At 34.7% G+C, this 68,819-nt stretch overlaps 7 protein-coding genes, 1 long non-coding RNA gene and 1 pseudogene across 32 annotated transcripts in view; 5 read left to right on the top strand and 4 right to left on the bottom strand.

The window, feature by feature from the left end:
- The window catches only part of LOC139814871 (uncharacterized), a 10,494-nt gene extending 7,453 nt beyond the window's left edge, over positions 1–3,041 (top strand). Inside the window, exons 3-5 of the mRNA XM_071781370.1 lie at positions 2,407–2,478; positions 2,582–2,617; positions 2,698–3,041. Coding sequence (XP_071637471.1) covers positions 2,407–2,478; positions 2,582–2,617; positions 2,698–3,018 — 429 coding nt within the window. The 3' untranslated portion in view covers positions 3,019–3,041. The remainder of the gene's footprint in view (positions 1–2,406; positions 2,479–2,581; positions 2,618–2,697) is intronic.
- A 326-nt stretch (positions 3,042–3,367) lies between these two features.
- On the top strand, positions 3,368–11,231 carry LOC139814800 (BEN domain-containing protein 5-like). The gene is made up of 5 exons (XM_071781301.1): positions 3,368–3,612; positions 4,579–4,682; positions 4,926–5,137; positions 5,923–6,063; positions 6,940–11,231. The coding sequence occupies exons 3-5, from the start codon at positions 4,966–4,968 to the stop codon at positions 7,050–7,052; spliced, it is 426 nt and encodes a 141-aa protein (XP_071637402.1). The 5' UTR covers positions 3,368–3,612; positions 4,579–4,682; positions 4,926–4,965; the 3' UTR covers positions 7,053–11,231.
- A 9,871-nt stretch (positions 11,232–21,102) lies between these two features.
- On the top strand, positions 21,103–25,632 carry LOC139814437 (uncharacterized). 11 transcript variants are annotated; one of them, XR_011732459.1, is made up of 8 exons: positions 21,109–21,457; positions 21,536–21,717; positions 21,879–21,972; positions 22,092–22,240; positions 22,661–23,047; positions 23,219–23,388; positions 24,054–24,488; positions 25,456–25,632. It is a non-coding gene; the product is annotated as an uncharacterized lncRNA (long non-coding RNA). The 11 variants fall into 11 exon arrangements; XR_011732458.1 differs by having other exon boundaries at positions 21,536–21,726; XR_011732455.1 differs by having other exon boundaries at positions 21,105–21,457; positions 21,795–22,240.
- LOC139814431 (uncharacterized) lies at positions 23,398–35,254 on the bottom strand. Of its 10 annotated transcripts, none has more exons than XR_011732451.1 (10): positions 34,527–35,254; positions 31,681–31,829; positions 31,166–31,251; positions 30,932–31,032; positions 29,282–30,857; positions 28,512–28,674; positions 26,757–28,363; positions 25,621–26,566; positions 25,313–25,527; positions 23,398–25,026 (listed from the first exon to the last, which is right to left on the bottom strand). XR_011732451.1 is itself a non-coding variant. In XM_071780683.1 (7 exons), the coding sequence occupies exons 5-7, from the start codon at positions 29,300–29,302 to the stop codon at positions 28,260–28,262; spliced, it is 288 nt and encodes a 95-aa protein (XP_071636784.1). In that variant the 5' UTR covers positions 29,303–30,857; positions 30,932–31,032; positions 31,166–31,251; positions 31,681–31,829; positions 34,527–35,254; the 3' UTR covers positions 27,421–28,259. The 10 variants fall into 10 exon arrangements, 1 of the variants encoding a protein (XP_071636784.1); XR_011732444.1 differs by lacking the exon at positions 28,512–28,674 and having other exon boundaries at positions 26,757–26,890; positions 30,402–30,600; positions 30,738–30,857; XR_011732446.1 differs by lacking the exons at positions 28,512–28,674; positions 34,527–35,254 and adding exons at positions 32,195–32,293; positions 32,378–32,516 and having other exon boundaries at positions 26,757–26,890; positions 30,402–30,857.
- LOC139814870 (putative nuclease HARBI1) lies at positions 32,374–33,263 on the bottom strand (annotated as a pseudogene).
- Positions 35,255–35,434: 180 nt separating the features above from the next.
- On the top strand, positions 35,435–39,220 carry Rfwd3 (ring finger and WD repeat domain 3). The gene is made up of 3 exons (XM_071780682.1): positions 35,435–36,592; positions 36,999–37,139; positions 37,237–39,220. Exons 1-3 carry the CDS (start codon positions 36,583–36,585, stop codon positions 38,715–38,717), a joined length of 1,632 nt encoding a protein of 543 aa, XP_071636783.1. The 5' UTR covers positions 35,435–36,582; the 3' UTR covers positions 38,718–39,220.
- Positions 39,221–39,397: 177 nt separating this feature from the next.
- On the bottom strand, positions 39,398–45,552 carry Ubc4 (ubiquitin conjugating enzyme 4). Its single transcript, XM_071780692.1, has 5 exons — positions 45,052–45,552; positions 43,321–43,473; positions 42,937–43,019; positions 42,540–42,703; positions 39,398–42,458 (listed from the first exon to the last, which is right to left on the bottom strand). The coding sequence occupies exons 1-5, from the start codon at positions 45,112–45,114 to the stop codon at positions 42,319–42,321; spliced, it is 603 nt and encodes a 200-aa protein (XP_071636793.1). The 5' UTR covers positions 45,115–45,552; the 3' UTR covers positions 39,398–42,318.
- On the top strand, positions 44,374–52,779 carry Prps (phosphoribosyl pyrophosphate synthetase). 5 transcript variants are annotated; one of them, XM_071780684.1, is made up of 8 exons: positions 44,374–44,583; positions 46,275–46,482; positions 46,916–47,099; positions 48,438–48,500; positions 49,834–49,857; positions 51,070–51,293; positions 51,360–51,693; positions 51,808–52,779. In XM_071780684.1, exons 1-8 carry the CDS (start codon positions 44,505–44,507, stop codon positions 51,898–51,900), a joined length of 1,209 nt encoding a protein of 402 aa, XP_071636785.1. In that variant the 5' UTR covers positions 44,374–44,504; the 3' UTR covers positions 51,901–52,779. The 5 variants fall into 5 exon arrangements, with proteins under 5 accessions (XP_071636785.1, XP_071636787.1, XP_071636786.1 ...); XM_071780687.1 differs by lacking the exon at positions 44,374–44,583 and adding an exon at positions 45,736–45,884; XM_071780686.1 differs by lacking the exon at positions 48,438–48,500.
- Positions 52,780–52,959: 180 nt separating this feature from the next.
- LOC139814434 (metallophosphoesterase domain-containing protein 1) lies at positions 52,960–56,794 on the bottom strand. Of its 2 annotated transcripts, none has more exons than XM_071780689.1 (5): positions 55,980–56,794; positions 55,488–55,632; positions 55,122–55,398; positions 54,179–54,405; positions 52,960–53,387 (listed from the first exon to the last, which is right to left on the bottom strand). In XM_071780689.1, the coding sequence occupies exons 1-5, from the start codon at positions 56,100–56,102 to the stop codon at positions 53,260–53,262; spliced, it is 900 nt and encodes a 299-aa protein (XP_071636790.1). In that variant the 5' UTR covers positions 56,103–56,794; the 3' UTR covers positions 52,960–53,259. The 2 variants fall into 2 exon arrangements, with proteins under 2 accessions (XP_071636790.1, XP_071636791.1); XM_071780690.1 differs by having other exon boundaries at positions 56,054–56,790.
- Positions 56,795–68,819: the final 12,025 nt, after the last annotated feature.

Below are 68,819 nucleotides of genomic sequence, written 5' to 3'. Positions count from 1 at the left end.
GTGGAAAGCATCGGAATGGGAATCTTGGCTGTTATTTGACAGTGTACCATGCCTACAAGGGATACTCAACGACGAATGTTTCGACTCTTATATTTTGTTTGTTCGAAGCGTTAACACCCTGCTGAAAAGCGAGATCAGCGAAGCAGAGCTTCGAAAATGCGAATGTGATCTGCTTCAATTTGTGGGAGAGTGTGAAATTCTGTACGGGGAGGAAAGTAATGACATTCAATCTGCTTCAATGCTGCACCTATGTGAATCGGTTAGACAAAGTGGCCGCTATGGGCAAGTTCAACATTTCCTTTTGAAATAGAATTTTTTATTTCAAACGCCACATCAATGCGCGAACCTCACGGTGTAAGCCATCAAATTGCAAATTTAGTATTAAAAAAACAATTTATTAAATCAAATATCAACGATGCTTCAACGGTGCCTGCTTGTCGTAATTACTGTCATAATTTATTTAAACCAAATCGTCTGGTAAACTACGTGAAAAGTGATAATGGTGTGACACTGATCGGTACAGGCCGACACGACAAAAAAAGATTCAAACAGTGATGATGAATCACCTAGATGGAGTACAGATACCGGTTAAAGTATTAATCGATGTATTTACAAGGAAATCGTGTTGCCCCGCAGTACCTCATACATTCGTCCACAAAAAACAGATGATACTGTAGTACAAATAAAATCAAAGAAAATAATTAAAATTTACAGCTTTGTACTTGTCAACAATACATGTTACCTATACGGTCGTGAAATGTTAATAACTCCGTGGATGTTTAAGGGAAGAGTACAATTGGACCATCTGTTTGAAGTACAAGACACAGAAGGGGATGTACTAGTTGTTAACGCCGAAAATGTTCAAATGCAAAGTAATACACTTTTCTACCGAATCAAAGACTACATCGCCTTCTTTCCCAAAAATTTGGGAATGTAGAAGATCAACTTCCTGTACATTAAAACGCTTTGTAAAAATAATTTTTGAATGATTTTTTTATGTACTTTGAAGTCGTGTTGAATAAAACAAGGTCCGTTATTTTAACAATACAAAAATGGATTTAATTTTGCATACACACAAAAACAATCTTTGGCAGGCAACAATGGAAAATAAAAAACAAAAAAGATGGAAGTAAAGAAAAGGAAAGTTTCTGTTTTGAAAGAGACACAGAAGAGAAACGAGAGCAAATAAACAGTTACAAAAAAACATCACAACAGCAAGGTGATTTGCTAAAAAGAGAAAGAGGCATAGAGAAGAAGATAATGAAGAAGAAAAAGGAAATAAGGTCAGTTACATTAATAAAATTTTTAATAATTGTTTAAGGGGGAAACCTGGTTTAGGAGGCTTAAAAAATGCATGATTTTCAGAAATTTTTTTCTCAGCTATAATAAAACCAATCACTTCCAAATTTTAAGGACGTTTTTATTACTTATTTCAACTGAATAAAATAATTTTTTTATTAAAAAATATTGACATCTTTGTTTTAAAAATGGAGTCATGTTGGTAGTGCCAAGCCGTGCAGTTGTTCCACTGTGTACACTCTAGCGATTGTAATTTTTGTTTGAAACCAATAAATCATCAATTTTTTTCTTTAACTTTATGTAATTACCTTCTAGTTAAACCAAAAAAATTAAAAGAAAAGCGAAAATTGAATAATTTATACGACTTGGAAAGAAAGTTACGATTTTCACGAAAAAATTTCGACGTTTTCTTCCAATAAAATTAGTCTAATTTAACTTTTTTCAAAAACATTTTGGTTTAACTAATAGAGGTACTAATTTATAAAACAAGCCCAGAAACAGTTCAATCGATTTATTAGATTTTTCTCTATCGTATACACAAACTAAAAAAAACTGTTTTTACTAATGAAGAGTGGGAATGTAAAAAAATAGTGATAATTGAAAAAAATGTAAAAATGCTGTCACCTCATAACCATATTTTCTAATATAAACAGTTGTATAGGTTATTTGTACGAAATGAAATGTTCCCACTCTTCAGAATACGTGCACAAACAATAATGTACCGTTGAAATTGAGATTGAAAGCCTGTAAAAAAAATGTGGGCTTCGAAGAAATCGTGTAAAATATTTTCCACAAAATATACACGCAGGCTGATGTCATTTCGTTAGACAAAGACAGATAGAGGAAAAACAAAATTAGAAATGTTGACATTAAAGTTTGCGGAACAGATGTATATTTGCTCCACGCATGACTTTCTCGAGGCTGTAACTCGAAAAGTACTTTGAATTTCGGCCTAAAATTTTAAAAGGATATTCTCAGATAGTGCTACTATCGATTAAGACAACTTCTGGAAATTCGATTTTTTAGACCCTATAAAACCAGGTTTTCCCCCTTAAGATATCACCTGAAATTGAGCACATAACGTATATTCCAGAAAGGTGATAAAAGATAAAAGTGTTAAAAGATAGTAAAATTAAGAAAAAGTTGAAGGAGGGCATAGCGCAACTGAATCAATCGGAGGTACGTTAGAACCGTAACAAATTGTAAAAAACTTTATTAGACGAGAATTTATACTATCGCTGCAAATATTCTCTTCATTTACAACTTTATGTTAACTTTTCAGATATCTTCATCAGATGACATCTCAAAAGATTCTAAAGTGAGTAGCAAATTGTAATTGTTATCAACTTATTGTTAGTTCAAACAGGACCTCCTTTCATCAAATCATGTTTTCTGTAGATTTCGGACAGTGTTGCGACACCCCATACAGCGTCTCCGATAAAAAGCGTTGAACTGTCGTCAAATAATTCGTTTACGACAGATGAATACCCGGAAAAATTTCAAGTTTTAAAGTCCCCTTTGGTTGAGGTTTCCTTGGATGGTTCATTAATGCTACCTCCGAACAGTGAATCTCAAACAAAAGATGCGACTTCGTCGAATAAGGCATCAAATTTTGATAAATTGGTCCCTCCTCCGTCGGAGCCGGAGCCGGAATCTGCCGGGCTTTCAAGCGTGACTCACTCAGGTTTATCGAATTCGAATAATAATAACAAGGTGTGAAGGCAGAATTACTATCTATTTTTATCTACTATGAAGTTATTGAGTCACAATTTGCAATGTCCTTTAAAAAAATCTATTATATCCTCAGCATGCAAAACATTCTAAAAGAAGAAATCGCATCTTACAAAGAAGCACGCCCGTAAAACAAGCCCGTAAACAAGCGTAAGTGAATGCAACTGAGAAGAAACCCTTGAAATTGTAGAAACTTGCTACTGTTTTATCATAACACATTTTCCATCATCATAAAAAACTTCTTAATAAAGCGGAAAGTTATGAGGAAGCAATATGCAAATATCTGAGTTGGTGCAGGGGTTTCTTTCTTCATTTGTGTCTTATTCTGAATACTGTTAGATGAGGATAAAAATGTATATATCAGAAATAAAAAAATATTGTATTTATAGGATAAATCGCGCTCAAAGAAGATAGAAAAAGAAATAGAAAAAGTGAATATTGCTGATTGCCTGCAAAAGCTAAATGAAAAAGTTGAAAAACTAACGAATAAATTTGAAGAATCGGAACAGTCACGTAAAAAATTTGAAGCATCAGTATTGAAATCCCTCAGCACGATAGAGAGCAACTGGAAGCAGCTACAGAGTAAGTACTTTTTGTTACACGATAATGGTGAATATTCCAGTCTCCATCCATGCTATTAAAAAAAAATATATTACTAAAAATATATGGATAACAATGGCTTTGAGAGTCTCGAACACGGTTGTTAATGCGTGTTAATAAAAATATTTTAATTTTGTGATGATGTCATTAAAAATGTCATTAAAAAAGTATTTCTAATTGTGAAAAAACTTTCAGTCATAATATTTTTGTCGTTAAAGGTATTAAACGTCCTGATTTATTAGGTCAATGAAAGTAGTTTACTTCCAAAATTGTGAAACAAAATTCTTTGTACATGACTCCGTGTTATTACATAATAAATATGTATAAAAGTAGGGGAGACCGGGGCTAAACCGCCAACGGGGTTGAACCGCCAAATCAAATATCTCGGAACCTGGTATATTGTGCGAACTCGCTATTAACATTGTAAACGCTGCTTATGGTACCCATGTGACCAACGGAGTTTCGGCAGGTTACCTGCCGTGTTATGATTTTTACGAGGGCAAACGTGTTTTCGTGGTGAAAAGTGAAATTTTCTGCGCGTGGAAATTTTGTAATATCTGCAATAATATTTGCTTTCCAAATCTTGAGGTACGTGATTATAAATGCATGCTGATTATAAAGAGTAATGCATGCTGAACACGAATCCAGTGTAGATTTCTATTATTTCATGGGCGATCAAACTTGAAACTGATTTATCCCGGGGGGGGGTGGCGGTTCAACCCCGGCATTTTTGAGATTTCAATTTTTCCACCGTTGTCGTTTTTGGTCTATACTAGTTAAACAAAGCAACATAGATAAAAATTTCCTATATAAATTTGTAGCTAAAGGTTTACTCTTTACAGTGGTGTACCACATTTAACTAAAATTATTTATTTTGTTGTTAAAAATTGGCACCGAAAAAAAAACTGGCGGTTTAGCCCCGGCCTCCCCTAATTTAAAAAATTACAGGTGCTCGTACAGCAGCAGGCGACAATAACGAAAACGTACATCTCGAAGACATCAATAAACCTCCGCTCCCGGGATTTATCCGTAAAGATGGCAATGAAGAAAAGGTAAGCCAAAGTATATTGAATTAACAGTTTGGTTGAATAATGTAGTTAGGCTGCAAATGTCATTTCCGCATTAACATGTGGTTTACATTCGCTTCTCTTCAAAATGCCAACGCATTTTTGCAAAAAAAGAATATTCTGAAACTGCTATCTTTCGCATGCTCTTAACTTCCGGCTGCTTCATGTCAGCCTATGAAAAGAAGTTTATTACATGGTGTTTTAAAGAATTTATTTTGAAAATAACAGGTACACTGTGGCCAGAATATTTGGATAAGTAAAATGACCTATGACTGCCGTGTTTAATGCACGTTCAGACGGGATGTTCGTAAAAAATATGGCTCTCGCTATTTTTGGGGATAAGGAACTGAAAGAATCGAGCGTAACAGGTGCACCATCCAATCGCACCAAGAGTGATCCGAAGCCCTCGCTGAATCCCACAAAGGCACTTGCTGTTCGCGGTAAGTATCCATTTTTATATTGCATTAATAATCAAGTTAAATTAATCGTTCATCTCTACGTGACATCGGCTTAGGGGAGCACTTTTTATTGACTTGTAGTCTTAAAAATTAATGATGCCACGAAACTTTTGTGGAAGCAATAAAAGAAAAGTTGCCAAATGTTCGGAAACCAATTACTTTTTTAATTAATATATTTACACGGGCTTTTTATATATTTATATATTTACACGGACGTTTAAAATATTGGATTACTATCCTTTTCTAAAAAGGAGATGTGAAGTTTATTGTTGTCGCTTTTCCGCGATGCCGATTGGTTCTCTTGCTGCGCTTACTTCATTTGCAGCTGTCATTGTATATTTTGACAGTTGTGTATAATAGGGTTAATAGTGAAATGTTAAAGATAAATAGCGCGCGCGTAGCGCGCGTCTGTAGTGTCTAGTGTATTCAAATAACGGGTAGAAAAGTCATTTTTTTAAACACCACCGAACAACCACTCTCGTGTGATTTCTATAGCGCTATTTTTGTGTCGTACTCACGCGATCACGTATTTTTTAGCCTTTTCTTAGGGTGACCTGCATGTAGGTCACACCCCAAATCGTTAATCCAATGTTTTAAAAGGCATATATTTTTCTTGAAAAATTTTAAACATGATTGATGCACTTCGTAAAATTTAGCGTTTACCCCAAGATATATACCCTCCAAAAAATAATTTAATTATACTTTTTGTTACTGTCGGTTGGTGTTCCATATGATATAACCTTCATAGAAGTAAATATATTTTACAGATATATTTAGGTACTTTTTGGAGTTATATCGTCGCTATGATAAGGACAAGATTGAAGAGTTGGTAGGGGATTACCAAACGTTTATAAGACAAAAAATCTCTGACATGAACAGAGTCACAAAACGCGTCGTGAAGACGACAAGTAAGTTAATAGATTTATAATTTTTTGTAGACAAGAATAGGACGAGCTAACCACGACTTACTCCCAAGGCATGATTTAAGCCTATTCTACAATTGCATAAACGTAGGGTTGTAGGATTAGGAGTGGTAGTAGTCGTGGATGTTGTACAACGGATCAATCTACAATAGAGTAAAGATACGTTATAAACTTGATTACAGCAACCTGCAAACAGAGTGCAGTTTTTTGTTCCAAATTTGGAGCAGTACTTTCTTCGATAAAAACGGTAAAAACAAAAAACACTACAATAAAAAAAAGAATTTCCAACTTGAGATCTTGAGAGTTGTTTTCACGTGTATTTCGATAAAAAGAATGATGGCGGCGTGGTCACGTGAATAACAGCACTCTGGTTAGTTGGCTCATATGTTTACATCTGGCGTAGTCGTGAAAGATGAAGTTCAACCATCTTCCACAACACGCTCTACAACCGGAAGTACCGCTTTACAACCACGCCTTACAAAACTCTTACAACTATTTACGACCACGTTTATGCAATTGTAGAATAGCCTTTATTTCCAGTAAAAATTTAGTTTGATAAACATTTTAAATTTTGAAAACAATAGGGGTATTCAAATAAGTTAAAGTTTAACGGTTTGACAGGTTATGTCGGGTTAAAGTTGAGTAAAAAGTTAATTAATTAACTTTGGGCGCGTTACTCTTTAAGGTTATGCAAAATACATAAGTGACTCATTAACCTATCACATTAATCTTTGGGTTAAAAGTGTAAAAATTAACTTTTTACTCGACTTTAACCCGACATAACCTGTCAAACCGTTAAACTCTAACTTATTTAAATACCCCTAATATAAAAAGTAAGTTAAAGGCTTATGTGTGTTGTAGACAAAAAAGGACCAAAAAATAAGAGCGCACCTCCAGATAACTGTGACAAAAATCGTAGCAACAGCAACAGCAGCAGCAGCAGCAGCAGCAGCAGTAGCAGTTCTCCCTTATAAAAATGTGCCCTTCATTGCCATTAAAAAATGCCATTGAATTCCCATTGTTCCAGACGCAATGGAAATGAAGGCATTTTTTCCAAAGATAAAAAGTTCCACACAAAATCCCATTGGTATTGCTATTGGTATTGCCACTGGTTTTGCCGTTGGTATTGCCATTGGTATTGCCATTAGCATTGCCATTGGTATTAACACTGGCAATACCAATGGGATTTTGTGTGGAAATTTTTATCTTTGGCAAAAATGCCTTTATTTCCATTGCGTCTGAAACAATAAGAATTCAATGGCATTTTAATAAATGGTACTATTTTGTCTTTAATATAAATGCCTTCATTTCCCATTGCCTTTGGTTCAACGGACAATCTAATAGGAGCTCTTGCCTTAGGCGACTAGCGCCTGAAAATATCTGCCTCGGTGTCCCGTAGGGGGTCTCATACATATACCAGTCCGTCCCAAACCTTGAATTTGAGAGAATGCATGAACGATGCGACGCCTAGCGCCGTCGATGCGAACTGCCGGTAATACAGTTACCGCGCGGGCGTGATGATGATGCAGCATGTACATACCACTGGTGGCGCGAACCGCCACATTTACCATTGACGAATTTCCATTACAATTCACACTAAACAAATTAGCTGAAGGTAGAAAAATTCCATACAAATTTTATCCTTCATGAGTCATTGGCAGTTTCCATTACGCCCGTATGGAAAAGGTTGTCATTCGAATCTTGCCATTGTGTTTCCATTCATCTTATTGCCACTCAATATTTTCCATTAACTTTTCCATATAATTCGCATTGCAAGTTCCATACACAAGTTTTAACCTTCATAAGCCATTAGCAGTTTCCATTACGCCTGTATGGAAAAAGTTGTCATTCGAATCTTGCCATTGCGTTTCCATTCATCTTATTGCCACTCAATATTTTCCATTAACTTTTCCATATAATTCGCATTGCAACTGTAGGGCAACCATACATTCCCACTGACCGCCATTGAGCACTCAAGGGCACATTTTTGTAGCAGTGACAACAGCGATGACAACAGCGATGACTGATTTGTCATTTTCCCCTTTTTCCCTCTTTTTCCCCTTTTTCTATATTGGTAGAATATATATATTCTACCTATATAGAAATTTAATCGCGGTTATACAGGGTGTCCGAAAAATCGCCTACTCCACTTCGGGAGGTGATTCGGGACCCAAAAACAAGCAAAAAAGTTCATACAAACATAGGTCCGGAAATGAGCCGTTTCCGAGTTATAGCCACTTTTATGTTCAAAAATCGAAAATTTTTATTTTCAATTTTTTTAAATTACAATTACCAAATTCTCTCAAGTTTCTGTCTACATTTCGAAAAGACGCTATTCCCGGTACATCTCGATTTGGAAAAGACTGGATGTATAATCTTCTTGCCTCGGCAGCATTACTTTGAGCAAGACCATACATAAGATGCATATCAGCTAATTCATTAAAACTTACACGATCCATTGATGAATACGGAAAGATTAGATACAACCTAAAAGTAAGGTGTTGTTAAATAATAATTTGAAACTTATTGAAAAGCCGTGATTTACTTACTGATTTTGAATAGGCGTGAAAACTACTGATTTCAAGCAGCCGTGAAAACAACTGATTTTGAATAGCCGTGAAAACAACTGATTTTGAATAGCCGTGAAAACAACTGATTTCAAGTAGCCGTGAAAACAACTGATTTCTTTTAAAAATAATGTAATCGTATTTACAAATATTGAAAAATTGAAAAAAAATAAAAAAATTAAAATTAAAAAAATTAAAAATATTTAAAAATAAAAATTTTTAATTTAAGAAATAATTAAGAAAGAGGGATGCCAAGCGGATTCTAAATTACGATTTTTGAACATAAAAAAATGGCTATAACTCGGAAACGGCTCATTTCCGGACCTATGTTTGTATGAACTTTTTTGCTTGTTTTTGGGTCCCGAATCACCTCCCAAAGTGGAGTAGGCGATTTTTCGGACACCCTGTATATACGATATATCGTATAATAAAGATGATCATTCGAGATATTATTTGATATTGTTATACGATACTATTTGTCCCACGTTACATTTCTTTTTTTTTTTACCGATAATATATCGTACTCACATTTTTTTACTGCTGTGTACTCGGACTTGCCGCTATCATCGGTTACGCTTTTTTATAAGATTTGTGTTTCATTATTATTTCGCTGAACTAATCGAACTTCGTGAGCGGCTGTCATAGCATATTTTGACAGTTGTGTGTAATATTAAAGCTAAATAGCGCGCGCGAAGCGCGCGTCTGTGATGTCTAGTGAAAATAAAAAAAAAACGCTTGCTCAGTTATAATACGCTAATCATTGTCTAAAATATTAAAAGAATTATTTTTTTAGCTGAAGCGTTTGCTGAAAAACGATAACAATTTTGCGCGATAACAGTGTCGAAAAGAGCTGTATTATTTTGCTTCAGTTTGACTCGGTTCAGTGACGTTTTAGAGAATACGCGCCCCTTTAATTCGAACGAGCGGAAATATCTTGTTGCTCCTCGAGATACATTGTCAGTGATCAAGCGCAAATTAATTCCGTTAATCGTTAGCACGCTATTTACTGTGCTATACCGCATATATTGACCTTCAGCGTTGATTACTTGATGTCATGATGATTATGTGCTTTACGGAAAATATCAATTGTAAATGCCTACTTGCTTATTAATAGAAACTGTTGACACGTCCATCGCATCACGACGCACGAGTGCTTTAATAAATAATAATGTGAATACGTGGATACCATAATGTAAATTGAGCAATAAAGAAGCGATTCTGGTCGGTTTTCTCGCGATCATAAAGTGTCCCAAGGTCGCATTATAACAGCTGCGATTCAGTTCTCTTATGTAAGCGAGATTTGACTTTGAAGAATGCAAAATAATTCGAATCTAAATCGCCGTGAGTTTATTTTTAAGTTTAGTAAAAAGTATTACATATAAAAGTTTCGAGTCATGTTATCCTCGCAAATTATCTGTAATTTTTATGCGCTTTTTTACGATGTCTGCAAAAATCGTACTTTTGATCGTACTTATTTTTCGACTCGGAGTCGGGTCGAGTCAGCAAATCGAATACGCTATAAGTGATTTTCGTATAAAAATTATTAAATGTATTTGACAATTTAACAATTTATTTATCACGATAGAATAAATAGATATTACAAAATCATTAAACAGTAATGCGTATTTATTTAAAAATTATTATAATATTGTTAAAAATTATAAGTATTAATTTTAATATACTTATTTGATGTAAAAACTGTTTATAATTAGAAAGTAATTATTTTTTAATTTTTAAAATATCGATAATTTTGTTTATTTCTATAACGTATTTTTTACTTGGTTTCACGTTTACAACGTTTGTTTACAACGATTGAAAACATTCTCGTCCTAAAGTAACTGCATCGGAAAAATCAAATGTAAACTGATACTTATTTAACCCGTATTTACTGATACAAACTAGAGTGAGGTTTTAACAAAACAAAAATGCATACCGATAGGTGCAGATAAAAAAATTATTTGCAAATACGGATAAATCGTCGAATGACTATTTTTCGACCCGAGAATCCATATAGCGACCGATTGAAGGCAGTCTCATCTATAAAAGTGGCTACATTTGAAAAATCCAATGTAAACTAATACTTAATTAATCCGTATTTACTGATACAAACTAGAGTGAGGTTTTCACAAAGCACAAATGCATACCGATAGGTGCAGATAAAAAATTGTTTGTAAATACGGATAAATCGTCGAATGACTAATTTTCGACCCAAGAATCCATATAGCGACCGATTGAAGGCAGTTTCATCTAGAAAAGTGACTGCATTGGAAAAATCCGATGTAAACAGACACTTATTTAACCGTATTTACTGATAAGAATCGAAGCTTTGTATTGAGGTCGAACTTTTCACAATACGAATATGTGCATATAAAAAGTACTTTGCAGATACGGATTCACACGCTCTTTGAACCAAAGATACTTTTTAAATTTGACAGTCCATATACAGAATGATTGCTGCCGAAATCTGATTAAAACATATACGTTCCTCTATAATCTCTATATATTGATCGTGTTGTAAGTCCTGATAAAATCCTAGCTTGTAAGTGCAAGTTTATTCCGATTGAGTTCAATAAAAAATTTAAATCTTAAGGTATGTGCAATTGCTGATTAAAAACGATCAAGTCATTAAAATTATTTGCAATTGCAGATAAAAGACGACCAAAGTTTGAAGAATATCTGCAATCTCAGATTGACCTGCGCCGAGTCTCTTTGGAGTTCTATCTGTTTGTATCAGTTGTGTATAAAATTTGATTGAATCAACAAATTCCAAAAATCATCAATTCTATCAGAAGTTATGAGAGATTCCAAGGACAAAAACACATTATTTTCAGATAGAATATATTTTTTTTATCAGTTTCTATCGGTTCTTTGCAACAGGGATCTCGTTAGGCATTTTTACATTTTTTTCAATTATTACTAATTATTTTACAATCCCACTCTTCATTAGTACTTAAACTTTACTCCTGTAAAAGGATTTTGCGATCTATGAAGCCGTTTCAAAGAACGAGCTTTGAAAGATATGTGGTACAGATATCTCTCGTTAGGCATTTTTACATTTTTTTCAATTATTACTAATTATTTTACAATCCCACCCTCATTAGTACTTAAACTTTACTCCTGTAAAAGGATTTTGCGATCTATGAAGCCGTTTCAAAGAACGAGCTTTGACAGATATGGGGTCCGATTCTCTATCTACAAACGTATGCGTAAACTCTGCTCTAACAGAAAAGCTGCAAGCTTATTGGCTAAAAACTGTGCGATAGCCAATCAATTTGCAGCCTTTCTGTTAGAGCAGTGTTTGCGCATACGTTTCTCGTTAGAGAATCGGGCCCATGTGGTACAGATATCTTGTTAGGCATTTTTACATTTTTTTTTCAATTATTACTAATTATTTTACAATCCCACCCTTCATTAGTACCTAAACTTTACTCCTGTAAAAGGATTTTGTGATCTATGAAGCCGTTTCAAAGAACGAGCTTTGACAGATATGTCGTACAGATGCCTCGTTAGACAAGGACAGATATCTCTCGTATTATTATTCCTTTCTCTATGTATGTAATTTGCATGCACCCATTTATTCCTCTCTCTCTCTCTCTCTCTCTTTCCTCTCTCCCTCTCTCTCTTTTAGTACACTGGGTAGCGTACACTTAGTATGGTAAAATCAGGATTTTTTGGAATTCTAGGGTATATTTGAAGAAAGAAAAACGGTAATGTTATTTAGGACAAAAAACTCTCTATTTATTATTTCGTTGATAAAATGTTGGGAAAAACAAACGAAAATACATATATAAATGAAATATATTATTTTTTTTATTGTTATTGTTGAAAGTAAATAATATTACATAAAACCGTAATGCAATTGAACATACATATTCATACACACGCACACGCATACGCAATCGCACATACATACGCATACGCACATACATATATTATTTTTTCTGTGGGCCCCAGGCCCCGTCCACGATGACGATATCACGGACATGGGACGTCTCCAGGATCATGCTCCGATTACTTTGTACTAACAATAATAATAATTCTGCATAAATTTTTATTTTGTGCCTTTATATCATATATGTATTTTTCAAGCAAAGTGCATTTGCAGAATTTATGCGATGGAAGATGTATATATACACACCCACACACACACACACACACACACACACACACGTGTTTATCTATGTATATGGGGCGTTCCACGCCAAATCGGACACTATTTGGGGGTTTTGCATCTCCAATTTTTTTGAAAATTTTTTATGTTATAGTATTGGTTGAAAGAGGCCTCCATGATTTTTTTCAAATTTTTTTGTCGAACCGTTTTCAAAATATTGATTTTTGAAAAATTACGTTACTTTTTTTTAAACGCCCATAACTTTACGAAAAATGGGCCAAATAGGACGTTTTTTTCAAAATTTTTCTTTTTAACACACTTTTGATAAAAAATATCAAAAAAATTTTTCAAACTGTATTTCTATAAGATTTTCAAATTTTTGACACAAATTTTTGATTTACAAAAAACACGTACTGATCGATTTTCTCCAAAATTTTTTGTAAAAAACTATCATCGATTCCACAACTTTTAAGCCTAAATTTATAATGAGATAATGACGGAATCTATTTTTTTTCGATTTTTTAATTTCCATCTTTTATTTATCCGTGCTGAAAAATATCTGAAAAAAAAAATAATTTACACAGGAACTACTATTAATAATTATCTGAGACATAGTGATTACTAAATAGTTTACAAATTGATTTCAGGAAAAAATACAGTTGAATTAAAGCGTTTATTATGCTTGATAAATTTTTTTTTATTAAGTAACGTTTATTTTCTTACACGTTTAAATATTTTAAAAATTCGAGATTCAACAGATGATGAAAATTGTTTAAATCTCAAAGTGCCTTCTCCGTCTGGAATTACACAATAATATTTCTGCGTTCCTGTTATTGTCTTAGCTCTAATATATCGCTTGTCTAATGATTCTTTGCTCTAAATATAATCTTTGTTAGAGAAGAATTGCGCATAGATATTTGGCAAAGAATTTGATTTTATCGCCCAGTTATATAGTTCTTGAGGAGTTGAGATTTGTTCGTCATATAGAAGTTGAAGACCGGAAATAAGTTGGCGCTGCAAGTTTATATTTTTTAATGAACTATAGCTCAAACGATTGCTCCCTAATTGCTCCCTCAGAATCAACAATTGCTCCCTTTTTAAAATTATTATTTTTTGAAATATTTAATAAAAACAAAAAATTTCTAATTTTTATTGAAAAACATATTTATAATAATTCTATGCAACTAAATCCGGCATAGAACGATTGCTCCTTCATTGCTCCTTATTGCTCCATTATAATTTTAATGATTTATTGCATTTTTATTAAAAAATTAACAAATTAATCATTTCACAAGTAACGCCGCCGCCGCCACTATCGGCCGCCTATTGTAACTATGGCTCGGCAGCCACTGGCGGAAATATTCAAACGTAATATAATAGCTCTATAGTTCATAACTATATCTCAAAGAGTTTAGTCAACATTTCCTATTGATTTTCGGTAGAATAACTATTTCTCGCTTCGCTCTATTGGGATTTTCAATCGCTCTATTCGTCGCTGCTTTTCTGTCTTTTCTGTAAGAGCTGCAAGTTGATTGGCTTAAAACAAAACTCGAACGCAGTTCTAGCAATGTGGACACAAGGCTTAAATGCCCATCTACAATAGGTGTTTTAAGCCCTAAGCCCTAAGAAATTTACCAATCACAGTCAATTTATTCTCTTCAAATTTAATTGTGATTGAACAATTTCTTAAGGCTTAGGGCTTAAAACACCTATTGTAGATGGGCACTAAGGCTGAGTTTCCACTGAGCGCGTCACGCATCGCGTTATCCGTCGCGACCAATCAAAACATCTTATTTTATTACATTATTTGTAATGGGATGTTTAGATTGGTTAAGCCCCTTGCACAATGCCAGACAACAGGCAATAGAAACAGGAAATAACCAAAAAATCGTTAATTACAACCTAAAAAGTTCGAATGCTATGATTGGTTGGCAACAGGCAATAGGCACAAAATTTCCAACGTGACGGAAACTCTGTGTCTATTGCCTATGTCACTGTTTATTCTGCATTTATACCTGATTTCTGATTTCTATTCCCTGTTCCTATTGCCTGTTGCCTGGCATTGTGCAAGGGGCTTTAACGACAGATGACGCGACGCGTGACGCGCACAGTGGAAACTCAGCCTAACGTCAATAAGGGCTCATGCACAATGCTGACAGGTGGGCAATTAAGGAACAATCGTTTTATGTTGGATATACTTGCAGAAGACTGTGAGAAATGTATTTTTCCAAGAAAATAAACAGTTTCTTTGCTAAAATATCATACAAAATTAATTATACGAATGGAGCGATTGAAAATCCCAATAGAGCGAAGCGAGAAATAGTTATTCTACCGAAAATAAATAGGAAATGTTGACTAAACTCTTTGAGATATAGTTATGAACAATAGAGCTATTATATTACGTTTGAATATTTCCGCCAATGGCTGCCGAGCCATAGTTACAATAGGCGGCCGATAGTGACGTCGGCGGCGTTACTTGTGAAATGATTAATTTGTTAATTTTTCAATAAAAATGCAATAAAATCATTAAAATTATGATGGAGCAATAAGGAGCAATGAAGGAGCAATCGTTCTATGCTGGATTTAGTTGCATAGAGTTATTATAAATATGTTTTTCAATAAAAATTAGAAATTTTTCGTTTTTATTAAATATCTCAAAAAATAATAATTTTAAAAAGGGAGCAATTGTTGATTTTGAGGGAGCAATTAGGGAGTAATCGTTTGAGCTATAGTTCATTTAAAAATATGAACTTGCAGCGCCAACTTATTTCCGGTAAGTTGAAGACTTGCTCGTGCCGCTATTCTCTTAACAGTTCCCCCTACTTCTTCACAAGGACCTTTGCCATGAGCTGTTGCAAAATAATGCCATTCAGCTTTTAGCCCAAAGTCTTCTTCATGAAAATTGAGATTTACAAAATTTTTATAATTTTTAAATTGTTGAGGTGCTCCGTCGAAAAATTTGCCAAATATCTATGCGCAATTCTTCTTTAACGAAGATTATATTCAGAGCAAAGAATCATTAGACAAGCGATATATTAGAGCTAAGACAATAACAGGAACGCAGAAATATCATTGTGTAATTCCAGACGGAGAAGGCACTTTGAGATTTAAACAATTTTCATCATCTGTTGAATCTCGAATTTTTCAAATATTTAAACGTGTAAGAAAATAAACGCTACTTAATAAAAAAAAATTTATTAAGCATAATAAACGCTTGAATTCAACTGTATTTTTTCCTGAAATCAATTTGTAAACTATTTAGTAATCGCTATGTCTCAGATAATTATTAATAGTAGTTCCTGTGTAAATTATTTTTTCTTTTCAGATATTTTTCAGCACGGATAAATAAAAGATGGAAATTAAAAAATTGAAAAAAAATAGATTCCGTCATTATCTCATTATAAATTTAGGCTTAAAAGTTGTGGAATCGATGATAGTTTTTTACAAAAAATTTTGGAGAAAATCGATCAGTACGTGTTTTTTGTAAATCAAAAATTTGTGTCAAAAATATAAAAATTTTATAGAAATACAGTTTGAAAATTTTTTTTGATATTTTTTATCGTGTTCAAAAAGAAAAATTTTGAAAAAAAAAACGTCCCATTTGGCCCATTTTGGTAATTATGCAGTATAGGGGAAGCACCTCCGATGACCTTGACCTTGACATATGTTGTCAAGGTCACCCTCCTGAGTGACCTTCAGAAGGTTTTAGCCGTCGCTCGCTATTCGTTAAAAAGTTATTAACAAAAAAAGTTTCGAAAATATAGCAGCTATTTTGAGTATTGGAAGGCATAAATAACTAATATATACGTGTGTGTACCCTGCTTTAAAAAAAATCACAACTTCTTTAAAGCAGGGCACACACACATGTGTGTATGTCCTGCTTTATAGAAGTTGTGATTTTCTTTAAAGCAGGGCACACACACATGTGTGTATGTCCTGCTTTATAGAAGTTGTGATTTTTTTTAAAGCAGGGCACACACATGTGTGTATGTCCTGCTTTATAGAAGTTGTGATTTTCTTTAAAGCAGGGCACACACACGTATATATTAGTTTTTTATGCCTTCCAATACTCAAAATAGTTGGCTATATTTTCCAAATTTTTTTGTTAATAATTTGTTGTGTTAGTTATTCTATATAATTATCAATAATTTTATAAAGTATTATAATGTATATTTTATTCATTGATTTTTTCAGTTATGGGATACATAATAGACATTGTTTCAAAAAAAGCGTCTATTCGTTCGTTAAAATCAAATGCTCGTTTGAACATGAATTCCGCTAAATAATGGTTGAAGTGATATTCTCTTGTATATATACTTTTCAATATACCAACTATTCTCTACTTTAGATAACTTTTCTTTCAGTATACCAACAATTCACTGTTTTAAATAATTTTCCTTCGTTCATACATGGACCTATTTCTACATAAATATCAGTCATTTATGTCTATTAGTACTCAAAATAATTGCTATATTTTCGAAACTTTTTTTGTTTATAACTTTTTAATGAAAAACGAGCGACGGCTAAAACCTTCTGAAGGTCACTCAGGAGGGTGACCTTGACAACATATGTCAAGGTCAAGGTCATCGGAGGTGCTTCCCCTATACTGCATAATTACCCCCATTTTTCGTAAAGTTATGGGCGTTAAAAAAAAAGTAACGTAATTTTTCAAAAATCGATATTTTGAAAACGGTTCGACAAAAAAATTTGAAAAAAATCATGGAGGCCTCTTTCAACCAATACTATAACATAAAAAATTTTCAAAAAAATTGGAGACGCAAAACCCAAATAATGTCCGATTTGGCGTGGAACGCCCCATATATATCTTTTATCGCGTAAATTCTACAAATAAACTTTGCTTGAAAAATACATATGATATAAAAGGCACAAAAGAAATTTATGCAGAATTATTCTTAGTACAAAGTAATCGGAGCACGATCCTGGAGACATCCCGTGTCCGCGATATCGTCATCGTGGACGAGGCTCCGGGCCCAGAGAAAAAATAATCGTATTATACAAACGATAGACCCCCGATATTGTCGTACAAAATGTATGTCTACCTATCCCTATAGCTTCTTCTCCTCTCTATATTATAATGAAAGAAACGTATCCGACTGAAAAAGGCCCGTTTAGCGAGATAGGAAGCCGATGCCAGTCTCACGCGAAAAGCGAACGTCGAATTTATAACACAATGGCTGCGTTCGCCGCGTTCGGGAAGCGCGCTATTAGCGCTATTGCATCCTTCTATCTTTATCGCTCATCAGGTGTAAAACAAGGATAAAATAAGCAAATAGCACTAACAGCGTCTTCCCGAACGCACCTAATAAATTAGTATTTAGCATCTCTATCGAATTTCTATCAAGAAACGAGACAGGTCATTTTTTTGTTTTCTAAGAGAATTCAATCACTAACCGAATTTCACTAATATCTAAACGTCAGAAACGCACGTGGTCCGAGTTAGCCGACAGATTTCTTTCTATAGACGGCATAGTTGCCAAAATATATTTCATGAAAAGAAAATTAATCTGCAAAAATCAAATAATATTATGAGCACAAAAAAATATGCACGAAGAATTTATTTTGAGAATCAGAAAGATTAAAAAAACGCGACAAAGTTTTTTTCCCTCCGGATAAAATTCCAACGTGCGCTTCTAAGGTCAACGCGCATCCTTTGCTAAACGAATGAATTCATACACGTTTTGCTGCCAGATTTTTATTGACGTGATACAGACGGGTGTACATCTGAGCCTCAATAAAGCGCAAGTTTAATCGTAAATCAGTTATGCGAAAGATCTTAGATCTTATATTTGTCAATAAAGTTATAAAATCCGCAAACAATGCGAAAATTTGCGCATAGTCCCTCGTGATCGAATATAAATGCATCGCGTCGCTTCGCTAAATGATCGGATAAACACTTTCTCGAAAACGCAACAAAATATTTGCTCCACGGAATAAGCTCGCACAAATCGCATCTGACAAAACTGAAATTTAACAATTATATGTAAAATCAAAAGCTATAAATTAGTTTTTTGTTTTTAACAAGAGAAATTGAGACACGTAGCGATAAAATTGAATGAATTTCCAACACGGTAAAGATAAGTTTAATAATTTTCTTCTACGGTTTTCGTTTCCTTTTTAAGAAATAAAGATGTTAAAAAAAATCAATATATAAAGTAATATGTAACAAAAGTTTCTCTTGGTCTAAATTTTCAAAAGGAGGAAAGCAAGTTTGAAAGAATAATATGATAAATCAACATTCTCTGAATACATATTAAAAACCATTCAATTTTTTCCTTACGCGTTGTGGAAAATATGACGGCTCCGTATAATCGTTAATTACCACGAGACATATGCTAACGAACCGTCGTAAGCAAATTCCTCGAAACGTTCGTTACAAGAGAAAACGAAAACAATTTTGGGACAAGAACGGAAGCGTTCGTTTGATCGTCATCGTCTTCGTTTCTAAGCCGAAAAGATGTACGTACTCCACTAAGATAAATCATAATAATTATTCTAGATACTTGTAGCATCCGAGTTTGATTTAGTCGGGCAACGTGAACACAGTTTCACGTTTGCCCGTCTCTGTGAAAAAAAACGCGACGATCACCTTTTTCCTTTCTTTTCAAGTACTATGTATTTGTAAACTATAAATGTATAAAAACGATTAGGTACTCGCCGCCGCGCGATGGAAAGAAATAACACACAATACAATTTCTTTATAATTCTCGAAATCAGAACTGTTTTTAAATCTGTTTGGATTTCTAAGCACAAGGAAAGACATCTCTTTTGCTTATGTATATATGTTTATTAACTTTAGCAATACAGCCAGAAAGTGGACTTGGTTTACAATCAATCCTTAATCTCTCATACTTGCATTCAAACCACGCATACACAAAAATCCAAAATCCTATTATAAATTATACCATTATATCTTATTGCACTATCTCCTAACCTCACAGCCTATCTCACAGCCTATTGACATTCTATATCTATCTTCTTTTTCTTTCGCATTCCTTTCCCTAACAACTTTCAACAATACCTCCGCTTTGGTGGTGTCCAATTTATCATTCCAAAGTTTTTCCAACCTTTCTTTACTATCCTTTCCTAATACTGTAAACCATTCCTTTGTCTTAACGCAATCTTCAACATAGTGGTTCATATTATCCTTGCCTTCGTTACAAAAAATACACATTTGTTTCTCTTCATCTAGCCAATACCTGTTACCTGATTCTAAGTTCCCGCATCTTAAATTTAACAACGCTCTGATACTATCCCCGAGACCCTGCCTGTCTAAATTATCCAACTTTAAATAACTTGGGCCTTCCAAATCTATACTTAGCTCCTTATACTTCTTGTTATACCTTGCATCTAAAATCCTGTTTTCCTCATCTCTTTTGCTTATGTATTATTCGACAAATCAATGATACCCTTCATGGAGTGCAGTAACGGCTGTCGCATACTAACAATAGAAACGAAGACGAGGGCGAAAACGGATAAAAGATTGAAGCGCACTCGGAAGGGAAATGAAAGCACCGCGAGCTTCCTCTTCTCGACGGTCCTTCGACTTTATTCGCGAGGCAACGATACTTTACGCAAATATTCACTTTCTGTATACAATCATAATTAGTATAGCTAATCATCCGTCGACGAAACATATCGCTCGCGTAAAACAGCCGCTTCGGCGTAAATTGCACGTTATGCAGTTATAGATAATTAACAAACTGAATAAAAATATTAATTATTAATATCATTATGTTATAATAATTAAGATTTTTATTCAGTTTGTTATCTATACTGTTCATCAGCTGCGTTACCCTCTACTCTGATGCTAAGACTGAGTGTATATTTTTCTATATAAAGACAAAATAAAATTAGTTATATAAATTAATACTAAATATTTATTGCATTTGTTATAGAAGTTATTATTTTACCCCATCAAGAATGGATAGATCCTTTGAAAGAGTTTTACATCATTCATTTACATTACAAGAAAAAAATTATTTGAGGTGCAAGAGATGCAGTAAATTGCCAAGTCTAATAAGTACCCGCGTCAATATATACTGTATACTAATTCACATTCTCAATTATGCTACTGTTATTATTTGTCATCAGACAATTATAAACATACACATAATAATTAGATACATATTATACATATATACGCACATGTGTGCATAAGAATATATGTAATTTATAAAAAGCGGGTGCTTATCAGCCTTGATACGTTACTGCCTTCTGCTACGGATGGCCAGAAAGCATTTTCAGGTTCAGGCCGTATTGCTAAGAGCCTTCACACATAAAATCGCATAAGGACGTAAAACGTAAGCGTAAGAAAATTGACCAATCCCAATCAAGTATTGTGCTGACCGTAACCCCAGTAGGGGAAAATACTTGATTGGGATTGATCGATTTTCTTACGCTTACGTTTTACGTCCTTACGGCATTTTATGTGTGAAGGCCTTAAAGAATCCATAGACGCGGCAACGCCGCGCGGCGTTGCCGCGTCTATAGCATATGTCTCTCTACCGTGCGTCCGTGTGAGCAATTCAGTGGTGTGTGTACGTGTACGGACATACATTAATACATACATATTATTAATTTACGGACATACATATTATTAATTTACGCAGTTGTTGGGATAACATAAAAAGAGACACCAGAAAATATTGTGCAGCACTTAAGCGAGAAAGTTACAAAACAGGTATAAATTTATCATTAAAATTATAATTAAGGTACATTTAATTAAGGTACATTTCTTTTACGTTCATTAAATTTGTAGGTGGAGGTACAGTAAATGTAAAAAAAGATGAGATTTTTGAGCTAGCCCAAGAAATCATGGGTGAGACAGCAGTACATGGATTAAATAATCCATTTGATTCTGATTGCATTGATAATGAGAAAGAAAATGCTTCTTCTGTTATTGAAATTTCAGAAGAAGATGATGATAATGATCTGGCACAGGTATTTACAGTAAGTTATCAAAAAATAAAAAAATATGGAAGATCTGTGAGAGTTTACTATCTGCTTTAAATCTTTAGTATCTAATGAAAAATAAACAAATTAGTGATTGGAAAACTTGGGATAAACAAAAATTGAAATCTAAAATAAGTTCTCCGTTGAAGGAAAATGTACCGACGACATCAAAAAATGTAAAACCTACAAAAAGGAAGCTTGAAGACGACAAGACATTAGATGAAGCAAAAACTGAATTAGCAGGTATCTTGAAAGCAGATATAGAAGAAAAAAGAAATTATGAAATAGAAATACTAAAAGCTAAATTAGAGAAAGAGAAGTTAAAAATCGATTTATTAAAAATAATAAAAAATATATGTAAGAGCCACCGCACAAGCCTGTCGTATTGGTAACGTGGCGTAGCGGAACGTAACGTAGGTCAACGCACAAGAAACGTAAGCGGTTACGGCACTATACGTGAAAGAAAACGCGAGACTCGAGAGAATCGATCGCGATCCGAGACACCTTTTAGGTATAATGCATATAAAATATTTTGTATTAAAAATAGAACGGTTAACAATTAATAACAGTTAATAACAATTAATAACAATAACAATTTATAACAATTTTACTATACAGGGTGAATCATTGAAGGTGTTAGAGGTTATGTTTCTGAAACTAAACAAGATATATGAAATTCTTATTTTCCAGCGACTGTTTGATATCGAAGCGAACATTGTGTGACAAAATTAATTTTTTTTATCCGTTTTGATACCAAACAGTTGCTAGAAAATAAGAATTTCATATTTCATTCACTTTCAGAAATATTAGCCTGTAACACCTTTAGTGATTCACCCTGCATATAAATATAATTTTACTGAACTATTATAAGTAGTAATAATATAAATATCAAGTAAGCTTGTATAAATTGGATTTATTTTTATACGTATAGGATAGGACAAAGCACTGGAATTATACCGCGTGCATTCAGTTATTTATTGGACAAATTACGTTTGTTGGAAGCACAAGAATAACATAGTACGAGTTTGCTTTCGCATTTCTTTAAATATGGATCATCACTATAGCCAGTGTTATAATACATATAACGAAGATGATGTGCCAGACGTGGTGTTGGAAGAACATGTAGGTGATACAGATACAGAAAATGCATCTGCTAATGATATCAGTGTCCCAGAAAAAATGGGTGATGATTACCTCATCGAATTATACAGAGAAAGAAGATTTCTGTATGACAAAAGTCATCAAGACTTTAGAGACAATGAATTAAAAAATAATGCCTGGAAGGAGATTTCATCTATCATGTAAAGTAAAAACATGGGTAAGTATGGATCTTTTTTGCAACGTAAATCGTATTAGAATTAAATAGAAAAGATGCCATATCTTCATAATGATATTATACCAATTAATATTTATCTAATATACTAATAGTATAACTTTTTAAATTTTGCATTGTGTTTATATAAAATGGTCTTTTGTTATAACTTTGCAGAAAATTTTTATACAGCTGAATATTGTAAAAAGAAAATGACAAGTTTGAGAGAAATATTCAAAATTAAAAAAAAAACAAGATTTAAAAAGTGGGAGTGCAGCTTGTATTGCAAGAAAATCTACACTTTTATCTGAATTGTCTTTTCTAGATGTATACATTCAAAGAAGACGGTTACTATCTTTTATATTAATGTGTGTGTGTGTGTGTGTGCGTGCGTGCGTGCGTGCGTGCGTGCGTGCGTGCGTGCGTGCGTGCGTGCGTGCGTGCGTGCGCGAGGGCCATCGCAATGCTTTGTTTTAATTAGACAGTCGGATTCCCCTAGTCCGTGCCAGTTCTGAGCTGAGCGTTGAATGGCGGCCGAAGAGGACGACCACGACGGCTCGCGCCGCCACGGAAGCCTCGCAGCAAGGAAGATCCGCGGGAGGCCAAGGCACGGGACCGAGCTCGGATCCCCGGGACCGGCGCGAGAACGCCGATCGGTTCACCTCGCCCAGGCCCGGCACGTCAGCCAAACCCGCTTCCCGACCAAGCCCGACACGCCCCGCTCCTCAGAGCCAATCCTTATTCCGAAGTTACGGATCCAATTTGCCGACTTCCCTTACCTACATTAGTCTATCGACTAGAGGCTCTTTACCTTGGAGACCTGCTGCGGATATGGGTACGAACCGGCGCGACACCTCCACGTGCGTGCGTGCGTGCGTGCGTGCGTGCGTGCGTGCGTGCGTGCGTGCGTGCGTGCGTGCGTGCGTGCGTGCGTGCGTGAAATCTGTTATGTAGAAGTAGCAAAATTAATACTATTTCTCTAATTGATTTAATTTTCTTTAATTTGTTATAGAACTTTAACGAACATGAGAGGAAATGATGGAAGAATGTCTGCTTTTTCATCTAATAAGAATGCAGTTGAATGTCCATCAGAAACAAATTACGCAAAAAGTACACAGAATAAAAGAAATTATAAAGAACTTTCAAGCCAAGATGATATCGAAAATTGTTTGCCTGGGTGCAATGAAACACCATCCAAAATATTTAAGAGTGCTACTTTGAAAAAAAATTGTGATAATAATGACGTTTCTCGCTTAACTGATGCAGCTATTAATATTGCTAAGCACTTAACGACTAATTCAAAAACTGAAGACGTTGGTTCTACATCTGCAGACCAAGCTTTTGCACAATTTATTGTTCTCACTCTACAAAACATGCAAGATCCGGAACGCAATATAAGGCGAAACAAAATATTTCATGTTTTGACAGCACCACTGGAGCAATTAATGTAATCAGATTTTTCATTTTTCCAGATATTAACGTCTTTCAAACTAAGTTCGTTTTGTTGTATGTTACAATTTTATTTTATCCAAAAGTATAGTTTTTTTCTTAATTATTTTATGTTCAATTGTAACCAAAGACGGTTTTTAAGTTTTTATTAGAAATATATAAATGTTCATACGATAAATACTACTACATATAAACGAGTGCGAAAATTTTGTTTTGTTATAAAAATGTTCCAAATTTAGTTCTTACTATACAATAAGTATGTAAAATATACATTTTTTTTACATAAAAGTATATACTTTTTAAGTTTAGCTTCATAACAAAGCTGTGATATAAAGTATATTTTTCAATAAAAGCTTATGCATATTAACATAATTGTGTATTTAAAAAAACAAAAAATATAAATATTTGGTAATTTCTTCGGTGTATAACTCTCGGTGTAAAATTCTCCACATGCCAAAAGTTATTAATATTTGCGTTCGATAATGACAAGATATTTTCGATCAAGTTAATTGAGGATGTCTTCTTTGTTGTCAGTCCTGCGTACAATCAATTAAAAATTTATTGTTACAAAAATTGAATACATTATCTTCATTATCTTTTATTAAAAACTAAATTAAAACTAAAATACTACTTATATATTTATTAATTTATTTGTAAATGATATTTTATATTCAGCCAAATACGATTCTCTTTAAAATCAAGACTGATCATTACAGTACTTTTACATACAGCTATAAAGAAAATATAATACATTGCCAAGATATCTCTGTGTTTACGTTTTCTCGCTTTCTCTTCCTCTTTTATTTACAATTTTTAATTTACCTGGTCTGTATCTAAAGTAGCACTTATGGAATTATTAGTTGGTACAATTAAAAATTCATCCTTCTTTTTTCTTTATATTCAAATATCCATAGCATTCTATATATATTTAATTATAATCACAGTTCTACATTTCTTTGTTTCAGACATCACTGTCACAAGAATTACTGGAATTATTGTACCCGAGATTAATTTTGGATTAAAATATCAATCTAAACCTGCAAAAAATTGTTAATTATAAGTGTTTGTATATATAGTAATTTTAATTTTAGTGTAGTTATAAACCACAATATGTACTTCAGATAATATACCTTTGATATTGATCCTGATGAATTTTATTCACCGTAAGTACCTCTAGTTATATAGTCATATTGGAAGTTTACTTCTCCAACCGGAGAAACGAAATAATCACATAAAATATCTCGTTGAGTGACTGCTGGTGTATTTGCTTGCTCACCTTCAACCATTACAGGGGACCAACATGTATCGGTTCCATCAATTTCTCGACTATATGCTTTAGCACCATCCTTTTGCTCTTCATACATCAAATAGTTGTGTAGACATACTGATGCCAACGTTACTTTGTCTGCTGTTTTTGGCAGCATACAAATAGATTTATGAAATATTTGCCACCGATTTGCTAGAATGCCGAAGGCAGTTTCAATTGTGCGTCTAGCTCTAGAGTGTCTGTAGTTAAAAATTCTTTGTGCAATGGTCAAATTAGAAGTAGAGTATGGTTTCATCATTCTTCTTGTTAATAGAAAAGCAGCATCTCCTATGAAAAATCCTGGTAAGCTAATATCAGTACCAGGAAGTTTGGCATTATCTTTTGGCAAATTTAACTGGTCATTTTTTATGCTTTGACCAATAATTGAAGCGTCAAATATTCCACCATCGCTATTTCCTCCGTAGGCTCTAATGTCTACTAATTGAAATCTATATAGATGATCACAAATAGCCAATAACACTATACTAAAATATTTTTTATAATTAAAGTAGCAACTGCCAGAATTTGGTGGGCACTTTATTCTAATATGCTTCCCGTCTATTGCTCCAAAACAGTTTGGCATTTGCCATCTGTCCCAAAATCCATCAACTATTAATTTCCACTCTTCTTGTGTTGGGACTGTCAAATACAAAGGGCTCAAAACGTTAGAAAGCACATAGCAGACTTCTTTTATTATATTTCTTACAGTAGACTGACCTACACGGAAGGAGAATGCGATGGAACTTATACAGTTCCCAGTCACAAGATATCTGTAAACAGTGTAAACCCATACAATTATTGTATGTATGTACATTTACAGTATTGAAATACAATATAGTAGAATGATGAATATTTGATAAGTAAATTATTTTTAATGTACTAAATTTCAAAAATCTTTAATATTGTTACACATATAAGTGTAATCACGCTAATATAAATAAATACAATATTACAAGTTACCTTAGAGCAATAACTAGTCTTTCTTGAGGCGCTAGAGCTCTCTGGCTCTTTTTGGTGAGGTGAGGCTTTGTTAACTGTACCAACTGGTCAAAGTGAGAAAATGTCATTCTACTGTACTCGAAAAACATACGTTTCCCAGGGAGAATCGCGAGATCGGATAGACATCTAGCAAACGTCTATCAGACGCATCTAACTTAGATCGATAGACGCATCTAGATAGACGTCTAAGTGGCCTTTTTTAGACGCATATAATAGACGTCTAATAGACGTTCTGCGTAATAGACGTATTATAGACGTATAATAGACCTACCTCTAAAGTAAAAGGACTAATTTACTTATTACTAAATAATAATACGTACTCATTTATACAAGATAAGGAATTTAAAGTATGGCACAGTATTTTTCAAAATATTTAATTTCTGGGAAAAATGTTACCAAGGAGTACATACATATAAATGTTAGATCATCCTACGTGCCTTCTGTCTCGAAAACTGTCTTTTTCCTCAAAGAGGTTCGTTACTTACTCATCCTTTTTTTTTCATTCTTTATTCACTCCTAGCGTTCTTTGTAGTCTGTATTCAGAACTCGCATCTATTCTCACTAATTGAAATTAGCAGCAAAATAATTCATTGTTTTAAACAACGGTTCTGAATATCGACAGACCTTTTTGCTCATCCGGTCTGCTTATTGCGTTGTATCCCATACAAGTTGGTGTATTTAATACGAGTATGTTAAATAAACTATTTAAATCACACTATTTGGTACTTAACACTGTAGAATGTAGAAATTCTGAAAAAGGGGAGTGCAAGGAAGATTCGTCGATAAGACTTGCCCTCGTTGCATTTGTATACATATTTTTTTATTAGTTATTCTTACACAGTTTTTTTATGAGCGGATATATATTTACACACAAGATACCGAGTCGAAACCGAGTCATCTTGGTATTGTATTAATAATGAAAGACAAACGCAGTAAGATAAAAACAAACGAACAAATGATACAAAAGATGATGCTTCAGTATCGTATCAGTATATATATATGGTATATGTATTATATATACTAATGTCATTATAATCATTTTATTATTTAGCAATTCTCTCGTTCGCTATAGTTAAGTCTAAGCAGAAATTGACAAGCTCGCACTTACAAGTTTATAACAAGACATCCGCAATTGAACGCCAGGTTCACAAATCCACTCTCTCTCTATGAACCCTCGCTCCCACATTTTTATCGGAATCGTAAAAATAAAAAAATAAAATAAAATAAAATTTACTAGCGCGTCTAAACATAAACGCGTAACTCTATGATTGTCCTACTAGGATGATCTACGAGACTCGGCCATCGCAACAGTGGCTTTTCGCGATAAACACCCCGCAGGGTCCTCTTACAAGGTCTATCTTGCAGTGTATCAAAAGCTTGAACTATCTTGCACCTCTGGTGGTGTCATTTCGTTCCGACGTAAAAAGAGCATGTCGATATTTCTACATCACAATACCTGTAATACTAATGTGCAGGTTTCATTCTTCCTTTGGCATTTCGCAGCCATAATATGAGAGACTTCAATGCTTCACTCAGATCACTTTCTTCAAATTTTAACAACAATGTACCTAAAAAAATAAACGTATGGATTAAAAAATATCAACATTTGCTAAAAAAAAAAACTAGCTGGATTCTGAAAAGCGCATTTTATATATACATATATGCACATGCGCACATACATTTCACGGAACTCAACTACTCATTCAGACATTATACCTTGTACCAATTCCCATAATTTTGTGGATTTGAAAGCCAATTTAGTTCCATGACCATCGAAGTTATACTCTTGGGCAAGAGAGTTACTCATGAGGTTTGACATAAGTTTAGATACTGCTCGAGCTTCATCATTTCCCAAAGGAAGAGATTTCAAATAGTAACACTGAAATAAAAGGAGATTGATACAGAAACAACAGATACGTAAAGGTTATCCGACGTTACATTTTATCAAGTCAAGAAATATATAATCTAATAATAAATAATAAAGACTTGCAACTCCAATATCTATGGCGTTACGATTAGATATCAGGGTGTGTTGCACGCGGTGTTACGGCACGAGCGGCGTATACGACACGAGCGATATACACGACACGAGCAATAATCCACGGCACAAGCATTAAATACGACAACTTCTTTTGACTCGATTATAATTATAATGTCTAATGACCAACTTAAAGGAACGCCAGAGTGCGGAGATAATTTATACCGGGAACCAGTGCCAACAACAATAGTCTCGATCGATGGCAAATGTTTTCTCAAAAATTCCAACGATCTGAATAATATGTTTCGAATCGTGGCGAAAGTCGACCCAGCAACAGCGAGAAGTAGTGTATAGCGCGTTTATACTGAGCGCGAGTCTATGTAAAAAAACAACGTGTACACACGGCCGGCCCGTGACCGAGCGCCAAGGCCGCCGACAGCAAGGCGAAAACGTATGGCTTGCTCGAGAATATTCTAGATCTGAAAATAATGTGTACTACTGTACTTACCGGTTTATCTGTTTTATCCATTTCGATTGATCTTTAGTCGATGTAACGGATGAGTCCAGATGAACAAAAAAAATCCAGCTCGCAATTATACAGTCATCCAAAAATATAATTGCTCTAGTTCCGGCCAGAACCGGCCCGAATCCGCTCGCCAACACTCCCGACGAAAACCACGAAAACCTCCACACGCAGTGGAAACGCGGATCCGCGGACCCACGACCATTAACGCCCCGGCCGAAACACGGCAAAACACGCACGGCCAGATCTGGCCCGGATAACCCGCTCGCGATCGCCACCACCCGACACGGATGCGTCGCATATACGTATGACAACCGACGCCGGTCGAGATAAAACCCGAAACGCGATGGAAACGCGGATCCACGGGCGCGCGACCGAAACTCTTTAGTCGATTGCTGCACACACACAGGACACAAGACGATGGGACTGCACGACTTAACGAGACGCGAGCGTCGCGACCGCGAGAACAACAACGTTTCCCGCGCGGTTAGAGCGAGCTTCTAGGAGAGAGCTAGAGAGGCGCTCATTGGTCACGTGACGTTACTCCAGTCAATCAGAGAGTGGCGCGTTGGTGCTACTCTCTCCTATAGGCTCTTTACGCGCGGTAAAAGGGCGCGACACCAGTGTAGACAATCAAATATTAATAACCAGCATTAATTAGCTAATAATGACGCCCGCGAAAAAATCAATCACTATAACGTACAGCATTCCGTAAAAGTCTAATTTTAATTAAAGATTAATTAATATCAATTATTGTGTACATATAATTATATTTAGCAGCAGCAGAGCGGAAGTAGCCGCCTGCACGTCCCGATATCGACGTCGTATTGATGTCGATTAGACGTCTTTTCAAATTCATTACGTGTCATTCACTTAGACGTCTATTAGATGTTTATTAGATGTCGAAAAGTAAATTGAGCTCAAAAAAGTGTTTTATGAACAATGCACCGTTATTGTGTGAATATTAGGTTTGAACTGTCTCTAAGAAAACGCAATGGCATAAAATCACATAACATCTAATTAAGATATTTCTAGACGTTGTTTTAGATTAGATGGCTCCGACATCTAATAGACGTCTATCCGATCTCGCGTTTCTCCCTGGGTTATCTTTCGACTTCTTCAGTTCATGAAATAAATTATTATACTCTCCTTGATGTTCTCGATTTTTATTAATAGGTCTAACGTGCCATCGCCTGTTAACCCACCTCTTATGTTTTTTTTTCTTTGTTTTATGTAAAATAATTGCAGTTACACATAGTAAGAAAGATGCGAGTAACTGTTTCTGTTTTAACTTCATATTTTATCTGAAATTGCACAATAACGCAATATATACATGTATAAAGGCGGTAAGGATCTCACCGTAAGGTTATACAAAAACTCGATCAAACTATTATGTATTTAGATAGAATATTTAAATTCTTTTCGACTTTACTGAACGTACAGATTTTTCACTGCCGTTTGCTACCACCAATCAATCGCAAAGCTCCTTCGCACATTCGTGGTATTTTTTGTATGATGGGCCAGATGATCACCAACTATATTCAAACTCGTCAAAATACTCCTGTAACCATAGATGTAATAAAAAAACTTTATTTTAAAATTTAGTTTAAAGTGTTGTAAGCAGTGTTATCTTACAATCCACAATCTCGTAAATTCCATTTTTATTGTGTACACTTGTTCCTCTAATCCATGAATGATCATTGAACTTTTTCTTGTAGCACCCTCATAAGTGGAGCCTAAAATAATCACTCTAATATAATCTTTTTCATATTTTAGCAAAAATGCAGTAATATTACTTTAGTTACACCATTATTAGGTATTTAGCAAATCAAATTCTACATTATATAACTCGAGAAAGCAAACTTGTACTGTGTTATTCTTGTGCTTCCAACAAACGTAATTTGTCCAATAAATGACTGAATGCACGCGGTATAATTCCAGTGCTTTGTCCTATCCTATACGTATAAAAAAAATCCAATTTATACAAGCTTACTTGATATTTATATTATTACTACTTATAATAGTTCAGTAAAATTATATTTATATGCAGGGTGAATCACTAAAGGTGTTACAGGCTAATATTTCTGAAAATGAATGAAATATGAAATTCTTATTTTCTAGCAACTGTTTGGTATCGAAACGGATGAAAAAAAATTAATTTCGTCACACAATGTTCGAATTGTTCGCTTCGATATCAAACAGTCGCTGGAAAATAAGAATTTCATATATCTTGTTCAGTTTCAGAAATATAACCTCTAACACCTTCAATGATTCACCCTGTATAGTAAAATTGTTATAAATTGTTATTGTTATTAATTGTTATTAACTGTTATTAATTGTTAACCGTTCTATTTTTAATACAAAATATTTTATATGCATTATACCTAATAGGTGCCTCGGATCGCGATCGATTCTCTCGAGTCTCGCGTTTTCTTTCACGTATAGTGCCGTAACCGCTTACGTTTCTTATGCGTTGACCTACGTTACGTTCCGCTACGCCACGTTACCAATACGACAGGCTTGTGCGGTGGCTCTAAAGAACAGAGTGATATAACTTTTAAATTATAAGCCAAAGACAAAGTACGAAAATAAGTTTTTTTTTATGAGTTAACTATATCTATATAATACTAAAATATATAAACAGTATTAATAAATAATTTTAATTTTTACGTTTTATGTGCATTAGGTACTTTGTTTATTTCAAAGTAATCATTTCTCGTTCCTCTTAATATTAAGCAGGGAAGGATATTTTGTATGAATAAGAGAACATGTTTGTTATAAAATGTTTCCTTATATTGTAACGTGTCAAAATAAAATAAAAAATGTTATAATAAAATATATACGCAACATTCTACGCATTAATTATTATTTTTACAATTCGTTTTACTCCTTTTTTACCAAAATATGAATGCACAAACAGATTCAAAGTTGTCCGCAGATAACATTTATCTGCTGTTTCCAAATATGTTCTTCTTTAATTATATGTTTTACAGTAACCTGTAATTATTGAAATATATATATTAGTCATAATATAAAATATAAGATTACCTATATGTTATAATTGATTCATATCAACATTACCTATTAAAATATTCCAAAATTAAATCTTTTTCATTATTGATATTCATCTCATTATTTACATATCGCATTTGCGCAACAGCATTATTGTATATCTGGGGATTAATTGGATTTGGAATAACATTCTGTTGAACAATATTATGCAGAACAGCTGTTGCCACAATAACAGGAAGTGCCCTTTTAACTGTGTGAAAACGTGTTCCAATTGACAAAACTGCAAATCTTCGTTTTCAAATTCCAAAACATCTTTCAATTTTTGATCGTGTTCGAATTTGTGCTTCATTATAAAGATGCTCTGCTGGTGTTGTGGGATTTAGTACCGGAGTCATCAAGTATGATAAATTTGGATAACCGGAATCTCCAAGGAGTAAACCGTCACCAAATGTACCTAATTCAAATAATGTTTTAATTCTTGAGTGATTAAAAATAGTAGAATCATGTGTAGATCCGGGCCAACGCGCTACTATGTCAATTATTTCCAATCTTGCATTAATAATCACTTGTACGTTTATTGAAAAAAATCCCTTTCTATTACGGTACAACTCACTGGTTTCTCCACCTTATAGGATATAAAGAAACTTTGTAAAAACAAAATATATATGTTTATATATCCTGCAATTATATTATTCTTACCATATGATTGAATTTTCACATGCGTACAATCCATACAACCAACAACACGTATAAATTTAGCTGTTTGATAAAATTCTTGCTGATTTCGACAAATTTCTTCTGGTGAAGTAGGAAGTTTTATAAATTGATTTCTTAACGCAGCAATGGCAGGAGATACTCGATGAACAATACTATGAGCGCTTACTTCGCTGATGCCACAGAAATCACCAACAGTCATCAAAAATGATCCAGTTGCATAAAACCGCAGAGCAACCATTAATTGAATCACAGGTGGAATGGCATTATTCCTATTATATATTGTCACGACTTTTTACACTCCCGGACCGCTCCGGGACGTGTGCCGGATCAAAAGGACTTAGGAGAGCGGGATGGTTGGCCTCTCCAGTGATTTCCTCGCACCTCCGATACTCCACGAAATGTTCCAAATGTTGGGCGCCAGACGCGTACATTCGCGTCCACGAAATCGCGAAAACCTAAACGAGACGCCAAACGAAGTGTGGAGGTGCGTGGAATCGGCTAGCTTGACCTAATCACGGGCGGGGTTAATGAAGGGCAGCGCGATTTTCGGCGGGGTGACACGGTAATTTCATACTCAGTAGATAACAAAGAAAATAACATTTATTGAGTACTGGTTGTCGAGAAAATAAATTCAATAAACAAATCAAGAAATTGAGTCTCTAATAAACACGCTGAAGGCTCTATTCTCACACAATGAATAATTCGAGTCGAAAACCGTACGAAAACTCTGTCGCAATATCTTAACTTAACGCGAGATATTCGGCTCGGGCGCAACGGGGAGGCGCCGAGTCATTTAACCAAGCAAGTCGCGATATCGCTACTAATGTTGGGCGCCAGGTGTGGAGAAGGCCACACCACCTTTGACTCGAAGTACGCGTCGAATAACCACGGAACGCCAGGAAGAACTACGCGAGTAACATCTAAACGCACGAAGCGTGTGAACGCCGGTAATTTCTTAACGCGAATACAAGTCTAACATAATTAATCAATCGGCGGGAACGACATTCGACCGCGATTAACAATGCCATCGACATTCCAACGCAAAATTCGAGATTATCACGAGCCGGGACGCCATAGGACGTAACGCGATTACTACCGGACGCAAGTTTCTCAACGCGAGAGCACAATTATCACCCGTAATAACGAGATCCGAACACAAATCGATACGCTAACACCGACGCTCGAACAAAAGAATTTCCCGACGCGAAGAAACGGTAACGCAATTGACGAAATACCGGCCCGTATGCGGCCGTACCCCAAGGTCGCGAGGACAACGCAATATACTCGCGATATCGAACTCATTAACGCCTATCGCGATCTCCAGGGATTCGCCATAACGCTCGTACCACGGTTCCGCGGCCACGATACCATCCCGAGGCCCTTCGCTCTCGTTATCGATCGCGAAATTACACTCGATCTTAACATGCGTTATCCCGAGCGAGAGCGTGCACCGGAGGGCGGTGTCGTGGCTTTACATAACGCGATTTACGGGCAACCTCACCGGTGATATGCCTCCTCCTGGGCTCCTCGCCGTCACCTTCCTCCAACGATCCTCGATCCGCCAGACAATTATCGAAATACCCGACTCGGGGTGGCTATCGCGTATCTTACAAAACGTATCGTGCCGACGGACGACCAGAGAGTGAAACGCTAAACTCGCTCGATTGCGGAATCGATACGGTACCCCTTCCTGAGGGGCGCGCGAGCCAATCGGGCGCGAGCCTGCAAGCCCGCGGTGTCCCGGCGCAGTGCTGTCGATACAATATCCTTCGGGGGCGGGCAACGGTCCCTCGGCGGCGTACAACTCCTCAAATCTTGTCCTTAGCGGCGGACGGAACTTTGCTCGTGCCGGTGTGCCTCCGGTTTGACCCTGGGGCGGTGGCCAGCCACCCCGTAGGTCGATGTTTTGTGGAGATCATTTGCTGAAGCCGGGTGTTTACCCAAGCGCTTGGGGCCCCGCTATCGGCGGCCTTGTCCGTCGCTGCCGTACGTGCCGCCCGCCTGCCGCGTTGCTCTCGCCAGCCCGCGATCTCTGCTGCTTCCGCGTTTGCCACCCCTCCTGGGTTATCGATCGTCCTTGATTTCCTTCGCCAAATACTCCCTCGAAGGTTTGCCGTGGTGTGGGTGAGGTGCCGCGCGTATTACATTGCAAAAAGAAACAAAAAAAGTAAACAAAATGCGGAAACGCGATTAAATACGACCCCTGGAGATCTCGTCGTTGCCTCCCTGGTCCGTCCCTGGGCGCGAAATTCCGCGCCTTGTGACGGCGGCGGGGCGCCGCGACGGTGCGGCGAGCCGCAACGTCACAATATATATATATATACACACACACATTTATTTATATGTATAAATAAATAAATATTTGTATATTTGTCTTGTTTATTACATCATATATAATTTTAAATTGTTGTATAAAATATTTATACATACCGATTAGTTTTATGTTGTAATTCAACATAAATTTTTTCTAATATCATGTTAAAGTTTTCCTTTGATATTGCAAATCTTCTTTTAAAATGATCATCATCAAAAATTTCTAAATAATTTATACGTGGCCTGATTATACGTGGTTTTCGTCGATTCCTTCTTATTGGAAGATCATAACCCTCGTATTCATCAAATAATGAAAAATTAATAATTCTATCCATGTTATTGTAGATAAACACGTTTTCGTAGATATTTTAAAATAAAATCGAAACACCTTTATTCAAATTAAAGAGAAGTAGTATAATGTTTGAAAAGATTGGTTAAGAACGACATACACAAAATATCTTGTTGTTGGCGACACTGCTGATTGAGTTAATCGTCGATTAAAGTTAATCGGCGTTGGTCAAAGTGGCCCTTAGTGTATAAAATCAAAATTATTTAATTAACAATTTTTTATAAAGCGCATAGATGATTATTCCATAACTGTAACGTATGAAGTGAATTGAGTGTGTAAAAATGAGCAATAATTAATATATAACATTTATTAAAATAACAAATAAAAAAATTTGAAAAGCTTTAAAAAAAGCTATTCAAATTCAAATTTGAACCGCGCGCTGCACCCCTCTCCACCGCCCCTTAAGCTTTCCTTTCTACATTACGCACACAGTTCATGCTGTCTCACCACTCGAATAGAAATAGATCTTGAATATTGCGATAGTGACACAAGCTGCATTGACACTCATTGGCCGCGTTCAACAGACACAACTGTTGAGTTCGTCTTATCAACACTCTGCGTTAATTGGTTGGTTCTAAAAGTAAGAGCCAATTACGATTGACTGCTACTCAGCGGCTTGGTCTGCTGAACGCGCCCATTTTCAACAAGAAATTGGCCGTATCGTCCACTGACAAGAAGCGGGTGCCATTAAACAAAAAAGAAGTTGAAATCGTACGCCGTATTGTCCTCTGAAAAGAGGCAGGAGCTAAGAAAATATTATCCCAATTTGGAATAGATAACTTAAAAAGAAGAAAAAAAGAAGGAGAAGACCGCGTTTTTCATTATTGCATACTGAGATTTGTGAGTTCAGTCAAACTTGTGAGTTTGAATCTCGATCGAGTCAGAGTTAAAGGTTATGGACGAGAGTAAGTATATAATACTACTAATGTATTAAAAGGCTCAGTCACAATGAGAGGAATAAGGAATACGATAAAGGAATTAGGAATAAGGCATATTGCATCTCACTTTAATGTACGTGTACTGAAGTGAGATGCGACATTCCCTTATTCCTTATTCCTTTATCTTATTCCTTATTCCTCTCATTGTGACTGAGCCCTTACTCCGAAAAAAAAGAATACACATATTATACTCTTTTCGCGAGTATAATTAGTTGTACAACTTGTGAGACGTAATATAATTAATAATTATATAATTTTTGTGATAAGATGTTGGTGAAATCGAGCATTAATGTCTCTCTCCAATATGTTTGTTTAAAATATAATCAGACTTTAATCAAGTCTAACATTTGGCAACATTATTTTATTATTACAGACGAAAATGTAGTAGATGAGCAAATGCAAGTAGAAGAGCAAAATGCAGAAGATCAGCACGAAAATGAAAATGTTCTTTCTAATGGCGAACAAAATAATGAAGACATTGACATTCGAACTGATTGTGGGAGTTCACAACGAAGTATGTATTATATCGTAATAGAATAGTTGTAGCGTAAAAATAAAACTTTCTAAATATACGTATACAGAAATATATCTAAAAATTAAATCTCTTACAGCAAATACAGCGAGTGCAAACTTGGATGTCTCAGATATAGATTCTGATCAGGCATGTCCAATATGCATGGAACAATGGACCAGCTCGGGAGAACACCGCTTGTGTTGCTTACGCTGCGGACATTTGTTTGGGCACAGTTGTATTCTGAAATGGCTACAGTACTCCTGCAACAGTACGAATCGCCGTTGTCCACAATGCAACAAGAAAGCTGCCGTGAAACATATTAGGATGCTATATGCAAAAAAACTGACAGCAATTGATTCTACTGAATACAACAATCTGAAGAAGGATTTGCTTAATGTGTCAACTGAAAAGAATCATTTGCGGATGGAATTAACGCAAGCCAATATTCGTCTAAAAATATACGAGGAACAAATAACTTGCATGAAGAAACGTATTACCGAATTGGAAAGTCAAAAATCAAGAATCAATATTGATACTGGCCAGAGTGGTTCAAGTCTCTCTATTTCAAGAAAGTTTCATTTAGAACAATCTGTAGAAATCTGTAAAGAGGGTGGTTGTCGCGTCTTGGATTACAATCCATGGCACAAATTCCTGGCTGTTTCGCAGAAATCATCAAACACGCTATTCAACGGGTATGGCATAAGGAAGATGGATTGCGAATACTTTAATTTACGGCAATTTATTTTCTTACACACTCAGGCTATAAGAGACGTAACTTTTCATTCAACGCAACAAACAATTCTTCTTAGTGTTGGCTTTGATAAATGTGCAAAGCTAATGGACATCCAAAGTAATATGATAGTGCACACATACCAAACAGAATATCCACTTTGGAGTTGTTGTTGGTCAGGTGATAATCCAAATATTTTTCTAACTGGCGCGCAAAATGGAACGATCTCTCAGTTTGATATTAGACAAACTTCCTGCGCTGTTAACGTTTTGGAAGGTAATGGTGATAAGACACCAGTTGTATCAATGGCAACAGTGCCGCCAAATCCTGGCAGTGGTATCAGCAGAGGTGGATTTATAGCATGTCGCTTAAATTCATGTTATACATACGAAGTTAAGGACACCTTTTATCTATCTAAACAGATGTTTTTGGAGGGTCCTTTTATCTCTGTGCGCTATGATGAAAAAAATCATCATTGTCTTATATCATCTCGCCCTAATTCCAGGCAACCGCATGCAAGACACATAATATGTACTATTGAAAAGAATACGTCTAACGAAGAAATAGTTACATATAATGCGGTGCATACATTCCAGGCTGGTAATTCTCAACACCTTTTATCTCGACCATGTTATTTATCTGCGGAAGATGACACATTAGTCGCAGCATATATAGAATCAAGTAGCAGTATATCATTATGGAGTATAGCAAGCGGCCAAAAGTTATATCATCTTCCAGTATCGGATCCTGTTATGGATCTATGTTCATTTAATATTAACAATAACTTATTCTTAACAAGTCTTTCTGCAAAAAAGCTTAGACTATACAATTATGGACAATTAACATAAACGTAAAGTACAAACGTACAAAATGATACACAATCTACCTCGCCACTTGCTGTGCTTGATACTTGGTGCAAGACACAATGGTATCTTTTGATACAATATTTTTATATGTAACATACTGACTTAAAACATCTTTTCTTTGTAATAATATCATATGTATATATAGATAAATTTTGATTAATGCAAGGAGAAATATATATATATATATATATATATATTCAGTAATTATTTCTACAAACTACTAATCATATTTGTATACAATATGAAGTCATATTTGTACATAGCAATTTTAATGATGTTTTCAGCAGGAAAGACATTTTCAATAACTTATCACAGTAGATAGTCAATTTTACATAGAAATATTTTTATATACTACTTTCGTATATATAAGCTATAATACAAAAAATTTAGCAAGAGATTTATGTTCCGCCATCTGAATGATGCCAACGGGATATATATATATATATATATATATATATATATATATATATATATATATAATAAATCAGTATTAAATGACAATAAGGTGGAAATTCCGTTATTATAAACACATTATTAACAAAAAAATATTAATATAAAAATTTATGTACTGAGTCTGTACGGGGGAAAAAAGCAAAAAAGAGAACTTTTCTATTCTGGGAAAAATTAGATATATGATAAGGAAAAAATTTATGTATCCAGAATCCAGTCAGAACAATGAAAACAGAACTTTATTTTTTCATATTATTAAACATTACAGCAATTAAAACATCAAAAAGGATGATGGAATCACATCCATAAACAAACCCATATGTAGGATAATACATCATGGGCTAGATATTTAAAAGAAAAAATGATAATTATACAAAAAGAGGGCAACCTTATGTATGACCTTGACTTTGATATATGGCGTCAAGATCACTCTCCTGAGGCCCCCCCCCCCTTCAGAAGGTTTTAGCCGTCGCTCGTTTTTTATTAAAAAGTTATTAACAAAAAAAGTTTCGAAAATATAGCAGTTATTTTAAGTATTGAGAGGCATACAACTAACATTACGTCTTTCTTTTAAGTATAGAATATCTCGTTTCGCGTGAAAGTCGCTACTTTATCAAAACACAACATTTAAAGGCAGTAAATTGTTGATAAATTGAAGTCTTTTTGTTAAAGCAGAGAATACTTTATTTCGCGAGGAAGTCGCTGCTTTACCAAAACAAGTAAATTTTCTTCTGAAGTAGAGAATACTTTATTCACTGCTTTAAATGTTGTGTTTTGGTAAAGTAGCGACTTTCAATACTCAAAATAACTGCTATATTTCCAAAACTTTTTTTTGTTAATAACTTTTTAATAAAAAACGAGCGACGGTTAAAACCTTTTGAAGGTCACTCAGGAGGGTGACCTTGATAACATATGTCAAGGTCAAGGTCATCGGAGGGTGGTCCGTATTACTACATAATTACCGAAGTTATTTCAAATGTAACTAAAAAATATAACAGATTGTGTCAATGCTAAGGGAAGTAATTTATTGATATATGTGTATAGACAGTACACATATAGGCGAAGGTGGGTAGAGAGGTGGACATCGGTTCGTGTGGAAAAATAAAAACCTGAACCGTACAATGAAGACCTTTGATTAGATTGAAGCGAGGTTCATCCCACCCCACCCCGGCCTGCTTATAAGGCAAAACAAGGTCTATCATTGTACGGTTCAGGTTTTTAATTTTCCACACGAACCGATGTCCACCTCTACCCACCCCTGGCTTATATGTGCACATATATCAATAAATTACTTCCCTTAGCACTGACACAATCTGTTATATATTTTAGTTGCATTTGTTAATAACTTCTTAATGAACAATGACCGCCAGCTAAAACCTTCTGAAGGTCACTCAGAAAAGTGACCTTGACACCATATATCAAGGTTCAGGTCATACATGAGGTTGCCCTCTTTCTGTATAATTACCGAAAAAATAAAGCAAAACAATTTTTACAATCAACCAATAGTTATCACTTTTTTAAATATGATCTATGGAAAAACTAATGCTACAAACTGGTAAAACTATGATTAAACTTTTATCCTTTCACTGTAAAACGCACATGATTCAACATTTGATTGTACAAAAAGCTATGTGCATTTCTGCATCATATACATTATTATACAAATAATGAGCTAATTAAATTTCTGTCCTTATTCTTTCTAGCTGTGCCATCTCATGATTTTACAAGATTATTACCAAACTAAAGTTGAACTTAATGTGCTTTGATTGTTTTTTCCTACTCCAATTATATATTTTTAAGTAATGTAGAATTTAACTGAGGCCGCTAAATAAATGCCATTTACACCTGAGTCTGGAATGTACACGGCATGATATAGATACAAAAACAAAAAGATAAAATGTATACTTCTAAAGATACATATCTGTGATGTGATATAGTTTTACTACCGCAGGTAAGCCAACACTAAAAATACACTAGTGTAAAATATTAACATCGAAGTTTATGAATCTTTTTACAGGTCATATCTTACTTCAATAATATTCAAGCGGACTTGCTTAAATTATGCTTTTTCTCTATCTCAAATAAAAGCAGTTTTTTGCACATATGCATATATTGCTTCAATATTACTTTATTCATCATAGATCAGTGATGACCAAATTACACTTGTTGTTAGTGGTTCTGATTCTGACTTCAAAATTGGTCCAAAAAAATTAAGTTTCTTAAATTAAAAAAACGACAAATTTAAATATAAAAAGATAAAAAGATAAAAAAAGGGACATTCAAAATTTTCTCATGCTTCTTGAAAATCTTAAGCCTAATATCGTTTTTTATTAGGAACAAATTCAATTATGTAAAAGTGCAATAGTAACAATTTATTTAATAATGAAAAATGATGAACTGTAATTACCTATTACAGTTCATGAACCTATATGTCTTGTATTAAAGAACGAAAGAAATACGTTATTTTTATTGTAACATGTACCTTCCATTAAAATGTAAGTATGGCATATAATTATGCACAGCTCATCAAGAAAATTTGTGTATCACTGATATAAAAGATAGATCATAAATAAATTATAGAAATTGCACGATTTAATTACGCTTGAAAGATAGTATCATGAATACATAGATTAGACTTTACTGAAAATTCAATACAAATCCCTCTTTAATACAAATTCAAAATCTATAATGCAATGGAAAACATTAATGGCTGATAAAATAATAAAAATTTGACAATGGTATACAAAGCTAAAGGATACGCATTTTGTTGTAACATTACGTTATTTCTTAAGCAACAATGGAATTTGAATAGAATGTAATGCAGAACAGTATATTCCTCACAGAATGCTTAAAATTTAGCTAATTGATTCATACTAGCCATTTCTTTAATAATTATTTCTCTCTCACGCTTATGTTACAAATTAAATAAATGACTATTGGTAGATATTGAATAGCTTTTCTGTCTTGTAATGTCTTTTTACATCCAGATATTGTCATTATAGATGAGGAATTTCAATTGTAAAACTATTAATGATATATATCCGAACATGGTATTATTACAAGGAAATTTTTAGCACAAAATGAGTGGATGTGACAAATGTTTGGATGTGACAAATTAACTATGTAGTTATCACTAACTGAAGAGGCAGTGCTCGGTGGCGCGTTCCAAGTCCCAATTATACGAAGATAAAGCAACTCTTGCGTTATGTTCTTCAATTCCCATATCTGTTAATCTTCTTATCTTGTCATCTAAATCGGGCATTTTTGCTGGCCCTAAAGATTCGATATAAGTCATATACTTTAACACAAAATGTATGTATGTACATAAACGTGACTAAGTGCGCGAATACGTACCACCTGCATATACAAATGTCCAATGTGTGGCAGTTTGACGAAACAATTCAGGATGTTCTTTATATTGTTTAGCGACTACTGCATCCTGAGGATCATCAGGTTCTGCTGCAGATAACAATGCTTGTAACGATAGCAATACTGTGCGCAGAGTCATTGCGGCAGCCCTTAAATATGAAAATAAAGATGAGATTATTTTGCAAATGTACAAGCCACATTACTAATACAACAAAGTTGTAACATTAAATTAAGAAATACGTAGAAAATATATAAACATGATAAAAATAAAAATATATTTTTACTCGATAAAAGACATTGTAAAACAGACTAAAGTTTTTGAACAAGAGTTTTTGACAACTATTAATAATCTAATGAATAAATTTACAATGAAAATACATGCCATTGATCTTTCAAGATATCCAAACATATGGCACCAGTGACGGAAGATATATTGGGATGCCATATTTTTGTTATAAAACGTACCTGCAAAATTTTATACAATGCAAAACCTTTTGACAGTTTATTCATAAAAACAAATATATTTTATCTATTATAATAAAACAAAGTATGAATAAAAATTCATCGATGACAATATAATTAATATTGATGATATATTTGTTACTAATTTATAAAGATTCTAAATGGTAGATTTACAATATTCATGTGTTATAATCGATCTTCTTGTACCATATATTACAATAAAAAATAATAAACGTTATTAGAAGCTACGGAAATGCTTGCTATATAAGTATTATACTCATACTTTTTAAAATTTTCAACTTACTTTGGGAGGATTGAATGGATACGTCTCGGGAACTTTGATCTCGAGCACAAAATTACCACCTTCGTATGGGGTGTCCGGTGGGCCAGCAATCTCTCCCTTTAATTCGGTAAGACTATCGTTGACTAACTCAACTTTAATCGCACATTTTGCTATCTATTACAAAAATCAAATAAATAATGTTAGACAATCAGATAGTTATATGTTAATAATATGTTAGAGCAAATAATATGTTGAAGCAACTATCTAACATAATATGTTAGATAATTGCTATAAAATGTTTATTGCAATTTTGCAACGTATGGCAACACATAACAATTTAGATAAAATATCAACAACCTCTCACAAAACAACTACACTTACATGAATAAGCATAAATGCAAATAACTTGTAAAGTACGTTACATCACAAGAGCATAAAATTTGTAATTTATATATAAAGATTCTTAAATAATATTCAAATTAACAAATAAATATATTTAACAAAGCTAATACATATTAATTTATCGTAAATTAAAAATTATTTTATTGTAAATCAATTTATGGTAAAAAAAAGATATTCTATAAAAACTGTCTTTTGTTCATTTATATGTATATGAATGTATACAAAGATACATTACAGAATACAGCAATTAAGTTGCAAAAATTGTAACTCCTAAGTTACAATTTAAGAGCAAATGACGTATCGACACGAAAAATTAGAAAAAGCAAAGACGAAATGTTTCAAAGAATCTAAAAACAATTGAACATTGAGAAAGCTTCAAATCATAGTAGCAATAATATTTCGGTCAGTTTTGATATATACGCGACACTTGTTTTTCAATACCATCTCTGTCTCCTAGTAAAAAGAAGGAAAAAAAACATTCAGGTTCATGTTCACGATGGATAAGAGGATATAGAGCCGACAAAAACATACATTGCCAAATCATGTCCCCTCGTAAAATTCGTGTGTGGTACTACGTCAGTCTCGCGATACAAATTATCAAAATAAACATGTAATCATAACCTATGACATCCGAGGCGTGATAAGAGCGGATCTCGAGACGCGTTCTTGCGGCGGATAACAATTCGCAAAACTGTCATGGTACGGCTTTAGTTCGCGACGCCACGGCGTAATTAAGCCGCCTAGAAAGCACGTGGAGGCGTTATCAGGGAGACGCAGAAACGCGTTCAAATGCGAGGGCAGAGATGAGCAATCTGAAAAAGTGCAGAGCCACCCAGAGATCCCAGTGCGGCCGAGATCCCGGACCTGCAAACGCGCATCATGGTGAGTACGGCCGAGCTACCGAGCTACCCAGATTCACGCGAGTCTAATTCGATATCGTCGAGACGTTGACGTTGGGGCAGGGAGATGTTGACTGTCGCATCGCCCATCGGCAACATTTCACACGCGTCATCGTCCGTCATAGTCCACAGACAGCACGCATGTCTAAAAAGACGTCGTAAAGACACCTTTAAGCCATACGTGTTTAAAAGACATCTTTATGGCATTTTTTTAGACATGCTGTCTGGGAAAGATCGGACGTTTTCGGGACAGACGAGAAAGACGCGGACGAATGACAGCCGACCGGGCGACGCGCAACAGGCTCTCCTACCGCGTGCGAGCTCCCGATCGTCCCGGCCGCGAGGGGATTGCGTAATCGGGATACGCGGCCTTTACCCGCCGTGGCTTATCGCGAGGACACGCGGCCCCCGTCCCACCGACTTGACGCTGCTCGCTCGCTCGCTCACTCACCTCCTCGCTCTTTATAACCTCTTTGAATTCCCGTTTGATTCGCTGTGCCGCGATGTTCGCCATGGCTCTCGAATCGGCCTAGACCGTTAGCACGTTGTCATTGTCGCTCGGAGGAACGAGCTCGCCCGTGCTCTGCGACGCGCTCCACGCACGTTCAGCGGCGTCGCGCTGCGCTGCGTCGCGTCGCGTCAACGTCGCGTCGCGCGTAGGCCGCGTAGAGCGTCCTCCGCGTGTAATCCCCGTGGCCCGTACACCTGCACCCAAATCTTGCCCGTCTCGTTTCTCTCGCGCGCGCACGGCCCACGGCCCTCGTCCTCGTCCCCTAACCACGGTGGCCGTGTCGAGAAACTCACGCCGTCGCCGTCGCGCACGTACGGTACACACACGCGTGACGACACGCGACCACACGCGACTCGTCCGGTCGTCCGCACGACTCACGCTGCTCAGCGCCGCCGTGGCCGCCGGGCCACATCAATGGGCAAAAATTGACTATCACCCGCTGCTCGCGCCCGCTCCTTTTGAATTTCGTCTAGGTTCACGTCGCGCCTCGCCGCTCGTCGCTCGCCATCCACGCCACGATTTTGCGCCCCGATCAGCCCCGATCGCGGTGGGATGTTAAGTTAAGGGCGGCACGCGTGCACGTGGGCATTGGGCAGCGTGGGCTACGATCGAGATATCCGGAGATTACGGGCCGCGTATACGCTCGCGGGCCTCGCGGCATCAGCGCGATAAGAGTACGTTGTTATCGACGCGAAGGGTGGAAGCACGAGCGCGGACACTTTGTCGCGAGATCGGCGGTGTAGAGAGCAGAAAGGCGGCTTTTTGAGCCAGGCGTGAGTAAAAGCGAATAAAAATTTTGATGGGTGAAAATTGGTAGGAAAAGAGAGAGAGAGAGAGACGCTGTATCGATTATCAACGACGGGTATACGTTCCTTCGCGTGAGACGCGGCGGCGGTTATTTACGTAACCAGTATTAGGCTGATTGAGGCGACCGAGCACGCTTATCGGAGATCGTTATTTTCCGCGAGAGTGGCGAAAGGGGGCCGGACACCACGACGATAAGAGTACCCCGCTCCGTTTTGCGCGCTAACAACACGGAGTTACACGAGATACCCCCCTCTCCCCGCGCGTGCGCGTAGGCGGAGCGTGATCCAGCCCGACGTCACGTCCGGTACGCGCGCGATCCCCGATTGGCCGACCGCCCCGGTGGTTTTCTGTTGTAGTGATGCCCGTGTCGCAGCCAGTGCGTGCTAAGAGTTTGTTACGCGCAAACTTGGAGAACTCACGCGTGCGAGTCCTGCAGAGCAGAATGCCGAACATCAAGGTCTTCAGCGGTACCTCGCATCCGGATCTCGCCCAGCGGATCGTCGACCGCCTCGGCATCGACATCGGCAAAGTTGTCACCAAGAAATTCAGCAACCTCGAGACATGGTAATGGTCGCTCTCGCCGATCGACGGACCACGCTTGCCGCGCGCGTGATCACGTTTCTCCTCTTGTCAGTTGGCGAGCCGGAGCTAATCGTGCGCCGGCCGCGACCACGTGTCGTCGCGCGTGGATCGCGGATTTCCGCACGTGCCGTCGTGTTCCACGCTTTCTCTTCTCCGACATTCGTCACGTTCGCGTGCGTTTCGTCCCTCCGCGACGCGCGGGTTAACGCTCCGCGTTAACTCCATTCTCTCGGAGTCTAATGTCATTATCCGATCCCTAATCACTTCTTCTAACTGGACGGTCGCTCGCCGTGAGCGTCGACTCGCGCCGCAACGTCTCGCGAAGCAAACGCAAATTATCCAATCGAGATCCTCGCTCATACTCTACTATTCTTGTAAGATTGCAGGAAATAACGCAAGATTTAATACTGTTTAGCGTGGAGATCGGAGAATCTGTCCGTGGGGAAGATGTGTACATTGTGCAAAGTGGAAGCGGCGAGGTGAATGACAATCTTATGGAGCTTCTGATCATGATCAACGCTTGCAAAATTGCTTCTGCATCACGAGTAACAGCGGTTATTCCTTGTTTCCCTTATGCCAGGCAAGATAAGAAAGACAAGGTAGGTAAAACGGATAGAGTAACCATTACTTGCTCCTATACATTTGTATCTTAGAAGTAGTAGCGAGATACGTATAAATAATGCTAATGTACCTGTTCTTTATATAAGCCAATTATATTTCAATTTTATGTCCCATATTAGGTATAAGTATATATTCTAATAGATTATTTCGTCATATTCCGAAATATTGTTTGTGATATTTTGATTAGACTGTTATTTGTTCCTGTAAAGTATTAATGCTTACACATCTTTTGTCGACATTGCATGAGCGACATGCAATAAGCTATCTGCAATTTTATAACGTATTATATGAGATAATATATTGGTATAAGAAAAACATAGTGTAATACATGCATTTATAATAGATCTATATATAGAAAAATTGACTTTTTCGTAAATACTTTAAAGAATGCACGTATTTCTATCACAAACTTTTCGTAAAATAATAATTACGATTTGCATCTTATTAACGTTAAACACAATATGTGTACATATGTTTACAGCACAGTTATGTTTTTTACTTTAAAATCTTGTTCGTGATATACAGCTTAAAATGCTTAAAACACTAATAATTGAGACTTGTATCTAAACTATTTATATAATCATTGCAACGTATAGAGATCTGTAATCTCTATATATGTACATCAGCATAAAACTCTATGTGTATTGTAGCTACAATGATTTCTCTTTTTCTTTAATTACTACTAATGTTTGAGGATTAACATAATTACAATCCATTTATTTCTGAATAAATAGATACTTGTGAATATTGATCTTTCCTCTTAGGAATACTTTAATTAATCAGCGGCATGGCTTTCAAAAAAATATAAGATATGTACTCGTGACCATTTTCTCAACAGGATTTAGGTGTGTCTCGTGGACAGGTAGTTAATATATGCAATTAAAATTTCCCGTCTATTTTATACGATAACTTAAGACTTAAGATGACTTGATCTGATGAAATATGTTCAATTGTTGCAATTTATTAACTTGATCAGGAAGCACATTTTAAAAAATCTTATTTTAGTGATTAACTTTTTCCACATCAATAGCAGATTTTTATTAAATTGCAAACTAAGTGTTATTTGCTTAAGAATATTTGATCACCACTTCTTAATCAATTAATATATCTAATATAGACGCAACTGCTGTATTTATGTTATAATGATTGTGCAATTATGTTATAATGATGTACATATATATAAATGCAAATTGTGTAGTATGTCTGTTCCTTACTATTTTCTTGAAGTTTTTGATAGAGTTGAACCAAGCGTGATAACGGAAAAAATATTACCTTGAAGAAGCTCTATATTTCTTTAACATACTATATCTTCACAGGGCGGTGATGGTGGAGACTCTAAAAATCAGATTGTCATGAAGTCGAACGAGTGGAAATTCAGGGTAACTTGTGGCGGTCCTATATGTTCTATTTTTAATTTTTTCATAGCTTTGCAACAGACCAATGGAGTAATATCATTTCTGGAACGCAAACTCGATCTCATCGTCATATGAAATATGCTTGTACTCTGTCGGCTTTATGTTATTGGGCTGCACCGGATAATACACAGATTATGATCAGAACCTGCGTCATTCGCTAATAATTGCAATATTGATTTGATTCTTTTTTTACATTCTTTAGAGGATATCTATCGGGATTTTAGAATACATACTTTTTATATAAATGATATATGACTTTAAAATTTAACCACAAACATACAAAATAATACAAAAAAATATTATTTTTTTAAATATTATACTGTGTGAAGCAAATAGTGAAACTAGCACATAGTTCAAGTATGTATACAGGGGAAATAGTATTAATTATACAAGGCTAATATAATTAAAATATGCAAAATTAAACTATATATGTATATATAATAACATTTTATATTTTACTTGTAGAAATTATATCATGATTATAAGTGAATTATATCATTTATATAACCATCTGAATCTTGTAAGAAAATCAAGCATGAGTTAGTTATCCTTCTACAAATTTCATTATTTAATCAGATTTACATCATATCCCAAATTTCACTTTAAACATTCATTGCTTTTAGTATCAATTTATGCGTATTATCTTGAAATATGGACGAGAATATAGATAATTTTAATATTAAATTACGCGTAGAGTTGTAATTTTTAATATAACATTTTATCACTTGACGTAATTGAGATGTTTGTAATAAAATAAATAGCAAATATTTTAAAATTTTAAGCACTACAAATGCATACATTTCAAGCATGTTATTTATAATGACGTAAGGTTATCAAAAGTTGGATAACCCAAACGGGTGTTGCAAAACTCGTGCTAGATTTCTCCAAGAGAGGTCTTCTGCACATTTTTGTTGCCACGATAATAATAACTACATAATTAATCAATTTCTGATGTTAACTTTATTTTATTAATTATTTAAATTTATTAAATATGTTACTATTATATGTTTTTCTTATTCTGTTTATTTTATACATGTTTTTATTTTAAATAAAAGTTTAAGGTAGATATTGATATTCTTACAATTTTTTATATTATTTACATACAAAAATGAGCGCCTCTTTATTAATTGGGTACTGCATGAAAATAATATATAACATTAAAAATTAAACAATTCCATATCACTTCTCATTAAAAAACGAAAAGAGATCGGAAAAATCATTATTGACTATAATGTTTGCTAGGAAAAAAAGTTATAATTATATTCCTTTAAGTTTCTGAATAGTTGGGTATTTTCAGGATATTCTGCCCGACCTGTCTACAGTGAGTATAATAGCAACGAGATTGTCGAGTGCAGCGTTTGTAATGATAACTCGATGAACCATTCGATTTATAATATTACTTTTGGATTCAGACGAGAATTTTCTTTGTAGGACTAACCAAACTTATAATATCGTTGCTATACAACACCGTGGTATTCCTATGAATGAATGAATGAATGAATGGGACATTTGGTCAAAGCATATTGATATCCGAATGAGAGGGCAAAATATTAATATAATAGCAGTACATTGTTGGCAATTAGTATAGTGGGGTACGCATATGTATGTTTCACTGGGTACTAATTATTGAAGCTTAAATCAGTGTTATTGTCCAAATGCACTAATCAAATATCGCCTATTCTATTAATGCTTAAATAGCATAGGAATGTCAATGTGTTATCTTGGTGATAACTTGTCTTGTTGATACTATAATTGCGGGTAATACTTTGAAACAGTGATTAATTTTTATAAACCTTATACTCATCACAAGGTATTGATGGTTTACTAAAAAATATTCCATTCATTTGCACAATGCATTTCTCTACTACAAATCTTTTTTATGTAATTTTGCACATACAATGTTAAAAATGCACTCGCGATATTGACATATTTGTTTCTTGGAATAAATCTTTACATTTGTGATATATTCTTATCTCCGTATATTCGGCATCTGTTAGCAATGTTTGCCCTCTTGTTCATCTCCTACTATCCTTTGCTACATAAGGGCAAAGGACCGAGATGCATTGTGTTCCGTTTTGCGTTCATAATTTTAGATATTTTGCTTCATTTACGATAGTTGTTGAGAGTCTAACTGGGGTGCATTTGCAACGTTTCCCTGTCAAAATATATTTTACGAATATACCTATATCTTTCGAAGAGTAATATTTTAGTATAGCCATTATATTCATATTTTGTCCCCTCTGAAAAATCTTTTTTTCGGCAATGTATTTCCAATGTTTAATAAATCATATTGTATCTTCCAAAAAGCCGACACAGCAAAGAAAAATTAACATATTTTTTTAAATTTTTATTTAGCTTAAAAGGTAGTAAAATAAACTAATTTATAATATTTTTGATTTCTCGAATATTTTTTCATGCTTTTAAGGGACTTTAATAGCAATTTCTTTAAATTGCAGGCTATTTCCAGTTGCAAATGGACTTGAAGGACTCGTACAAATTCTTGAAACTGATGGATCGAAATGTATTTTTACAGAGTCGTGCGCCAATCTCTGCAAAACTAGTTGCGAATATGCTTTCTGTGGCGGGTGCTGATCACATTATCACAATGGACTTGCATGCTAGTCAGATACAAGGATTCTTCGACATCCCAGTAGACAACTTATTCGCTGAACCAGCTGTCCTCAAGTGGATTAAAGAGAATATCGTTGAATGGCGAAACAGTATCATTGTCTCTCCTGATGCAGGTGGTGCCAAAAGGTGAATAATCAGAAAAAGAAAATAACTTTAATCGAAGAGATACATCGATCGTCTTTTACTTTACAGAGTCACATCCATCGCAGACCGATTAAATGTTGAGTTTGCGCTCATACATAAAGAAAGGAAAAAGGCGAACGAAGTCGCGAGTATGGTATTGGTCGGAGACGTCAAAGACAGAGTTGCTATCCTTGTGGATGACATGGCTGACACTTGCGGTACCATTTGTCACGCAGCGGAAAAACTATTGGAAGCTGGTGCCACGAAGGTTTACGCGATACTTACACACGGTATCTTTAGTGGGCCAGCCATTAGTAGAATTAACAATGCTTGCTTCGAGGCTGTAGTAGTGACCAACACTATTCCTCAAGATGGTCACATGAAAGATTGTCCAAAGATTCAGGTAACTGTTTCTTTCGTTAGGGAAATTTCGACACGAAATTCTTATCGCGATAACGGTGATAGTAGTGTTATATGGATTTAATCATGACACAACTGATTACCTTTTATCTTTCAGTGTATCGATGTCTCAATGATGTTTGCCGAAGCAGTGAGGCGGACACATAATGGCGAATCTGTATCGTACCTGTTTTCGAATGTACCGTATTAGACGAAAATCTTCCGTAATCTACTTTAAACCTGTGTAAGAAGAACATATTCTTTTTACATTTGTTACTGTTAGTTAAAAACTACTTCGTCTACCTGCTAGTTAGGTGCATATTTTGTGTGTCCTAATTCTAAATTAAAATTTACATTTGTTCTATTTTTTTGTGAATTTCCAATAGCAATTACAAGATTGGTAACGGAACACAAAATGATGAAGATTAGAGATTTAGATACGTAAGATGTTTTTTTAAACTTAATAGTTCTACGAATTTCTCCAAATTTCTCCAAAGTTGAAGAGACACATGATGCTTTGGAATTGTGTTGTAATCGAAGATGATTCCAGCTTCAACTTATGACATGGCATCCTTTTTATCAGTCTCAATTTAAAATGATAGAAGGATCAATTTGTTATAATGACGAGAATAGTAATTTATGGATTAAAATATTTGTAAACTATGATTAAAACTCAATGCACGTAACGGTCATGCATAATTTATCAGTGCATATATCAGATGAATCAATTTTAGATCTGCAATATCTATATAGGTATATATAAAAATTTTGCATACATCAATTAAGAGAAATTGCTTAAATAAATTTTCGTAGTTGAAATGTGTCTAACGCATTACGATTATGATAGAAAAATGGCACTGATCACGTTTTTAATGCAAGCATAATAATTTATGATTATATTAAAATTATATTAAAATCGAAATAATTTACACTCGATAAAAATAAATGATTTTATTCAATAAAATAGCCTCCGATCTACGTACGAATTTAGCTTGTTATGACTACGATGACGATCGTAAATTTTGTCTTGCTAATAAAAAAAGTGCCATTTGTTACTCGATTGAATATTACAATAAATGTATAAAAAGTAGTGATTTTTTTATTGGTGATTATTATCTAAAGCACGTATTAAGTATATCCCCAAAAATTCCATATTTTCAATAAATTCATTTTTAATTTTAATCCTTAACAAAGAATACTGAAATATTAAGTAATCTTTTGTTGAAGTGGATGATCAGGATGATGAAAAGTTTATATTCATCAAGAAAAATTATATATAATATAATTTACTTTTATTTAAGAAAGAGATTACAAATTGGATCATATCTTACTTAATATTGTTAAGATATTACAAAAATCGTGTGCAAAAGAAAGGCGAATTAACACTTATACTATACTGCTTATACATACATACTGCTTATACATCATGATTTATAAATTAAGGCAAGAAATAACTAATTTTACGTTAATCACATAATGAGTTTTCTTAAGCTCGTAAGAAAGATCTGAAGTATTCCTGATGTAGCATTACACAATGAAATATACATTGATGCTAATCTCGTTTGAAGATTTATGATTTTTGAATACCGGAAGGTAATGTTATATCAAATACTATTGGTGGATTACTTGGCAGATAATTCAGATCACATGTTGATGCATTAATGTATATTATCTTGCCATCTGAAGATATGCCATATCCTATAAAACAAAATTATAAGTAAAATGGATAAGATGTTCCCATAATGTAACTACAAATATACAGCATGTTAAAAAAGGTAACACCTAGGAGTATGTCGTACTTGTGAGAACAAACCGAAAAATCTTAATAAGCATTATTCCAAAAACCATTTATTTCCGAGTTATAATACATTCAATGTATTCTCTGCTTGTTTCACGTGTATGCATTGTATAACGTATTTACACGCAACCGCTCATATACTCGTCTTTCACGAGCTTCTAAATTTGACGAATAATGAACATCGTGGAACTTTTGCAAGATATTCCTCTTCTATGTAGACAATATAGTTCACGATGGTGCCCTTATGCATTTCCTCATGATTGTTAGACAACATTTAAACAATTGTTTTCAAGAAAATTAAATAGCACGTGGCGGTCCAGTTGCATGGCCACCTCATTCACCAGATTTAAATCCGTTACACTTTTATTTATAGAGACATTTGAAGAACATGATGTACGCCACATCAGTTGACACATTGGATAAACTAATACAGAAAATTGAAAACGTCAACAAAATCGAAATAAACTGGAATTTTTTAATGTATTGGATCTTTAATGAGAAAGTGTGCTGAATTGTGCGTTGAAATGAACGAAGGGCATATCTGCTATAAAAAATGGTTTATAACTCGGATATAAATGGTTTTTTGAATAATGCTTACTAAAATTTTTCGGTTTGTTTTCACGAATAGTACATACTCCTAAAATTTGACACCACCTTTTTTCAGTACCCTGTATAATAATATTCATCATACCTTCGTGTATGTGACCAAATACATGATATTTGGGCTTTACGCGATTCTGCACCGTCGACAATAATTCAACGCATCCGGCTCGTACTCCAGTGCAGCATAGGTCTCCGTGACCTACAGGAGGGGTATGCGTTACGAGGATATCTGTGTCAGACGGAATCATTTCCCATTTTGAAAGGCATGCTTCTCCACGCGGCACGTTAAATGCCCACTTACAAAACTCGGGCTGCCTAAAGTTTCAATGAAATGTCCCTCAGAAATAAAAATCTTATACCTGAAATTATTTTCTACAAATATTTCGCATAGTATTCAAAAAAGGTAAACATCAATCTTTGATACAATCATAATATTTATCTTAAACAACAGATCAATATAGATTTTCTATACATATTGCTTGTTTACTTAATTTCAGAATATTGGAACATAAAATATGAAAAAAACTCTTACTCTTATAAATATAAACATTCTCAATTCTAATTCCTATAAACCCTTGATTAATATACATTATACAGCCATTGACAAAGTTATTAGGCACCTTATTTCTTCTGAATATCTTGGAACGAATGTTTTCTGTTTACGTATTTATTATGTGCGATTATTTCCATTTAATAAGCAATTGCTATACTTTTTTGTAGGCAGTAAACAGATAAAGTCTAGCAATTGCTTGTGAAATTGAAATAATCACGCCCGTATTAATCAAAGTCGACATACGGAATAAACAGTTTTCTAAATAATATTGCTGTTTCCCTAAGATAATGGACTTTGTGCCTTAATTGTTTGAACCATTCACAAGGCTAATAGAATGAAAACAATAAAGAGCTTACGTTCATTCACTGTCAAGATATTCAGAAGAAAAAGAGTACCTAATAATTTTGAATATACAGTGGCTGTATGTTCTATTTTTATTCATAAACTAATTTAGTATAACTGATATAACGATATTTACCATGGAGTACCGTATATCTTAATTCCATGCACTATAATCTCGGAATCTTCAAGGTATGTACAATTTGTCAAATAATCTTTAACATTAGTAGTTTTAATAGCTTCCACAAGAATATCCTTGGACATACCCAAGGTAGGTATATCGTCGAGTATACTGGTTCCTGTATGCTTCTGGTGATCCCCGCTGGTATGCACAGAAAAGGGATGCGTGAACGTGGGATCAAAGCTAAGTTCATGGTTTCCAGCTATAACTATCTTATGCTTGTGTGGCAAGTTACCTAGAATTACCGCAAAATACGTAACTTCTCTTAACATTCCTGCATTTCTCGTCGATGCACAGCACGAATTAGTACACACGATAATTTACCTATCCAATTATTGAATTCTACGACCTCTTGCAGGCTGCCACATTTCGTGAAATCCCCGGCGTGGATGAAGACGTCTCCCGCGGGCACGTCAAATTTTATAAACGGCGTGAGCGAGTGCGTGTCGCTCATACATACCACACGCAACTGAAAATAGAAAATCATTGTTAAGCCTGTATATGTTTCAGATTAATACGCTCGCATTGATGATCGTGAGAAATGGAAAACTTAAATTCTTCTTAAAACGTATAATTAACGGCGTTAAACGTCTAATGGTTATTCTACGTAGAAGTCGTAGTCGTGAGTTGTAAGAAATTGACCAATCACAGATTGAATATTCTCCTCAACTTCGAATGTGATTGGTCAATTTCTTACAACTCACGATTACGACTTCTATGTAGAATAACCTTAAGACAAGTGAAGGTGACGTTTAAGGTTAACACAAATACATCGCTCCGTGCTGAGATCGGGACGTTAAAAATCGTCGGACGTACTTTGTCGCTCGGTGCCTCGTTCGTCGGCAATTTAGCATTTATTTTAACGACTTTCTGATGCTGGGACAACTCACGCCAAGCTGCCGTGGGATCAGCTGTCAACGGATGAATAGCTATCTTCATGCTGAACCGGTAAATAGACAGCCCGTTCAGCGTTCAGCCCGTCGCTACGTTACATCGCTACTGTGTATGTATTGTATGTACATACATACATACATATGTACATACACTCTACCGGCAGGAATGCCTGGACATAATACATATACATATACCTATACCAGAGAGAAACCTGAGAGCGGCCACCGGGATCATTCCGTTCCAGCGGACGTATACTGACGCGCCGCCTGAGAAAGTGGACGTCAACTACGGCGTTACGCTCGATAACGGTACACACATGGTTCGTGTCCGTGCTATGGTTCGTGTCCGAACTACTCAGATGGAGGGGATATGCTGGTCGCGCAAGCCCCTCCTCTGTTCGTGTACGCTCGGCACTTGGCAAGCTTCGAGCGGGGAGAGAAGGACAGACATACGATCTGCTGTCTCTTTCTCTCTTGAGCTGGGACATTGCCGGCGCGGCGTTGCCGTTAGCACGCGCCGGCTATACCACAATGCCACGCATTTCGGGTTTCGCGTCTCGTGTCTCGTGTCTCGCCGAGTGCCGAGTCTCGAGTTGGCAAATTGACGATGCGCTATACGTTACATTTGCGTTTATATTTACAAATTTTATTTTTTATATTTATAAATAAATATATATATGTATATATATTAGAAGTTTATAAATATATAAAGATTGCAATATAATTAATTAAATAAATATTTATAAACTTAAAAATTAAAATTCGCAAATGTAATGTATAAAAATCACGGTTCTATACATATGCTTTTCTATCTAAAAAAGTCTTACATTAAAAACCTTTACTTTAGCATAATAATATTTACGTGTAATATTTAAATGCATACCAATAATTATATTTATTAACTATGAGAAATAATTGTAGTTTATAATGTTCTTTTACTCTCATTAAATTTATTTTACCTATGCATGTTTAATTGGCCAAATTACGGCTAAATTACAAGCAACAACAAAAGGATATTGGATAAAAATAAAAACATTTTATTAAATAAACAATACACGTGGGTAACATTTCGACTGTACTTATTATAATTTTAGTCTTCTTCGGAACGGATTACTATGAATATAAAAGAAGAAGATATAAATATTAAAACATGATAATGTTTCAGTTAACATACTAAAACATTAAACATTAGTCTACTAGACTAAAACATTAAACAATTTCCTAATAATATAACCAAAATAAACAATAAAATCTAATTGAATCACAAATATAAAAACGCCGGAGTATAAATCGAATGAAACCATGACAAGATAAATTTTATATTTATATTGAGAGGTGATAAAATCTCTTCCGTCAGGAAGAGAATGTAAACAATTATTAACGGGGGTATTCTGATTTAAAATATCTTTAAAATAGATATTTTTCAGGAATTTTTTATAGGGAAACAAAAAAGTGAATAACGTTAAACTTTGCATGTTCTCTTCACCTTATTTTAAAATTTTATTTTTATTTAAGTAACAAAAATGCTCTTCTTTTCTGTTATATCCTTGTCACTATAAATGACAGACGGTGTAAATAATTTTAGCTGTTCTAGGTATCTGAAACACAAAAAGCTAAAATTTTCTTTCTCTAAAATTTCTAATTCTGCAGAAGTGTGGCTATTGTCTGAACTAGAATTAAATCAATATTTCTATTTTGTGTGTGTAAAAACGGCTTTTTTATTAAAAATATTGGTAAATGTTTACAATTAGGGCCTGACCTCCGATGACCTTGACCTTGACATATGTTGTCAAGGTCACCCTCCTGAGTGACCTTCAGAAGGTTTTAGTCGGGGGTCGCTTTTTATTAAAAAGTTATTAACAAAAAAAGGTTTGGCGACCTCACCGATTTCAATGACCTTGATATATGTTGTCAAGGTCATGACCCCGAGTGACCTTTAGAAGGTTTTAGCCGTCGCTCGTTATTCGTTAAAAAGTTTAACAAAAAAAGTTTGGAAAATACGTAGTTTAGATGACGCGCTTTACAAGTATTTAACTGTTTAAAGCGCGTCACTAATCTACATAGGTTAGATGACGCGCTTTAACAGTATTTAATTGTTTAAAGCGCGTCTCAACTAACCCATGCGTAAACCATTTCGGAGCTACCGCACTTCCCCCGAAAGCAGGGGGGGTGTGGGTGAACCTCGGTTCGCGTAAAAAGTGTATGCGTGAACTATTTCGGGGCTACCGCACCTCCCCCGAAAGCAGGGAGGGGTGTGGGTGAACCTCGGTTTGCGTGGAAAGTGTATGCGTGAACTTTTCATGCGTGGAAAGTTAATATGCGAGTTGCCACATGGGTTAGATGACGCGCTTTAAAAGTATTCAACTGTTTAAAGCGCGTCATCTAACCCATGTAAGTATTCTCTGCTTTAACAAAAAGACTTCAATTTATCAACAATTTACTGCTTTAAATGTTGTGTTTGGGTAAAGCAGCGACTTTCTCGCGAAATAAAGTATTCTCTGCTTTAAAGAAAAACGTAATATTAGTCGTTTATGCCTCTTAGTACTTAAAATAACTGCTATATTTTCGAAACTTTTTTGTTTATAACTTTTTAATAAGAAGCGACCCCCGACTAAAACCTTCTGAAGGTCACTCAGGAGGGTGACCTTGACAACATATGTCAAGGTCATAGGAGGTCAGGCCCTAATTGTAAACATTTACCAAAATATTATAATTTTTTTCAAAATTTTATTAGTATTTTATTTAAAAAAAAACTAATAAACAATGTTTATTCTAGTTCAGACGATAGCCATCACTTATTTTGAATAACAAAGTTTTTGGTTTTTACATTTCTGATATTTAGAACAGCTAGAATCATTTACTTCATCTCTTATTTACGTCTTTTAGTGATCAAGATATAACATAGATAAGAATATTTTTCTTACTTAAAAAATAAAAATATATTCTTAAAATAAGATTAAAAGAACATGCAAAGTTTAACGTTATTCGCTTTCTTCGTTCACCTAATTAAAAATTCCTGAAAAATACCTATTTTTAAAGACCTTCCCCGGCACCAGTCGTGCTCAACTTGTATTCATGCCTAAAAAGAAAAATTTATTTTACTAAAGTTAGGGCCAAAGCACATATGACAGTCGTAGTCGTGGACGTAAGTAACGCACAAACTTTGGCGTATCCTGATCTGTCAGGTCGAGTACTACGACCGTCGTATATCGCTACGCCATGTTATGTGCTTTGACCCTTCATTGTTTATATACAAAATATTACATATAACAACTAAAAAATAAGAAGTTAACTTCACGCGTGAGAACTCATGCGGCGTTGCCAAGTAATAACTGACGCCTCTCCTCTTCTGTCATTCCTGAACCGAGCGAAAAATTCATCAAATCGCGTACTTTACACTAGTATTTCTCGAAAACGCGTACTGCAAGGTTATTGACACTTATCGCATATTATTTCTATTTTTATGGATTATATACTAGTTTTTCAAAAACATTTAGAGAAAACTTTTTTCACAATTTATTATGTCTATATTACAATAGCTCGGAATAGGAATTCCATGTTAAAAGTTGAAACTTTGAAGCTCAATATCTCGATTTTTAATATCGTAAGAGGTACTGAAATTTATACCACGCATAAAGCACACCTAAATTAATGTATATTCACAGTTTTAAAAAAAATCTAGAGAAAATCGATTTTTCGGAGAACGTCCTTAAGATCTTTCAAACTAGAATACGCCCTTGTAATTTATTATTTGTCATTAACATATTGTTATTAATTACATACATATAAGTGTGAAGAAGCATATGGTACAAAATAATTTCAATATTCAAATGTAATAATAAAGAAATCAATTATTTACATTTTCTACTGTGTGTGCGCGTGTGTGTGTGATATTATTGACAAGTTTTTTTGCACATTTACATTTTTTTTGCAGATTTATTACACGCTTAACTTTCACAAGTGTGATGTGAAATACAGACAAGATTTTTATTTATCTGTTATAAGCGTGACTTCAAATGCAAGATTACGTTTAACATTTTCAATCTGCAAACGAGTGATCAGCAATATGATCCACAACATGTAGTCTTAAAATACTACGATTTTCTCTAGAAGCACTAGCGTATAATTTATTCGCCGACATTACGAATTTCTTCTGCAACAATCACATAAAATATTAAACAGTTTTCTTGAACGATTATAACAACGTCTGCATGCTTTTGCATCATTAATCCCCCGAGGCCACACCTCTTTTTTTAATACACCCCGGCCACACGCGTGCGTGAATATGAAAATCCAATTTGTATTTCTAAACATCGTGAATATTATTAATTAAACGGACATATTTTACATTTAATTATATAAATTTGTGTATTTTTATGTTGTAAATTTTTTATCACACACAAACGTCTTGCCGTTGATTATTATTGTCATTAAGGGGATCCTAAAAGCCGTCTGTAATACCGGCTTTTTTTCTTAGCACTAATATTTTAATTGACTTTATAGAAATGCAAAATTCTTGTCTAGAATTAAAGTACGCATCAAAATCTAGGTCATGGTGGTCAAATTTATATCGAAAACGAAAAAAAATTAATATTTTTGTTAATTTTTGGTATACGTGACGACAATATTTGCTTTGTACAAAAATTCCACGATAAATATCCACAAAATTAGACCGGCATGACCTAGGGACAACATTTAAGAACAATATCGTGCAATTAGATCTAAGATTGAAAACCTAGAAAAAAAGATTACTTTATATAACTTTTATATGTGCAAAAGCACATTCAGGTTGACAGGATAAGCAATATTGCGTGTGGCAAAAGATGGCGCAGTAATCGAACAAAAACAGATGCCTCTCGTTAGACAAGGACAGATATAGATATATGACAAGAAAACAGAATTAGAAATGTTGACATTATCGACGTCGAGGAAGTTCAGCCTTCACTTTAGGATCCCCTTAAGCTTTTAAAAAATAATATTTATCATATTTAGAAAAACAAATTGCACTTTCATACTCACACGCGCATTATATGCATTAAAGAAATTTAAAATATATTTTAAAAGTTAAGATAAGTTTCTGTCTCTATATATAAATTAACTCTTTCTTCCAAGTCTGTCAAAATTTTTTGAAAGAATAACATTTGAGACAGCATTTTCTTTAAAAAAGAATAAACATTTTTTAATAGGATTATTATTTTAGAATGAGAATGTGAACAATACCTTAACAAATTAATAATGCAAGGACATACAGACGTTGTTACAACCATTCGAGGAAACTGTTTAACATTTTATGTGTTGCTGCAGAAGAAATTTGTAATGTCGGCGGACAAATTATACGCTAGTGCTGCTAGAAAAGATCATAGTATTTTAAGGCTACATGCTGTGTAGATGATATTGCTTGTCCCTCGTTTGCAGTTTGAAAATGTTTAATTATTAAAAACGTTTGATTATTAAAATCTTGCATTCGAAATAACGCTTATAACAGATAAACAAAAATCTTGTCTGTATTTGACATCACACTTATGAAAATTAAGCGTGTAAAAAATCTGTAAAAGAAATGTAAACGTGCAAAAAAACTATTGTCAATAACATCACGCATACACACACAGAAGAAAATGTAAATAATTGATTTTTTTATTATTATTACAATAATTTGAATATTGAAATTATTTTATACCATATGCTTTCTAATACTTATATGTATATAATTAATAACAATATATTAATAACAAACAATAAATTAAGGGCGTATTCTGGTTTGAAAGATCTTAAAAATAAGTATTTTTCATAAATGGGAATTTTTTATAGCGAAACTAAGAAAGCGAATATTGTTAAACTTTGCATGTTCTTATTTAACCTTATTTTAAGAATTTATTTTTATTTTTTAAGTAAGAAAAATGCTATTTTTTTCTATGTTATATCCTGCATGATCACTAGAAGGTGTAAATGACAGACGGAGTAAATGATTCTGGCTGTTCTATAGGTATCAGAAACCCAAAAACAAAAAATTTTCTTATTCAGAATAAGTGCAATGTGGTTATTGTCTGAACTAGAATAAACATTATACGTTCATTAGTTTTTTCTTTTAATAAAATACTAACAAAATTTTAAAAAAAGTTATAATATTTTTAATAATATAAGAAAAATAAGACCCCCCGTTTTATGTGACCGTTATACAATCAATCAATATTAAATAAGCCGTTTACGGCGGTCCGAGCTTGGATCTTAATAGCCTAATAATATTTTTTGTGTACTATACGTATATTTTTTCCAACCTTAATAAACTGCGCGCCGACATAACTTGTCAGACTTACAACACAGCTCCTGTGTTGGAGTAGTAAATTCTTTACTATTATTTAAATCGATTTAATTAGAGGGGAATGAGGAGATTTTACTACTCCAATAGGAGCTGTGTTATAAGTCTGACAAGTTAGTCGGCGCGTAGTTTATTAAGGTTGAAAAAAATATGTGAATATAGTATATAAAAAATATTATTAGGCTACTATAAAATACAAGTTCAGACCATAAATTGTTTATTTAATATTGATTAATAATATTTTTGATAAAAAGGCTGCCTAGAATGGAAATATTGGTTTAGTTTTAGTTCAGACGATAGCCACATATACTTCTTCTGAATAAGAAAATTTTAGCTTTTTGCGTTTTAAATACCTGTAGAACAGCTAGAATTATTTACACCGTCTGTCATTTATACCTTCTAGTGACCAGAATACCTATAATATAATAGAATGGAAAAGCATTTTTGTTACTTAAAAAATAAAAATAAAATTTTAAAATAAGGTGAAGTGAACATGCAAAGTTTAACGTTATTCACTTTCTTTGTTTCCCTATAAAAAATTCCTGCAAGTTATATATTTTAAAAATCTTTTAAATCAAAATACCCCCGTTAATAATTTTTTACATTCTCTTCCTGACGGAAGAGATTTTACCACTTCTCAATATAAATAATCTTGCCATGGTTTCATTCGATTATTCCGGCGTTTTTATATTTGTGATTCAATTAGATTATTTGTTTATTTTGTTTATATTGTTAGGTGATTGTTTAATGTTTTAGTCTAGACTAATGTTTAATGTTTTAGTATGTTAAATAAACATTAATTATTATGTTTCTTGATATTTATCTTCTTCTTTCGTAATAATCCGTTCCGAAGAAGACTAACTATAGTCGAAACATTCACCGTGTGCATTATTTGTATAATAAATTGTTTTTATTTTAATCCAATATCCCTCTTTTGGTGCTCGTGATTTGGCAAATTTAATAAGAGTAAAAAGAACACTATAAACTACCTTTTTTTCTTGATAGTTAATATTTTACTATTATTATGCATTTAAATATTAAATTTAAATATTATCCCAAAGTTAATGTTTTTAATATGACTTTTTTTCTAGATAAAAAAGCATATTGGCCAGAACGGGAATTTCTATACATTACATTTACGAATTTTAGTTTTTATGTTTATAAATATTTATTTAATTAATTAATTTTATGTTTAATTTTAACGGTACAAAAACTACGGAAGTACATGATCATACGCGATTTTATGTTTAATAAAATTTATTTATTAATTTGCAATTTTTTTGTAAATATAATTGCAATATTTATAAATATAACAATTAAACTCGTAAATATAAACATAAATGTAACAGCGCATCGTCGATTTGCCAACTCGAGACTCGGCACTCGGCGAGACATGAGAGGCGATACCCGAAATGCGTGGCCTCTAACAGCTCAAGAGAGAAGGAAACAGCAGATCGTATGTCTGCCCTTCTCTCCCCGCGCGAAGCTTGCCGAGTGCCGAGCGTACACTGACAGAGGAGGGGCTTGCGCGACCAGCACATCCCCTCCATCTGAGTAGTTCGGACACGAACCATAGCACGGATACGAACCCATGTATCGTTACCCGAGATCTCTCTGATCGTTACCTAGCGTAACGCCGTAGTTGACGTCCACTTTCTCAGAGGGCAGATTAGGACAGGCGTCCCCCGAAGCGGGATGGCCGCTCTCAGGTTTCTCTCTGCCTATACATATATGCACCGACGAGAAGACCGACAACCCTGGGTAAATTTTCGTGACTGCCCGGGGACCCGGTGGTAATTGAAGAATACTGACATTATCGACTGTTTTGGCTATTCGACTATATATTCCAAAGAAGGGAGCAAAGGGAGTTTTACCACCGGAAATACGTTGGCGCTGCAAGTTCATATTTTTTAATGAACTATTGGGAATGGCTAAACTGCGATACGCTATCTGGTGGCGAAAACAGAACTAAAAAGAGTAGGTCGCCGGCTGCCACATAAATAAATCGACTTAAAAAACTATACACATAGTGGCACTCCCCGGAAAATTTTACCCCTATTTCATATACTTTTGGTAAAAATTCGGTTCAGGGAATAAGCACATACGTCGTATTGTAGAGTGACAAGTGACCTACTCTCTCCGGCCATTTTGCCTTGTGACGTCACGACCGCCAATCCCAATAGCTCAAACGATTGCTCCCTACATGCTCCCTCAGAATCAACAATTGCTCCTCTTTTAAAATTATTATTTTTTGAGATATTTAATAAAAACAAAAAATTTCTAATTTTTATTGAAAAACATATTTATATAATAACTCTATGCAACTCAATCCGGCATAGAACGATTGCTCCTTCATTGCTCCTTATTGCTCCATCATAATTTTAATGATTTATTGCATTTTTATTGAAAAATTAACAAATTAATCATTTCACAAGTAACGCCGCCGCCGCCACTATCGGCCGCCTATTGTAACTATGGCTCGGCAGCCATTGGCGGAAATATTTAAACGTAATATTCTCCTCGTGCTTGAAGAATAATTATTTTCTTACGGCCTTAAAGTTGTAAAGCGAAATTATAAAGTACATGCATGGAGGGGGGGTGCAGGGAAGAAAAGCCTTCCTGTTCACGTGCGCTCACGCATGTAAGCCCCCTTGCACCCCTCCATACATGTGCTTTATAATTTCGCTTTACAACTTAGCATGTACTTTATGTTGTAAAGCGAGTTCCACGCTTTCAACCACGGGGGGGTGCAAGGGGGGGGGGCCGAAGGCCCCCCACTCGCACCGCCTTGTCTGTGTGTGTGTGTGTGTGTGTGTGTGTGTCCACGCGAAACGAGGTACCACATGGGTTCATGACGCGCTTTACAACTTAGCGGCTAAGTTGAAAAGCGCGTCATGAACCCATGTGGTACCTCGTTTCGCGTGGACACACACACACACACACACACACACACACACACACACACACACACACACACACACACACACACACACAGACAAGGCGGTGCGAGGGGGGGGCCTTCGCCCCCCCTCGCACCCCCCCGTAGTTGAAAGCGTGGAACTCGCTTTACAACTTAAAGTACATGCTAAGTTGTAAAGCGCGTCATGAACCCATATGGCACCTCGTTTTGCGTGGACACACACACACACACACACACACACACACACACAGACGAGGCAGTGCGAGTGGGGGGCCTTCGCCCCCCCCCTCGCACCCCCCGTGGTTGAAAGCATGGAACTCGCTTTACAACATAAAGTACATGCTAAGTTGTAAAGCGAAATTATAAAGCACATACATGGAGGGGTGCAAGGGGGCTTACAATTACGTTGAAATATTTCCGCCAATGGCTGCCGAGCCATAGTTACAATAGGCGGCCGATAGTGGCGGCGGCGTTACTTGTGAAATGATTAATTTGTTAATTTTTCAATAAAAATGCAATAAATCATTAAAATTATGATGGAGCAATAAGGAGCAATGAAGGAGCAATCGTTCTATGCCGGATTGAGTTGCATAGAGTTATTATAAATATGTTTTTCAATAAAAATTAGAAATTTTTCGTTTTTATTAAATATCTCAAAAAATAATAATTTTAAAAGAGGAGCAATTGTTGATTTTGAGGGAGCAATTAGGGAGCAATCGTTTGAGCTATAGTTCATTAAAAAATATGAACTTGCAGCGCCAACGTATTTCCGGTAGTTTTACCTTATATAATCACTGTTTTATCATCAGAAATGTACAAATCTTTTATCATCGACGAGATGGTAATAGCTAAAAGTGTATGAAAGATAAAACAGAAATTAGCATAATGAGTTGCCATAAATAAGAAAATATTTTATAATTTTTTCAATATTTGTATCTTTTTATATGTCTTTTTGATGTAATTGACAATTATATATATGAAAATACTTTATGATAAATATATATAAAGGAATAATATATATACATATACCGGGTGTAACAAAAAGGTCGGGACCCTGGATTATCTCGGAAAGTTGACGTTTTCAGAAGAAATGTTTTATACAAAAGTTGTTTGGATCGAAGGGGCACATAAGATGGTGCCATTGGTTTCACCTTGGATGATCGTTTAAAGCTCACGTGAACGACACCTTTAATTTCTTAAATGGAAATCCCTATTTTTCAATGCATATTCTTGTAGCTAATCTCGAGAGCTTTTCAAAACACTATAATAAAGTATTTTTTTATTAAGAACTTTTGGAATTATAACGCTTGAAAGTTCTAGTATTTTGACATAAAATATAAAATATCTTGTAAAAAATTAAGTTTTCGGTAATGTTACCTTAACACTTTTATGCACAGAATAATGAGACGAATCAATTGGTATAAAAAAAAGCATATTTTCTTTAAGAAAAAATATGTAATTTGCAACACGCATCTGCATACTTTTTCTTAAAAGCAACTATGTCTTTTTTATATAGATATATAAAATAGAATCATTTATTTACTTCAGTTTACAATGCCAAGAAGGAAACAATTGCTTTTATGAAACATGTATATCACATGCTAATTTAGTGTTAAATTATTTTATTATTTTATTATTGCACAAGGTATTGCAAGGCATAAAAACAGTGATTGCCACTTTTTCCATAAGATTCGATATATAACTATTTAAAACTTACCAATAAATCCTATCACACAGATATATTGTAGTATATCATATATTTGTCAGATATGCATATCATATATTTATGCGATTAATATTTAATTGTATACTAGTTCTTTTTATCAGACTATAAAGGTCGAAAAATGAATGTGACCTTTTATAGTCTGATAAAAAAAAAACTAGTTGAATAAAAAAAAATTCTCCCGATGGAAACGAGAAAAACTATCGTAAAACATTGTGTATAAATTTGAAGCAAATCGGTCCAGCCGTTCTCGAGATATTCTGGGAACCGTGAACCGTGTCACATTTTACGCCGGCCACGACATTTTACAGCGCTCCGAGGAAATAAATTCCCTTAAAAAAATTTGTGAACGTGCCTCAATGTAGATACTTTTAAATAAAAAAAAACCGGATCGAATCGAATTAATAGTTTCCAAGATAAAAATTCCCGAATTTCACCTTTTTTTCTTGCGGTCTACTCGTATGTAAGCCCTTAAGTTTGAAGCCTCGATATTAATACAAAACATTAAAACTGCCACTCCACTTGATATTCCACAGGCTCTTCATGACTTTGAATTAATTGAGTCATATCCGAATATCAATGTTGCGATCCGAATATTTCTTACTCTTCCCGTTTCAACTGCTTCGTGTGAGAGAAGTTTTAGCAAGTTAAAATTAATTAAGAATTATTTAAAATTGACTATCGAACAAGAACGATTATCCAATCTTTCTATAATTTCGATTGAATACAATATTGTTAAAAATATTAATTATGATGATGTAATTAACGAATTTGCTGAAATGAAAGCCAGAAAAGTACATTTAAAATAAGTATTTTTGTTTATAGATACAAGTAAATAATCTTGTATATTTCTTGTGTACACAAAAATTATTTATATACAATTGGTATAGTATTTGTTTTATTATTACTTTTCCTCTACATACATACATAATGTATATATCGAATCTTATGGAAAAAGTGGCAATCACTGTTTTTATACCTTGCAATACTTTGTGCAATAATAAAATAATAAAATAATTTAACACTAAATTAGCATGTGATATACATGTTTCATAAAAGCAATTGTTTTCTTCTTGGAATTGTAAACTGAAGTAAATAAATGATTCTATTTTATATATCTATATAAAAAAGACATAATTGCTTTTAAGAAAAAGTATGCAGATGCGTGTTGTAAATTACATATTTTTTCTTAAAGGAAATATGCCTTTTTTTATACCAATTGATTCGTCTCATTATTCTGTGCATAAAAGTGTTAAGGTAACCTTACCGAAAACTTAATTTTTTACAAGATATTTTGTATTTTATGTCAAAATACTAGAACTTTCAAGCCTTATAATTCCAAAAGTTCTTAATGAAAAAATACTTTATTATAGTGTTTTGAAAAGCTCTCGAGATTAGCTACAAGAATATGCATTGAAAAATAGGGATTTCCATTTAAGAAATTAAAGGTGTCGTTCACGTGAGCTTTAAACAATCATCCAAGGTGAAACCAATGGCACCATCTTATGTGCCATTGCCGCGCGATTGCGATCGCGCGTTAACGTTTGGATGATATATATTGACGGCAGGGAGCTGATGCCAAGGAGATCAATCCTGTTTACGCGCGAAGGAATTATCGTAAGTTATTATTATCGGTTCAACTTATTTTTTATTCTTTTCCAGTTTTAAGAGTTAGAAAAAGATAAAAATGCTCTCTTTTCATTTCATATATACATTTTACATGTTTTCCTTCTCTCTTTTATTCACTTTTACTATCTGTTGTACTTCAAAATCACTTATCTCTCTTATTTTCCTTCTTTTTACG

This window comes from Temnothorax longispinosus, chromosome 6 (assembly GCF_030848805.1).
Source record: "Temnothorax longispinosus isolate EJ_2023e chromosome 6, Tlon_JGU_v1, whole genome shotgun sequence".
Lineage (NCBI taxonomy): Eukaryota > Metazoa > Arthropoda > Insecta > Hymenoptera > Formicidae > Temnothorax > Temnothorax longispinosus.
This window is presented reverse-complemented; position numbering and strand designations above follow the sequence as displayed.

Excerpts from the sequence above, each read along its gene's own strand:
- Rfwd3 (XM_071780682.1), top strand. Across the intron at positions 37,140-37,236 it reads TTGTGGGAGTTCACAACGAA|CAAATACAGCGAGTGCAAAC; the intron begins GTATGTATTATA and ends AATCTCTTACAG.
- LOC139814431 (XM_071780683.1), bottom strand. The coding sequence starts at position 29,302 with ATGGATAAAACAGATAAACCG. Across the intron at positions 28,675-29,281 it reads TGGATAAAACAGATAAACCG|TGTTACTATTTGAAATCTCT; the intron begins GTAAGTACAGTA and ends CTTTTATTTCAG. Across the intron at positions 28,364-28,511 it reads ATTATGGGAATTGGTACAAG|GTACATTGTTGTTAAAATTT; the intron begins GTATAATGTCTG and ends TTATTTTTTTAG.
- LOC139814800 (XM_071781301.1), top strand. The coding sequence starts at position 4,966 with ATGACTGCCGTGTTTAATGCACGTTCAGACGGGATGTTCGTAAAAAAT. Across the intron at positions 5,138-5,922 it reads AAAGGCACTTGCTGTTCGCG|ATATATTTAGGTACTTTTTG; the intron begins GTAAGTATCCAT and ends TATATTTTACAG. Across the intron at positions 6,064-6,939 it reads ACGCGTCGTGAAGACGACAA|ACAAAAAAGGACCAAAAAAT; the intron begins GTAAGTTAATAG and ends TGTGTGTTGTAG.
- LOC139814434 (XM_071780689.1), bottom strand. The coding sequence starts at position 56,102 with ATGAAGATAGCTATTCATCCGTTGACAGCTGATCCCACGGCAGCTTGG. Across the intron at positions 55,633-55,979 it reads ACGAGGCACCGAGCGACAAA|TTGCGTGTGGTATGTATGAG; the intron begins GTACGTCCGACG and ends TTCTATTTTCAG. Across the intron at positions 54,406-55,121 it reads AAGATATACGGTACTCCATG|GCAGCCCGAGTTTTGTAAGT; the intron begins GTAAATATCGTT and ends TTGAAACTTTAG.
- Prps (XM_071780684.1), top strand. The coding sequence starts at position 44,505 with ATGAGCAATCTGAAAAAGTGCAGAGCCACCCAGAGATCCCAGTGCGGC. Across the intron at positions 44,584-46,274 it reads ACCTGCAAACGCGCATCATG|TGATGCCCGTGTCGCAGCCA; the intron begins GTGAGTACGGCC and ends TTTCTGTTGTAG. Across the intron at positions 46,483-46,915 it reads TTCAGCAACCTCGAGACATG|CGTGGAGATCGGAGAATCTG; the intron begins GTAATGGTCGCT and ends AATACTGTTTAG.
- Ubc4 (XM_071780692.1), bottom strand. The coding sequence starts at position 45,114 with ATGGCGAACATCGCGGCACAGCGAATCAAACGGGAATTCAAAGAGGTT. Across the intron at positions 43,474-45,051 it reads AGGTTATAAAGAGCGAGGAG|ATAGCAAAATGTGCGATTAA; the intron begins GTGAGTGAGCGA and ends TTTTTGTAATAG. Across the intron at positions 42,459-42,539 it reads GACATTTGTATATGCAGGTG|GGCCAGCAAAAATGCCCGAT; the intron begins GTACGTATTCGC and ends TCGAATCTTTAG.